A 59,243-nucleotide genomic window follows, 5' to 3' on the forward strand; every position below is an offset into this window, starting at 1 on the left:
TAATAAAAGGAGGTATTTAATTTCCAGAATAAGAATGAATATAAGGTTCATCTATGGCAATTTTACAAAACATAAAAGGAATTACAAAAGATATACCAGAGAAATTAAACAACAGAGGATTTCCCGAAGACAACTTCAGAAACATAAATTCATAAAAATCACCCATGAACGCCTTAAACGCCATCTCTCGGCTAAGCAGGCTGAAGGGCTACAACATGAATTTATGCCTCTTAATTAACTTCGAACCTTGTGTTTACTATTTCCTGGTTCGTCTTTAAACCTTATGTCCAACCATCAACCCTTATATTTCATCAAATTCTAAAATTTAAATGAAATCTTTTATCATTTCAATTTAATTCCAAGTTACAAATAAATAAAGATCATGGTTTAGTAATGGGATGATTTAACACAAATGTTTTAGCCTGTCATTCAGGCTAATATACGAAATAAAAATTAAAAAGATAAATAAAAACAGAAAATAAAAATAACAGTAAACTTACAGAATTGTAATCAGAAGAAGCAAACTGGATTGAATAAGTAGAAGCTTTTATTAAGAAGGGATAAATTAATAATTTATATTTTAAAGAGAATTTTTTATTCAAAAAATATAAATTTAATTATATAAAAAATCAATGTATTGTACCATGTTAATTGAATTAATATATAAAAATTTCATTATACATATATATATATATATATATATGTATATTTAAAAAGCTAATTTGTCCTAGTTATGTATGTTTTTACTTATTATAGATAATTATAGATTTATGATATTGATATCCAAAATAATATTATTTTATTAATTTATCGAAATTATTAATTTAATACATTGACTTAAGGTAGACAAACATAGAATATTATTTTAAAAAAATAAAGGCAATTTTTTTTAATCATAAACGATAAAAAATGTATATATTTCTAAATTATTATGTATGATACGAACATGAAAATATTCGTATTTATCAGATAAAACCTAATTTTGTTTAGTGTAATGAAATGGAATGGTACCAAACGTGGTGCATACCTATCTGAATTCTTTGCCCCTCATGGTGATTGGATCTTTCAAGGCGTTATCCAATTGAATTCAGACACGTTGATCTTCATTTTTATTATCCCGAGAATACCCTCCCTCTGTCTGAAAATCAGTCGCGTTCGCCCCGTATTCACAATTTCTTCGTAAAAGAAAAAAAAAACTCGTTTCCTCTCGTAAAGAAACAAAACGGAACTCTCTCTTTGTATACATACAAATGTTTGTATGTACGTGCGGCGCCCAGGGGAGTAAAGGTTGAGGAGTAGAACAACGCCGTTGGGTGAATTTGGAGTCTACTGAGGAGTTTGGAGTGTTCTCGGCTAGGGTTATGAAGGAAGGTGTGGTCGTTCAATTGGGATTAAGTTGGTGAGGATTTCGTCCCCGGATGGAGGGAGGCAGCGTCTCTACACTTATTTCTTCTGGTACTCTTCATTTCCTCTTGTTTTTTTTACAGTATCGTTGAGGCCTTTGAATATTTGGTATTTATATTTTTCTGGGTTTTGATAGAAAAAGCTGAGATGTAGGTTATGGGTTTCGGGGTTTCGTTTACTATTCTATAGGTGCTTGAAAATGGAGGGTTATATGTCGGTGAAATTGAGGGTTTTCGTATATTGTGGAAGGAATCGTGTTTCTAGGAGAATGAGCTGATTCTGCGTTAGAAATTACGAAACTTTTTGTTTCTTCTTCTTTTTAGGGACCAAGATGAGTTCTTTTCCTATTAGCATTGGATTAGCGTTTTGAGATGTGTTAGTTTACCTGTCTTTAAGTTTCTTTCTTATTTTTGTTGTACAATAGTATACTAGTTTTACTTTACGATAGTTTCTAACCTTCAACATGGACTTGCTCTGTCCAGTTTTCGTTAAATGTGGGTATTATTTATGTCCCTGTATTACAGTACTTATATCTGGACTTCGCTTTCTTTTGTTCTGTCTCGTAGGACATTTGTCTTTTTTCTTTTAGTTTTTTCTTACGTGGGTTGCAATTTATTTATTAATTTATCTAGAACTTGTTGAATTAGAATGCATACCCTGTAACCTAAGTATGGTTTTGGCTTTTTGTGCCGATATTTATGGAAGAGTGGTTAAAAGTCTATAGCATTTCGGGTCTTTGTTTGAAAAGGTCCATCTTAGCCCTTTGTTATTTTAGTTTTGGTGCAACTGCGCCATGGCTGAAGTTTTGTAAATTGGTACATAATAGGCCACATATTATAAAATGTCATCGTATTTCAACTTGACGGACAATCCACATCTGACATCAGTGATTGTGCAGAGAGGCTTTGGAAATTATTTTTGCTTTTTGTTTTCCTTTATTCATTGCTAAATAAGTTTGGAGACTAACCAGTACCTGAATATCAATGTTAATTCGAAGATATAGCCTTTTGGTTCATTCAATCATTTATAATTCATATTTTTGATCTTGGCGTGGTTGTTTAAGAACTCAGATTGTGAACTCGATAAGTATCATGTTGAAACATAGGGTTTGAAATGTGAATGATGAACTAGGGTACATATAGGATATACCATTGAACATTTTTTGTGGGATGTAGTTGTAGTGCCTTGATGGATTCATGATGGTATTTTCCTATATTTTTATGTAATTACTGTTTCTTTGATTGCTGTTTTCCATAAGTTTCAATTCTCCTTCAATATCCCTTCTCAGTACTTTTTTACTCTTAGGTATACACCGATGGACTATGATGACAATGACTATGGAGGCCAGAATCTTCACTTAGCTGGTGAAGAGAGTTCTAAAATTTCCTCTGTTTTACAACCATTTTCTCTTCCCAAGTTCGATTTTGATGACAGCCTTCACGGGCATTTAAGATTTGATAGTTTAGTTGAGAACGAAGTTTTTCTTGGTATTCCAAGTCAGGAAGATAATCATTGGATCGAGGATTTTTCTCGGGGAAGCAGTGGAATAGAGTTTGGCTCCAACCCAACAGCATCTTGTGCTTTGCCGAGGCATGACAATGTGTGGTCTGAGGCAACATCATCAGAATCTGTTGAAATGTTATTGAAGGCAGTCAGACAGGAAGAGGTGGCCCCAGGTGAAATTATGGTTGAGGGTTCAGACCCTCAGCTTGGTAGCTCGATGAAACCAGTGGAGGTTAACTTGAAGAATGACCAGATGGATTATGTGCTTGAAGGTGAAGGTGGTAGTTTAAAAGTGACCAGTGAAAATTTGCATACAGACCTGGAGAGCTCCATGGACAATCAAGGTGATTCAAGTGGCATGCCGAATGAATCTCTTAGCAAACATGACCAGGAAAATTTACCTGTTTCTGGCATGGGAGTTGATAATAACGAGAGCTCTTCCCAGATGATCACTGAGAGCATTGTGGAGACTGGTGACGTGGATAAGTTCTGTAATCCCGATTTTGTTAATACAATTAGTGTAGCAAATGATATTTCTGTGGGAGTGGAGGTACGAAAGGAAGCGGGCAGTACGATTAATGAATTAGTGGGTGGGAATGATGCTGAAGACATTAGTTTAAATATGCCTTGTCATCTTGAAATTCCTTCGAAGTTGGAATCTGCAGATCATGCAGTTGATATTCATGTTACTACCATAGGTGGAACATCCGGTATTTCTGGGAAGGGAGAGTCTGTGTCTACATTTGAGGGTTTGGATGAGGCTTCTTTTGTTGCTGCAGGTGACAGTGATTGTGTACCTGCGGTCTTCTCTTCAGGTACAAAGATCAAGCGGCTGCCTGAAGGTTGTGATATGTTAACTGACGAGCCATTTTCTCCCCTTCAAGGAAAAGAGTTTGTTGTGGGAATTGGAATAGAAGACAATCAGAAAGATGGTCTTGGTAATTCAGCAGATTTGTCATTTAATAGTGTGGGCCGCATGAAGAAAACAATGATTGACGATATCACAAATGTGAGAGAGGTTGCTGCTATACAGGAAGAAAATTTAGAGCATGGGGATCTTGTTCCTGCCTTGCTACAGACATGCATCGAAAATGATCTTTCTGTCAATTCGGATGTTCATGAATGTAAACTGGATGCTTCTAAACGCGAGAAGGACGACAAGAAGTTTCCTCTTGATTCAATGATTTTGGTATGTGATGATAATGAGGAAGAGGGAAGGTCCACCTTTTCAGGTGAGGTAGTTGAAGTAAATCTGAAGACAGCTTCATCCCAAGCCGTCGATTCTACCGGGGATAATCCAGGTATGTTTGCATGTACATTTTTTATCTTGTTTTTTCAACAATGTCCTAATCTTGTCTCAGGTCTCAGTCATCAACCCAAATATGCTCTGATATCTGTTTTATATTCAAATGCGTGGCAGTATTGAACTCAGGGGTTTCAGGTACAACTTTGATATCATCAGGTGTAATAGGAGGCGATTTAGCGGAATGTGATGAGAGTGTCACACCTTCATATGATATACGGAACAGGGATCAGAATAAAGCAATTAAACTTGAAGCAAATAAAGAGCCAATTATATCAGGGACGAAGGTGTCCTTCGGAGTGGCTGATGAGATTTCCCCTGCTATTGGATCTGAAAAAGACACACTGTCTGATTCTACTCCCGTCATCGAAGCTAAGAGAGGCGATCAGTCTGCTATCCTGATGGAAGCTTCCAGAGCCGCCTCGTGTGACAAAGCTAGTAAGGACTTGAATGAAAATGTGGAACATTCTGCCCCTAGCTTGACTGTGCAAGATGATGTAGCTGAAGCTGTAATTTCTGAGAAGCCAAAAGAAGCGGCAGAAGGAAGAAGCACTGGAGAAAATTCTTTAATAGTTTCAGGTAAGCTATTATAATGTGTATCTGATGTACTCTTTTCATAGAATCAATAGACACAATCATGGGTTTCAGATCTAGATTTCTTGTTCCTTTGACCTATTGCGTCTTCCCATGATTCTGGGGTGCAGTACAGTTAGCCATCGCAGAATAAATTATGCCAAGATGTTTGAGCATTGTGGAAATGGATTTGGCCTACATGCATGCAAGATTCATGATAGGCACGATAAATTTTAAAGAATTCAGTTGTTATAAAATGAAACCAAGGTTATTTTAGGGTCGTTAATGTTGTTTGAGGAATCAAATGATTGCTATAAAGACTGTAAATGTGCTGTCAATGTCGAAAATTCTATTGAAGACATGATAAAACTAGGTTTTATTAATATGAATGAAATTGCTTTGTGGATGTAAATTGTTTTTTTTTATAGGTAAAAATATTATATTAATAAAAAATTATAATTACAAAACGCATTATGAAGTTAGACCTTAAGTCAATTTAGCATGATGTTAGACATCAATTCATGTACAAATATGAGACAACGATTTAAACTGCATGCTCTTCAAACTCCAACTTGAAACCCTGAACTTAATTTTGTCCCATCAATCTTCAAGCAAGTCTTATAAATCGTAAAAAATCCTTATGTTCATCTCCACCAAAATAGACCAACATAAATATATGAACCACCACAACCCAAAAAAGTCGAACTAACCTCCCTAGTTCTCGACTAATATTCGTGGCAAATAAATTGTAGCGCCCTAACCCAAGTCACTACTAAACACACTAATGAGCATGCATAAATAAACTTAATAACAACAATTAAACAGTTGAAACCAAATAACTGAATCATCTTACAATCCAAACGAAAATAGAACAATAATCTTAATTTTAAACGTTAAGACAACCATATGAAATCTGTAATCATGCACGAGAATATGAGAAACCAAATAAAACCTCCACTGGATCACTACTGAAAACCCAATTGCTCTGGCCACAGTCCTGGACATTCGAATCGTCCAATCTAAGACTTGCCCCGTGGAATGGGATGTCCAAGATGAAAACAAAGACGTGAGCGACAATCGCCCAATACGAGAATGTACGAGTATACAAACCGATATGATGCATGCAAAATGCAGTATGCTTGGATATCAAAGATCCAGTTTAGAATCTCATGCTCAGTTTAGAGGCGCTTGAGTGTATATTCTCTGGTCTGCCATAGGTATGTTTTGGCTCCCACACTCATCATCAAGACATGGACCTACAATGTCGCATCAAAGCCCGTAGGTCCCATCAGACATTGTAGCTCTTAATACCAAACCATCCACAATACAAAATAGGACCGAACGGCCCATACAAACGAAGTATATCTCAAAAGATATCGGGCCCAAAGTGATATGCCATGCATAATATGTCAAAGTAGTAAAATAGGTTTCATGCAATGGATAAATATGCAACATATAAGCGTGTATACTACGCTTGAATTTCTCAATCAGTACATTACGTATATCACTAAAACAATCTGACAAAAAGTATGCTCGTTTGAACCTAGACGATACCATCATACTTAAATCACTATCATGCTAGATCCAAAATCACTAAACATACTTCAAAGTTCTTTCTAATGATCCTTAAATCACTATTTAAAGCTTTAGGATTGTACTTGTGTCCTTCGTCAGCTCGCTGATGACGTCTTGATCTACGTGTCCAAGTTCACCGACCCCTATTCGAGTCGACACTAGCTCCGAACCTTCCCGACACTGAACTACCCTAGAAATTTGCAAAAAACCTAAAGTATATGACTAAAACTCGAGAGAGAAGCTCAGGGAAAACGGGGTAGAAAACAAATAAAACCAGCTTTTATTTATAGGCTACATCTAGAGTAGTTCAGAAGATCCAAACTCAATCTTATCTGCCATGTGTCATAATCTCATTCGTCTAGTTGGATTTCTCGTAGTAATATAATTTGAAGTAGATTGGGTGATCTATTTTAAATTTGGTGGATCTCAATTTGTTGATCCTCAATTAATCAATAACTTAATAATGCTTAATTAACTATTCTTTGATCATGTTTTAATTAGTATTTCATTCAAATAAGGAGTTCATTACATAAATCCCAGGTTGATCTTGGGGAAACCCAAGTGATTTCCAGTTCAACCAAAGCTATATGCGAGAGATGGCTCGTAGAAGGACAATGAATGAACAAGTGATCCCAAGTCTCAACCTCCTGCCGGCATAACATGAGGGGATTTGGGATTGAAGGAGTGGAATGGAGGCCTATCGATGATGATATGATGAGTGAGCTTGAACAACCATTCTTGGAAGAAGGGGTTAAGAAGGCGGTGTTTGAGTGTGACAGATGTAAGGCACCGGGTCCCGATGGTTTACTTTGGCGCTTTATCAGGATTGTTGGGATATAGTCAAGGGCGAGTTAATGAAGGTTTTTGCAAAATTTTACGAAGGGGGATCATAAACGGGATGACTTTATGAATCGTATATATGTTTGATACCAAAGAAACATGACTCAATAAAGGTTTAAGACTTTCAGACCCATTAGCCTCACAACGAGCTTATACAAGATAATAGCAAAAGTATTGGCTACAAGGATGAAAAAAGTGTTGTCACATACATTGTCAGAATCTCAAAATGCATTTATTGAAGGAAAACAAATATTGGATTGTTGTTTGATTGCGAATGAGTTGGTGGAATAAGGGAAGAAGAAAAATAAAAAAGGGTGGGTATTGAAAATTGATTTTGAAAAAGCGTATGACAATGTTGAATGGGAGTTCTTGGATTTCGTACTAAGGAAAAAGGGTTTTGGGGAGAGATGGAGAGGATGGATGAGAGGACGCGTATCTAATGTTTCGTTTTCCATCATGATTAATGGGAGACCGAGGGGGAAATTTAAAGCATGTAGAGGGCTTATATAGGGAGATCCTTTATCACCATTTTTGTTCAATATTGTAGTGGACGTTTTGGGAAGCTTGATTGACAAAGCACAAGAGGCGAACTTAATCCAAGGGTTTGAAGTGGGAATAGAAAAGGTGGAAGTATCGCATATCCAGTTTGCGGATGACACAATGTTTTTTGTTAAGAGGGAGGAAGACTTGGGCTTTTTGGTGCAAGTCGTTAAGTCGTTTGGTGATATGTCAGGATTGGAAATACTAAAAAGTTTGAGATTTTATCGATACTTGATCTGCAAAGTGACTGGACTTATGTGTATTGCTAATTTCATGCTTCTCTCTTTCTTGGTGGTCCACTTCATGTAAAAGAAACAATCTATTTTTAATAATATTATCAAGTTTCTTATCAGAAAAAAAGATATGTCGGGATTGAGGATCAATTGGGAAAAGAATGCTTTATTGGGTTTAAATCAAGAAGATGTAGAAGAGGAAGAGATAGCTCAGAGGATTGGTTGTCGTAGGGATCAATGGCCAATAAAATACTTGGGAGTCCCTCTAGGGGGTAACCCTCTAAAAGTGTCTTTTTGGGAACCAATCATGATTAAGATAACTAGAAAATTGGCAACTTGGAAAAAGGCTTTTTTGTCCAAAGGGGGAAGAGTAACATTGATTGCTGCTGTATTGAATCATTTGTCTATATACTTCTTGTCCCTAAGGTACCAAAAAGAATAGCGGGGGCGATGGAGAAAATAATGAGAGATTTTCTTTGGGATGGAAATGAGGATGAACCACATTGTCACATGGTTGGGTGGGAACAAGTTTGTAGACCGAAAAAAAAAGGTGGCTTAGGTATCGTGAATATTTGTTTGAGAAATAAAGCGTTATTAGGAAAATGGTGGTGGAGGTTTAACGTTGAAGATGAGCCATTGTGGAAAAGAATAATAAAGAGTAAGTATGGGTTACAAGAAAATGGATGGGATGCGGGGTTGGCTACGAATGTGACGTTCAGATGTCCGTGGAAGTTCATCTCTAGATCTTACCCGACTTATCACCGACTACTGAGATTAGTGGTTTGAGGGGGTACAAAATCAGGTTTTGGGAGGATATTTGTTGGGGGGATTTATCTTTCCGGGACTTGTTTCCTTCTTTATTTCAAATTTCTTCGGCTCGTAATTTGCCTATATCTTATTTTGTTGCATTTGATACTTCTTCACTTGATTTTTCTTGGGATTTGCATTTCCGAAGATCTCTCCGAGAGGAGGAGATCACTCAATTGTCTTCGTTTTTAGGCATTTTGGAGAGGGTAAGATTGGTGGAAGGGGTCGATGATATTAGAGAGTGGGAGGGGGATCCGTCCGGGAAGTTCACAGTCAAATATTTTTTCCAATAATTTTTTTCTGCAAATAATCGTGCCCAAGATTTCAAATTTTTCCATATCATTTGGAAAACTCCTATTCCGACAAAGATTCAAATATTTTCGTGGACGGCAATCTTAGGAAAATTACCGACATCCGAGATGATGCTAAAGAGATGGCCTAAATGTGCTCTTTGCCCCAACTGGTGTGTGTTGTGTTGCAAGGATTTGAAGACACAAGATCATATGCTCATTCATTGTAAGTTTACTAATGAATTGTGGGCCAGGGCTTTGGAAGGAATGAGATTGGTTTGGGTCGTGCCGAAAACAACACAAGATTTGTTTAATACGGATCTTGGACAAATGCTCGGCAAAAGAGGAAAATTTTTTTGGAGAGTGGTGATCCATGTAATTTCTTGGCAATCTGGTTAGAGAGAAATAGAAGAATTTTGAAGAATTGGAAGACAGCACAGAAGAATGTTTGGAAAAAATTAAGATCAAAATAGCAAACTGGATTGAATCTGATAAAGAATTTCAAGGCTTATCGATACTTGATCTTCTACGAGATTGGACTTAGGTGTATTGTTAATTGAATGTTTTTCTATTTCTTGGTAGTGGACGACTAGTCCACTTCATGTAATGGAAACAATCATTTATTATTAATATTAGTATGTTTCTCATTAAAAAAAAAAAATTATGAGACCTCTTTTGCATCGACTCACGCATAAGCTATTTTCCAAACACTGTAGTCCACGAGAACACTTGAACCATGGAAGGGATTGGCGTTTTCCATATGATCTGAATGAGAGGGAAATAACGATATATATTATCAAGAAAAAAAAGACTCGAAGGATTTCACAGAAAACTGCGACGAGGAATCCCGAATCCCCTTCCTGATGTCTTCAAGATCGAAGCGATAAACTTGATTTGTTCACCACCTCCTCCTTCAAATCACGTCAAAAATGTGAGTTCCGAGAAATAGTTGAATGATTGAGTGATGAATCGAAACACATTAAGTGAGAATTGGCCTGAATTTGAAATAACGATTGAAAAAAATCTTGAAAAGAAGAATCTCCCACCGTCTGTCCTCCGAAAACCTGTCCTCATTACCCCCTAACCACACACCTCACTCAAAGCCGGATAGATTCTAGAAATAAATTTCCAAGGACTCGTAAAAATAACACGCTTTCCAATGTCCGCATCCCATCCATTATCCCGTAATCCGTATTTGCTAACAACAATTTCCTTTATAATGATTCTAGAATCTCTCGTGATGTTCTCCATGGATTCCGCTACTCCCCGGGGAATCCTGAAAAATGACATAAAATATATTTATAATGTGTTCAAAACTGCTGAGATCAGTCAATCTACTCTCTAGATAAGAAAACTTTATTTCAGCTTGCTAACTTCTTAGACATATTAAAAATGACTCGCTCCCAAAAATTCACTTTCAGTGGATACTGCCCAAAGGTGCCTCAGATACCTTATGGGCCAAGACTCACTCCCACAATTAATCCCGCAACCTAATTTTTCCACTACCTCTTCTTCACAGTTGATCCTGAGACACTTTTTTCCAAACTGATCTTTAGCCCTGACATTCACAAAAGGATTCATAAAAGGAATGCAGTATCTCCATCAGTAACCTCAAATCGTTATCATTCTTCGTAAAGAATCACGTATCGTCCGCAAACTTGGATATTTGAAATTTCACTCCTCTCATGCCTACTGCCAAATCTCTGAAAATGTCCATCCCGGTGTTTTTACCCGTCATTTTCAAAGGTTGCTCTCTTAATCTCCTCCCCTTCGTAAAAAGGAGACTCAAGTTCTGTCCTAGATTCAATATCAATAGTACTCCATGGTCCATTCCACTCCTTCTATGCCCCACCACTGTCAGTCTTCCTGTATAGATTCCAGAAAAACTCTGTTAAGTGAGACTCAATTTGATCTAAATATGAAATAATTGACCCATCAGCACTTCCAACTTACTAATAATAGTCCTGCTCCTACGCTGGTTGAGCAACAAGTGAAATTTTTTTTGTATTGCAATCCCCCTCCTTTATCCATTTAACCTTAGCCTTCTGACCAAACATTTGGTTCTTTTCACAAATCAAATCTTCTGAGGTGCATCTGGCCTCTTTTCTCTCGTCCAGCTAAAGTAGTTGGACCCTCCTCCTCCTCCTCCTCCTCCTGCTTCTCGTCCAACACCTGGATCTTCCTCTCCAACTCTGCACACCTCACTCCTAAGTTCCCAAAGACCTTTTCATTCCTTTTCTTTAGACCCGATTTTAAACCTTTAGCTTCCTCATAAATTTATACCCTTCCCAAGTGGTTATAAATTGATTTATTCAAATTTGTAAAATCATTACAGTGACTGTCGATTAATAAGTTTTTTTTACTTTTACTTTTAATAACATTGAATTTATCCAAATTTTTTTGACAGAATTGCAATGATGGTAAACACATTATAGACCAGTAGTTAGGTAGGAACTAAAGGGCAAATGCTTGAGATGGGTTTTTCACTACTTAGCCAAATGATTACTTGCTTGTAAGCACACATGTTGAAGTGGAGAAAGATCACATGGTTACTCTCTCTTTACGTCCACCTTTTTGGCTCTCACTCGAGCGACTGGAACACAAACCCCTCAACAGTTTTGTTGTAAAACTAGAAAGAACTCTGTCTGCACGTTTGTGAAGCCTTTCATATATATGAATTATTCATCTAAACTACATTTTATGTGAGGCTTTAAACTGCATCATTACCGGTCTACTCTTGGAAATTATTGTGAACATTTGTGGTCTATTATTACTTACTGTACTGTTTTTATCATCGCTACATAAATGTGATCTGAGAGAATTTCACAGTACCCTGTTTTCAATTCAACTATACACAAGTACTTTCCCACTTACTACACTAATGATTTTAATTCTATAAGTCGCATTTCATCACATTTTATCACTTGCTCCGTGTGGATTCTTCGACTCCCAAAATGTTTCTTTAGTATCCTGTGATTTTGATTGGCATGAACACCTTTGATTGTCATGTTGCGGAAGTACTTTGCTAATTGCAGAGTTCTTTTGAGTCAACTTTTAGGTTTAGCTACTTTGATGCCTGAAGTTGATGGCGTTGTCTTTGGACGAGATTCCAAAGATGATTCTTTCCTTTGAGGTGGATCTTTACTGGAATAGCTAAAACGAAACAAAGTTATTGAGGATTTGAGTGAATGTCTCCAGTATCATTTTTGAGATCCTAAATATTCTCGGTAATGATATGGGCAGTGATGCTGTGTCCAGATCCTAATTGTTGAACAATAAAAAGATTCTAAGACCACATATTGATGCTTACTGCTGTGGGAGGGGATTGATATTGTAGCAGATAGTAAGTTTTATATATGTAGCTCCAAATCTGTAGCAATTCAGTTTTATTTTTGGATGGTGACGCTCTACGTTGAGCTTTTTTTTCCTTCTGCAAGATAGATGAACCTTGTATTAGCTTTGAAGATTTGGGTAGTAGTTTATTTATTGTGTTCCTGATTCATTTATATCAACTCCGGATTTCTTCTGTTGGTCTATGCAGCTACCACCCAGGCTGTTGATATCGATGAACTGAACCAGCTTTCTTTGCCTGGCCTTAGTTGTACTGAGCTTTCACAAGGTAAAGTAAGCGAGCGTGTGTCTCTTAAAAACAGTGACTTGAAAAATGTTGGTAACGTTTTATCATCATCTGTGGATGCAAAAGCAAAAACTCTCTCCAAAGAAGAGGGGATTTGTACTTCAGATATTAAGCATTTGGGAAGTCATACCAAGTCTACTGGAGATTCCATTACCGGTTTGCAATCAGTTCCCGGTATTCAAGCAAGCAAATTGGCCGTGGTATTCCTCTTCTCTTGACATGTTCTGATTATTTTATGACATTATATCTGTTTTTCTGTCAATTTGTTAGCATTTTGCTCTTTTTTTGCTATGAATCTGTTTGAAGACGGGGAGTTTTTCCCCACCAACGACATCTGCTGGCACGGATCTCACGAAGGGAATTTCTCATGAAACTTCTTTAATGTCTGATGGGGTGCCACCATCTGGAAGCTTTAAAGGTTCCACTGAACGTAAATCAAGACGTGGAAGCAGTAAATCTGCGAAGGAAAATGCAAAAACGGGAAATCAGGTGAAGGAAAAATCACTTTTGAAGCAAACTGAAAGGGGGGATAAATCTTGTGGTCCGGTGAGTCCGCTGTTGGCGGGCCAACTCATGACACTCGAAAGCGCTATGAAGCCAAGGGCCACTGTTTCTATTCCTGGATCCATTTTACCAGATCTAAATACTTCTGCTCCACTATCAGCTTTCTTTCAACAGCCTTTTACAGATTTACAGCAAGTGCAACTGCGAGCGCAGATCTTTGTTTATGGATCTCTTATGTAAGTTGTCTCTCTCTCTCTCTCTCTCTCTCTCTCTCTCTCTCTCTCTCTCAAATTGCTGCACTGTATCATCTTGCAGTGGCTCCGAAATTTCTCATTTCAGATTCTTGTGAAATTTTTTATCTTTTGTGCTTCAATTTATCCTCCAGTTGATCTAATTATGGCTGAATGGTTGCTTCTTGCAGACAAGGAGTAGCGCCCGATGAAGCTTGTATGGTTTCGGCCTTTGGTGTGTCTGGTTAGTTCCAGTCTTGCTATCATGTTTAATAATGAATGAGTAATACGTTTTTGCTTGCCAAGTTAATTCTAATTTTTTCTCCTTAAAATTACAGATGGCGGCAGGAGCATTTGGGAACCTTCTTGGCGTGCTGTTGTCGAAAAGCTTAGTGGTCCGAAATCCCAGGGATTTAATTTTGAAACACCTGTACGATCAACCTCAGGTACCTTAACATTTTGTCCACTCTGTGTTTTTTCAATTTATTGTTGGCTGACTGACTTGGTGTGGAGTGATGCAGGTGCTAAAGCTCCAGATCAAGTGAATAGACAGGCTTTTACTGGAAGTGAAGTTCTTTCATCTCCTGCTGGTCGAGCAAGCAACAAAGTCATCTCTTCTCAGGCTGTTAATCCATTGATCCCTCTCTCTTCACCCCTGTGGAGTATTCCTTTCTCATCTTGTGAGGCTGTACCATCTAGCTGCACAGCCAGATGTACTGGTTTTGATTATCCGGCTGTTTCTCCCATGCATCCTTATCATACCCCAGTCATACGGAATTTGGTGTCACATACAACCTCTTGGCAAGCACAGGCTTCCTTCCCAGTACCCTGGGGTACTTCTTCACAAAGTTCTCCATTTGATATCAGTTCTAATTATGCTGTGTTCCCGATTCCGGAACCAGTAAAGTCAACAGCTGCAGTTAAAGGTTCATCTTCTGTTTCCTCTGGTATAAATCATGTATCTCCCATTCCTGCAATTCATACTGGGTCTACCGCTCTATATCCCGAAGCTTCCTCTGTTGACTTGAAAAAGGTTCCGTTGTCAACCACCCCGAATTCTGCTAATACAAAATCTCGAAAGAGAAAAAAATCTTCTGGTGTTGATGGTGTTTTACAGGCTTCTGTGACTGCTAAACCGGCAGATTCTTTCTCTATACCTGTAATAGATAACCGATTGTCAAAAAAGGCTTCTGCAATGGAGGATTTCGGTCGAATCTCAATTTCAGATTCAATGCCCGTACCTGTAGCTAGTACTCATTATTCTACACCGATTGCTTTCACTGCCCCTTCTAGTACTTTGCCAAAGGGCAAATCCATCCAGTTTATCCCTGCTGCATGGCCCTCAATTTCTAGTGATCACCATAAGAGTGGTGATCCAATCATGGATAAAAGGGCACTGGTTCTCGAGGAATTTAGCAAGGTTGAGGAGGCTAAGTTACATGCTCAGGAGGCAGCTGTCCACGCTGCTGCTGCCGTAAGGGACTGTCAAGGTTTGTGGAGTCTGTTGGAGCAGCAAAAGAATTCTGGCCTGAAGACAGAAGCTGAGGCTAAATTAGCAGCTGCTACTGTTGCTGTTTCAGCAGAGGCTTCTGTTGCTAAAGCCGCAGCTGCAGCTGCAAAGGTTGCATCAAATGCTGCTATGCTGGCAAAACAAATAGCTGATGAATCAGTAACCAAATGTGGGACTCTCAGTGCACCTGAATGTGATACCTTGAACTCTGTAAACAACTTGGCCGATGCAATTCCTGTATCGATTCGGGTGGGTGGAGATTGTGACAATACTTCCAGTTCTGTGATATATGCTGCCAAAGAGGCTGCTAGGAAAAGGGTTGAGGCTGCTTCTGCTGCCACGAGGCATGCTGAAAATCTTGATGCCATTGTAAAGGCAGCGGAAATGGCAGCAGAGGCCGTTTCACATACTGGAAAAATTGTTGCCATGGGCGATCCTTTCACTTTGAGTCAACTGGTGGAGGCCGGACCAGATGGTTATTGGAAAGTTTTGCCGGTGGCTTCCGTGCCAGGTTCAAAATCTAATGACGTGAATAATAACAAAGCTGACAACAGCAATGTAGCAGTGATGTATCCTAAGGATATGCATGTTACTAGTCATATCGCATCGCCTGCTCAAAGGGAGTTATCTAGAACTATTGTGGATACTGGTATCACAGTTGAAGAGAGTCTTGGATCTTCTATCAAGCATGGGGAGAAGAGTTCAAAAGCTCACAAGGATAAACGAGTGACTGAGTTAGATAAAGCCAGTGGCACAGCTGCCGAACCATTAGTTAAATCGAGATTGAAATCCTTCACTCCTGCTACATATGATAGTACGACAATCATAAAAGAAGGTTCCATTGTTGAGGTTTGTGAGCTTTACTGGATTTTCAGTATCTTATACTTATTTTAGATTACCTGGTTTAGACTATGTGCCTGTGTCTTATTTTCTAATGTTTCTGTTGCTTAATGTTTGATGTTGAGACAATTAATCCCATGGAGTTGATACTTAATTTTTGGCATGTCGTGAGGAAATGTGGATTGCTTTTATCCTGTAGGTTCTCAAGGATTGTGGTGATTTCAAGAAAGCATGGTTCTCAGCTAATGTATTGAGTTTGAAGGATCATGATGCCTTCGTTTGCTTCACGGAACCCCAATCAGATCAAGGTCTGTGACTAATGTTTCTTAAATTGTTTTGCCTATATTGTTTGGATCAATTAAGGTGCCACTAATTTAAAAAAAGTGCAAGGACTTATGTCTTTTTAACTAGGATGGCAATTTACAGAAAATAGCAGCAGTATCACATTGTTTGTCACATCATTGTTCTTTTAAAACAACGTAAGAATTGTTTAGACTGGAATTTCCATTTTTCAGAACAGAAATATTCCTTGTCAACAAAGAAGCTTAGGAAGACCTCATAAACACTTTTGGTTCAGTATGACATCGAGCTTAGTTTAAATATTTGGCTGAAGTGTAGGTTTGTTGAGTTATGGTGACAGTGCCAAAGAGACAAGCAGGCAGGCATATGGAGGTTCAGTATAGATTGGAAGCGTATGAGCCCTGTGTAAACTTATGTAATAAGTCAGTTTTGGGAATGCAGTTTGTGTAGAGATTATCATAACTTTCAAGGTTCTTTTTTATGATTTTTTGATGAAATTGGTGGAATTTCTGAGATTCTGCGTGTCAACAATATTTTCTCTTTTTATTTCTGTTCTTAAAAAGCTATTTGTTTGTTCTTAAAAAGGTTACTGCTCTAGATTTTTTTAAGATAAATTTGAATTTCGTGAACAATTGTAATGCACCTACACTTGGTCATAGGAGTTATCATGTTGATTTGGTGAATGCCGAAGTTTGTTTTCATTAATTGGTGTTCTATCATGGAGGGAGATATTGTTTCTCAGAGGGCTAGGATGGTCGTGTGGAGTTTTGAGGATGTTATATATATGATGATTGGGGTAGTTTGTGAACTGGAGGGGATTGCCTCTTGGGTATGTGTGATTGATGAATTCATTTTTATGGTTTTAAATTTTTTATTTGACAAGTGGTTTTTTCGGGGCCATTTGTGGGGCATCAATGGTTTTTAAAATGGTTTGAATCCTGAGGTGTGTCAATCTGAAATGATAAGCATATTAAAAATTTTTGATAGGAAATTATATTTTATTAACACGAGACTTTAATTACAAAAAACAGACCAGAAGTCCAAGCATGATCTAGTAAGAACCGGGGTCATATTAACATAATATAAAACTCCAATCCCTATGCAGTCCATTATAATCACATAATGGATTGTCACTAAAACTTGACGTGATACAAACCTTGACCTTGATTTGCTTCTGATTTTTTGGTGATATTTAACCAACACCATTCAATAGACTTTGGTTCTGGTGGTGGTCATACACGGCATTCAGAAGCATGAAGATGCCTTTGTTCGAGTGGATGTTGAGAGAGAATACATGTGTGATAGGTCATGGGCAAGTGTAGGATGATTTTTTTTTAATAGCTGAATGATAATGGTCTTATTTTTCTTTTGGTCATGTAAGCAAAAATAGTGGCCGAATGTGGGTGACAGTATTGGTATGGGACGGTGCCAGTTAGAACTGGTTTTCCCGTCAACTTCTTGTTGCAAGGAATGTTGTTCTCGGAGTTTTTTGGATGTTTTTTAAAATGCAGGTTTTTTTATGTCTCAATTCAAAAAATGTCATTTAGTGTTCTGTCATCTTGGTACTCTAGCTTTTCATCAAATTTGAGCTCTATGTTATTCTGGGCTAATACTCTTTATGCGCCTAAATTTTGTTGTTGTAATTGATTCAAAATGTATCGCTTCTGCTGAGGATTCTTCTCACATGGATGTGCTCCTCTTTTAGGCTCAGAACAACTGAAGGAGTGGGTATCACTAGAAGCCAAAGATGGTAACCCTCCAATGGTACGTGTTCCTCACCCTATGACCGCAATGCAGTTTGAAGGGACAAGGAAAAGACGTCGAGCTGCTGTGAAGGATTATGCTTGGTCTGTTGGAGACAAAGTTGATGCTTGGGTGCAGGATTGGTAAGAGCAATCTGCTTTATATGATAATGGCTTGTTATTAATGCTTGCTTTGCTAGATCTTTGATGCTCTGCGATTATTCTTGGTGTGAAGTTTAATTAGCTCCCCATGGGTAGCAAAATAGGTCAAAATGTATGAGCCTGCAGGAGTCGCTCATCATTTATTAAGTGGGGTCTTAGGAAGTTAACTTCAAATATATTGTTAATCATATTTGATTTATGGGACATTAGATACCTGAAATGATTGTGAAGCGTTCGTATATGCCAGATCTTGTGGAGCTTAATTTACATCCTGATCCTGCACATGCCTGAATGGCACACATTTAAAGATAAAGATTAGTTGATGCTTCTGTTATTTGTGGAGAATTTTAGTTGAATCATATTTTGTTTGTTCTAACTCGTGAGAATGGAAGAGAAATATATTTGCCCATGATTGTAAGTGACACCATATGGTCAAAATTGTTCTTATCACGAGGCATTCTGCATTAATAGGAATACGTTTCAACCTGACTCGATTAATCTTTATTGTATGTGGAGGTCTTTTGGCTGGGAGCCTGGGACTATAGTCACTGAGTCCTTTGTTTTAGTATACTATTTTAAAAATCACGACATGTGTCATAATAAGTTTGCCTATATTTGGCCTGTGAAATGATTCTGAGCCCTACTTTTTCTTCATCTATCTTTTCTCCATTGAACATGCTGTTTCAGTTGGCGTGAAGGGATTATTTCGGAGAAGAATAAAAAAGAAACAACCACATGGAATGTCCATTTCCCAGGTATTTCTTGTTTGCATATACGAATTATACAGAATATTAGGTACTTTTTGATGTGCAAACTAGAAAAATATTTTCCTTTTCTGGTGTGCATAGCTCAAGGGGAGACATTAGATGTCAAAGTATGGCATCTACGACCAACTGTAATTTGGATTGATGGCCAATGGATTGAGTGGTGCAGATCAGGGCAGGACAGGACTTCCCAGGTCTTATATTTTACTTCATTATATAGTTTAGAATGTGGTCTCACAAAAGTTTGTTTTAGCTGTCATCTTACTCAGCTGTGTGTTTCCATTTCAGGGAGATACACCAATGGAGAAGCGACCAAAGTTGGGAAGCACTGACATGGAGACAAAAGGGAAGGGTGAGCTGTCTAAAGCCATCAATTTCGCAGAAGTTGACAAAGCTGAACATAGATTGCCTTTGTCCGCTGAAGAAACAGCTTTTAATGTTGGCAGTAGTAGGGATGGTAAAAAACCCAACATGGGCAGGACCATGAGGTCTGGTTTCCAGAAAGAAGGATCAAGAGTTGTTATTGGTGTTCCTAAGCCTGGAAAGAAGAGAAAATTCATTGAAGTAAACAAACATTATGTTTCTGATAGGAGCACCAAGACTGTACCTGATGATTCAGTTAAGCTAGCTAAATTTTTGACGTCTCAAGGACCAGGATCAAGGGGATCGAAAAATAATACGAAGATTGATTTGAAGGAGAAACAAGTAGCAGAGGCTAAATTCAAAGCTCCCAAGTCTGGGAAACCTCCGACTATCCCAAGTAGAATATTACCTCGGAAAGATGGCTTAACCTCTTCCCGCTCTAATGCTAGCGATGCTGCTTTAAGCAATGATGATAACGAACCAGTTGAGAAAAGCCTTACTGAATTTGAAACCTTTTCCAATGTTCCTGATAGTGCAACTGTATTTTCTTCTCGAGCTCAATCAGAAAATCGCAAGAAAACATCAGCAGTGAATACTATGTCTGAGCGGCTCAAGAAAGGGAAACTTGCAACTTCCGGTGGTAAGTCGGAAAAGAATGAAGCAGATGAAAATTTTGTTTTTGGTTCTATTGAACCACGCCGATCAATTCGCCGTATTCAGCCAACATCAAGGGTAAGTCTTTGTTAATCATTTATTGTTTTTCTCTTTTCTTATGCTTACCTGTTTAGTCTAATCTTGCTGTTTCCATAAGATCTACGCAGTTGTTCATTTAATATTTTGATCAGGCAAGAATCCCCTATAAATTGCACCTCAGTTTGGTATCACTATTAAGAAAAAGGATAAATGTTTTCACCTAAGCATTTGAGAACTCTTAAATCTATTCTGAAAGAGATACAGACTGGTCTAGATTGGTTGAAGCTAATTGTGCTTGGTTTGCTGAAACTTACTTTAATTTACCTGAGTGGAACATTTTTAGCTGGGATCTTGATTGTGCCATTAGGAGACTTTTGCTTGTGCAGAACCCTATTTTGGTTTTTAAAAAGGATTGTCCAGTTGTTAACCTCCACTTGCCTAAATCCGGGAGGTAAATATCTAAAAGCTCGTAGTTGCTTCAAAAGATTCTGAACCGTAAAAGATGTCCTTTTATGAAGCCGAGTGGTGTAAATAATAACAGGTTTTTGCTGAAAGGTAACCTTGATTCATGACATGAAAGTTTGATTGATTCCTTAGATTTAGAAGAGTAGCTCATGACAGAAAATAAAGATGGTCACGGTTATTGTACATTTCGAAGTAAGTAATACCCTGTGTGTGCTGAATTGTGTGCAAAATTTTCATTTGGAAAGTGCTGATTTTATTCCTTTCATTTATGTTAAATGGGCCGAGTACAACCATATGAGTACTAATTTGGGGCATCGTGATTGTGCAAAAATAATTTCAACGAGGGTGGAAGTTGTATGATATCGTTGAGGAGGTAGTATATCCCCTTTCTAGAGCTCTTACATCGTTTGGGAGTAATATGAAAATGTTGTGTCTCATAGTTCTAGCTTTTGTGTTGCATCATTTAGCAATCTGTTGATCTTTTACTCTTCAGCTGTTAGAAGGGCTGCAAAGTTCGCTCACAATCCCGAAGCTCCCATCCTCTTCACATGACAAAAGCCACAGGAGCCACACTAAAAACACATCTAAAGGTGATATCGAATGGCTAGTTTCACAGCTTATTAATGTTGTACACGTTTTTATTTCGCGCTTAAATTTTATTGCATGATTTGTTACAGGGTATAGTAGCCACAATTGACAGGGAAAAACGGATATCTAGGCCATGTTATATGCAAGATTTCTTGTCATACTGAAGAAAAATGAGAATGGAAGTGCTCCATCCATTCTCATTTTTAGGCGTTTCAGCACTAAGATTAGTAGTGATAGATGTTGATAGTTATTTAGGACTAGAGAGTTAAAACTTGTATTTCAACTGGAATAGGCTGTATATGGAATCTGTCTGTTTGTTTGCACAACGATTGCAGAGAGAGAGATGTCTTAAATTCTGAATCCTTTTTGTATTTTTTTAGTTTCTGAACCCTATTGTATTTTTCTGTAACCTTTTTAGTAAATTATTATGTGAAGTGAACAAGGATTTCATGTCCCTTGGAAAGCCATTTAAATGTTGTTCTTATCCTAAAAAATTTCAATATTTTGAAAAAATATTTTTATCTCTTGATGATTAAATGAAATAGACAATTGCAGAAGTACTCAAGATATGATTAATGCATCTTCGAAAGAAAAGAAAAGAAAAGAAAAGAAAAGAAATTATCACTGATACAATCAGACACATCATCACCATCATTTCTAACATACGCATAGTAACCTATGTAATATTGTAAAGAAAACGAAATTAAAGACGGCTTGTGCCCCTAATGTCGCTCTCCCTTATAATCAANAAAAGAACTCGCGACTTTAATTCATTTCAAATAAATAATCTACATATCACTATAGAAGCAAGATATAGATTTTTTTTTTTAAAAAAAATTTAAGGTAACTCGCGACTTTTAATATATACAAGTTACTCTGCACACGTGATGCGTGTGTATATAGTTTTTTTTATCATTATCGATGGACTAAAGTGAAACTTGATAAATAATGGAATGACTAAATTGTAATTTGAATGGTTGAAATAAAAAAAATAAAATAAAAGTGTGTGTTGAAATTTAAAAAAAAAAACAAAAACAAAAACAAAAATAAAAATGTAATATTAGTATAGTTGGAAGAAAATGTTGGTTTCCTTCTTAAATGGTTACTATCATATTTTCAACTTTAATAAAATAGTATAGATATTCAAAACGTCAAGACTTGTAATGTCCAAGGACTCCAAGTCAACACATACATACTACATATAATGTTAGATTATTTTAGTGGATGCAATTGGAAGCTATTGTTAATTTGAAAACGAAAGATGTTCATATATCAATTATTAATTTGGCCAACAAGAACTAATAAATTTCCGTTATCTAAAATCTTTCCACCTAAGATCAACTTATTCCTCGTTAGTTCAACTCATCGATCTTTACTTCGGTTTAGTTGCAATCAGATGTCCTAATTAAACCTATAATTATAATAATAATAATTATTATTATTCATAATTTTGAAATGTTTGCTGGAAAACTAACAAAAGTCGGCCTGCAGCCTTTATAGAATTTGTGATGTTATAATTGAATAATCGAGGGATCTAGAAAACACGATCGTTAATTTATATGTTAAGTCTTCTCTTCTGCTTTAATTTTTCTTTTTCGATGCAAATAAAAGAAATATTCGGAAATAACAATATAATTAGAAAATTTAAGTCGAGTTTGAATTAAATGATTTGGATTTATGAGACAATGTTAATTTGAAATGTGTTTCAAATGAGTAAGTTGGAAAGTTGACTAACAAAAATAATATTTGGGCAGTACAAGAGATTTCAAATCATTCATTTTAAGTTTTACTTGTATGAAACAAATGCCCTCCAAATTCAAACCCTTCTAGATAAAGTTAAAAGAAATTTTTGAATGAAAATTATGAAGCATGTTTAGGACAGAAAAGGAAAAACTGCAATATTAATGTTATACATTTGTCATATTGCAATTTTGGTCTATGTTATTAAATTTTCAGTTTTTCTATGTGATCTTTGTTAATTTGGTAATTTTAATCGTTATATTTGACGTAAGAATGATTTGGCATCTACGTGACACTTGTGTTGCTTTTACATGAAGATAATGTGTAAATGTCATATCGACACTTTGATCGGATGATAAATGACTAAAATTGCCACAAATTTAAAGTAATATTATTAAAATTGAAATTAGACAATATAAAATATCAAAATAACAAACGAAGACCAAAATTGCAGTTTTTTCATGACAAAAAAATTAATATCCTTATTTGTGAGAAATGGACTTTTAGGGGTGATTAAATGAAATTTAGAATGACGGAACAACCAAACTACAACATAAATTACCAAAATCACAATGCAACAAAGATAGATGACCAAAATTGCAGAATTTTGGACTGAAAATTAACCTTGTTATTTGTGGGAGATGGAGCTAGGATTTTTGAGAGGCAAGAGGATAATGAAGGGCCGGGTGACTCAAATGTAATTAAGAATGACGAAACAAGAAAATTCATTTAAAAATCGATATATCCCACCTCCGCACGCTCTCTTGTTAAAGTCCTCCGCTGAGTACCTGCTAGTGCTAGATTCATATGTGTGGTTGACCCCTCTATTTCTCAAGAATCTTTATCTGTGAGAGTAGTCAACTCTACCGATATTCATAATAAAAAATAATACTTTTAACATAAAAAATAATATTTTTTCATGGATGACCCAAATAAAATATCTGTGTCACAAAATACAACCCGTGAGGTCGTCTCACACAAGTTTTTGCTCTATTTTTATTCTCATCATATAGTATATAAATATATTTTTATGCATCAGTTCTTCTTTAATCTAATAATCGGACACGAAATCTTGGGGATATTTGAGAGAATAACTTCGATCAAACTTTATTTTTAAAAAATAGCAATCTCCAAGTGTATTCGAGTCTTTTCAAATACACATAAAAGTCATTTAAAAAAAATTTGATCAAAGATATTTTGCTAATTACCGCGAAATATTGTAACTCTAGGTTTCTTTCTTCTTCTTTTTTTTTAAAAAAAATTTAAAAAAAACGTCATTCTTTGCTATGTTGATAAAATCGGTGAAACTTTTAACATGTGTTAAAATGGTATGTTCACCAACCGAAACAACCTTGGAATCTCCAAGGAAAAGTAACATAAAGCAAGAATCTTCCAAACGTCTGTCACAGTTTCTTGTGCATCGGTCTTATCTATACTTACAATACAAACAAGTGAAATTAAATATCGATGAAAACTAATCCCTTTGTTTTCTTTAAACTTTGCCTTAAATATATCTCCAATCATCCTTTATTTACACAGAATCCAACACAAAAAGATTTTATTAACTAACGACCCAATCCAATCCAACCCAACCATGTTTCCGGTTTTCAGTTATTACAACAATCATCGTACTTGGACCTGCTTTGTTTTCTTCTTCCTTTTATCTCTCCCTCTTTTTCCCGCCATGTTTTTGCCTGATTCAATACCCGAACTGAACGCCGATGGGTTGACAAACAGCTCGTGGCATGGTTTCATGAAATTCCTCGATGCCGGAAAAGGCAGCCGGTTCGACGGTATGGCGGAGCTTAAGCGTTATTTTGGCCGCTTTGGGTACATGCCTTTTTCGTCTCCGGACGTTAATTTCACTGATTTTTTCGATGAGGAGTTTGAATCGGCTTTGGTTTCGTATCAGAAAAATCTGGGTTTATCGGAGACGGGGAGGTTGGATTATGATACGATGAGAGTGATCATCTCGCCGAGGTGTGGCGTTAGCGATGTGTCTCCCGCCGCCGGCGGAAGGTTCAAGACTACGAGGCACTTTGCTTACTTTTATGGCAAACCGAGGTGGGCTCGACCATCTCCGATGACGTTAACCTACGCTTTCTCTCCCGCGCACATGATCGACTACGTGAATTCGACGGACGTGAAGTCGGCTTTCAGGAGCGCTTTTTCGAGGTGGTCCGCCGTGATTCCGGTGAATTTCACGGAGGCGAGGAGCTACTCGTCGGCTGACATAAAGATTGGTTGGTACAGCGGCGACCATGGCGACGGGGAGGCGTTCGATGGGGTCTTGGGGGTTTTGGCTCATGCTTTCTCGCCGGAGAACGGGAGGTTTCATCTCGACGCGGCGGAGAGGTGGGCTGTGGAATTCACGGCCGAGAAATCGAAGGTGGCTGTGGACCTGGAATCGGTGGCGACCCATGAGATCGGACATGTGCTGGGGTTGGCTCACTCCACCGTGAAGGAAGCGATTATGTACCCAAGTTTGAGCCCGAGGAAAAAGAAAGCGGAGCTCCGAGAAGATGACGTGGCGGGTATACAGGCCTTATACGGGTCAAACCCGAATTATAGATATGATTCGAAGCTGGAATCTGATATTTCATCAAGTTGGGGGATTGGTTCAGATATTAGGAAAAGAATGTTAAAGATAAGTGGGGTTATTGTTGGAGTGGTTAGTTTACTTTCTCTGGGATTATGATTTCTTTTTTTAAATTTTGGGAGTGATAGTCACTCATAATTAATTTATATGTTTTTTAAAAGATTTATTCGTTCTTTTTATTTTCATTGAATTGTAAAAATACACATATACAAAGTGAAGTGAAAGATAATTTGACCATCTTTATTTCAGGTTTGAGTTTTTCCGTTTTAAATTTTGGATCTTGATGCATCATGTAACATTACACAAAAACTCCTGTGAGATGGTCTCACAGGTCAATTTTGTGAAACAGATATTCTATATGTGTCTTCCACGAAAAATTATTTTTTATGTCAAATATATTTGATACCCCTGTAAGATCCCGGGTCATGGATGACCCGGGATATCATATGGATTCTCAAATCAGGGTCAATCTGCAGAATGAATTCTTCTGAAGCCGGGCAGGTGCAAACCCGGGCTCTACTCCCCGGGCAACTAGACACCCGGTAAGCATTCTAACCGGGCCACCTCGATATGAGCACCGCACTCGAGTACACTAGCAGAATTGGATGTGGGCGACCGTCCTATCTCTGACAATAATCCAAGTGGTTGACAAAGTCAGACAGGCGGGATGTGACTAGTGTATGATTTGACATGTCAGAATGTAGCCGTCCTACTAAAATTAGTAGGTAGCACGCAGACCGAGGTAATCAATGCATCCCCTACTATAAATATCAGGTTCTCCCTTTACATTTAGATGGGAATTCATTTTATTGTCTACACTCTTACACCGATATCACAACCATCACTTGGTTACATTGGTCTTTTGTTGAGTCATTCACTGACTTAAGCATCGGAGTGGCCACGCCGGACTCCCCTCCGGCGCCCATTTACGAGTTCCTTTCTTGTTTGCAGGTGCTGTTGAAGCCATTATCTTCAATCAAATTCCCCAAACATTATAAATCGTTAATTTGATCCGTTGGAGCTCCCGACCCGACTCATCCCATTTCAGCGAGATCACATCAATATTAATTTTTATTGTGAATATAGACATGAGTGATCGTATCACGAATAAAAATCCGTGAGACCGTCTTATGAAAGACCTACGCGTAACATTAAGTCGAGTTGGGGACTACACCGTGGGGGATTGCTTTATTAGTCCAATTTAAGCTTTTGTCAAACTTTTCGGGTCAAAATAACGGACTTCAACATTAAACATTTGAAGGTTGACTCTTGAAATGAATCAAACAAATGAAAAACACCAACATTTCTCTATGTCAAATTTGTCCACTTTTCAAATTAGTTTACTGATACGATTGGTTTTAGTTAATTATTAACATTAAATTACATAATAACATTATTACCTGAAAATGGAATAATTAGAGTGAACAAAACTAAAACAATAAAGTATAAAATGATTTATATTTAAAATATAATCTCATTTAATATTCGATGAAATAATATCCATCCATTTGTGATGGATCAAAAGAATTCAGTCTCGTCACCACAAATCTTGAAGATATGTTAGTCTACCATAGTGTTGAGAATATTTTTTTAACAAATTAACAATACCGCACAACCCATAATACTGTTCGACACTGAGATATGGTTAAAGCCACAAAATTCAAATGAAATTGTTTCACAGATCAATTTTGTGTTACGTATTTCTTACTCAGACCCCGTCTTTTGAAAAATACTTCTTTTATATCAAAAAGTGTTATTTGACCCATCAACTCATCTAATAGATATAGATTTGTGATATTGTCTCACAATAGACCTACTCGATTCAAACATTACTTAATAGTGATATAAAGTTAGGATACGTGACAGTAAGTGAGCTACACAATAACTCTTATGAGATGATCTCACACGTTAATCTGTTATTAATGGATGGAAATTGCGGATTAGGACGCCGGGGGAGTTGGGGGAGGGTGGCATCAATGCTTCCTCTGCACAGCGCAGTGGCAATGGAAAGGATGGCGTCATAATGAAAAATTGTTAGCTACCAGCATGTATGCTCTATTGATTGATTTAAAGGGTGCCTTCACAATTCCGAATAAATTTATAGTTAGATGATTTACGGAGTTCTTCCTACAGCAATTATGGATGTTCGCTGGTGACATGTTCCTTTTCAACGACGTTGTTTCAACAATACCCAGTCTTACAATTTGTAAAACATCCAATTTCAGCGGCCCTAGTTTGCTGAGCATGGCATGAAATGACTCGAGATAGAAGCAAAACATTGATAGCCACGTGAATCTTATTGTCATATAATTCGTACTCATCCTCCAAGTTTGGGGTGCTGGTGAAGGGATTTTTTGTTTTACAGAATATCTCTAAATATTGAAATTTTTGAAACTATAAAATTATTGTCACAGTTAATTTATTTTAATTACGTTTAATAAGAAAATTATAAAAATAGTTAATGAAACAAGAGATATACGCATCTGGTTAGTTACTAAATAATATTCATTGTGAAAAAGTTAAATTGATTGAATATAATATTCTATTACATTTTTCATTTTAATGTAAAAAAAAAAATTTGAATGAACATCGTTAGAACACAAGTGATGGGTATTTGAAGAAGAAAACATCAACTTTTTAAACTACTGACAATAATCGAGACCTATGTTTTTGCATCTGTACCCACGAAGAACTCGCTCACTGGACTTAATTGATCCATGTACTTACCGACGAAAACTATTATTTTTCACACTTGGTTCTAGGTAATTTCTTGTATGTCACTCAAACAGTACACAAATGTAAAAAGCATATATGCTCCTTCTACTTGTTTTTAACAAACTATATACTCCCACTTGTTGAGTTGAGAAATTTGCAATCAATTAGAATTCATAAGCTAATCCGTAGCAAATGAATTAGTAAGTCTTTTGTGAGACGGTCTCACGAATCTTTATCTGTGAGACGAATCAACCTTACCGATATTCACAATAAAAAGTAATACTCTTAGCATAAAAAGTAATGTTTTTTCATGGATGACCGAAATAAGAGATCCGTCTCACAAAATACAACCCATGAGACTGTTTCACAAAATACAACCCATGAGTCCGTCTCACACAAGTTTTTGCCCAAATAAAATTAATACATAAAAAATATTACAGTTAATTTTAGGCCTAATATTTTTTATATATATTATTTTGGTACCCAATGGGGCAACATCTCACTTCCAAAATCATATCCCACTATGAGCTAATCCGTAGCAAAGTTGCTTATACGGGGGCATTCGAGTTAAAATCATCATCGGATGGGAAGGTGGAACTTTACCAAAATTAACATCTTTGTGCTGGCTTTAACAAAATTGTCTATGCAACACTATCGAGAGCTTAGGCGTAAGGAAATGGTCCATACTAAGTTCTCGAACTAACATTGTCCTCTTTATCTTTACTTTACAACCCCTCCTTAATATGAATCCCACACCATGATGTATGGTGATCTGACACAGAGGAATCCAAGTTTCTGTAAGAATCAAACTTAGAACGCCTTGAGGCATTCTAGGAAATCGCCCTGACTAACGTGTAAGGATCACAGCTCACAAGCTTATATCCCACTTTGTGGAACCATAAAAGGTTTCCTTGGGATGATCGTGTACATATTAGCATCAAGAACATCTGCACATCAAATCATCGAGGATGTTGGGATCACATCTTCAACTTCTATCCAGCTACAGCCAGCTTCTTTCGCTACCATTCTCTCTTTCATCATTTCCCTCACGCCACAAGCATCGTCCCATTTTCCTTTGGAGGCATAGATGTTGGACATCATCACATAAACAAACTCGTTATCACTCTCCAACTCAATAACTTTTGCAGCAGCCACCTCTGCCACTTCTAGGTTCCCACAGGTGACACAAGCACTGAGCAATGCCTTCCAAACCATTCCACTGGAACTATATCCCAGTTCTTTAATCATATCCTCAGCCTTGTTTAAGTGTCCTTCTTGCCCCAGGAGCCTTATCATTAAAGAACAGTGCTCTGGCGTAGGCTCAATCATATATTCATTAATCATCGATTCAAAGAACTGGTTTGCTACCTTCAGAGGGATCCTAATATGCCAACACGCTGAAAATACATTGAGAAAAGTAATTTCATCAGGCTGTAGATTTCTCATTGATTTCAACTTCTTGAAGAGATGAATCACCGTTCCGAAGTTACCATTGTGAGCATATCCCGATATCATTGCGTTCCACGTAACCAAATTCTTTTCCGGAAGTGAGTGAAATGATTTTTCCGCTTCCTCTATCTGCCCACACTTAAAATACATGTCAATCAGAGCACTCCCGACAACAACATATCCATCTAAACCATGTTTCAACAAGCATCCATGTATCAAACTACCCCATGTGGTCGCAGACAACCTTGCAATGCCACTTAAGATACTTGAGAACGTGAATTCATCCATGTGGACACCACACAAATGCATTTTGCAGAAAAAGTCCAGAGCTTCCCTGCCTCTTTCTCGGTTCACATACCCTGTTATTATCGAATTCCATGAAGATGAATTTGAGTTTTGCATTTTTGATAACACAGTAATAGCATCTTCTATAACTCCATACCGTGCAATGCCATCAATCAGTTCATTGTACGAGATTGTATCAGGTTCTGGCATCTGAAGCATAAAAGTGTATGCCTGTTCAAGTTTCCCATTTCTAGCATTTGCTGCAATAACAGAATTCCAAGAAATATTGTCCTTCTCAACCATTTCTTGGAAAACCGCCGTTGCTTCCATGGTGAAACCGCACTTTCCATACATGTCGGTCAAGCAATTAGCAACAAAAACACTGCACCCCACACCGTATTTCACAATCTTAGAATGCACCGATCTTCCCACCTGCACTAGTCTCAGTTGTCCACAAGCGGATAAAGCAGCAGTAAACGAATACGAGTCTGCAAAAACATTTGAGTTTTCTAATTGAGTAAACACCTTTAAAGCTTTTCTAAACTGTCCATGATTCACATACCCGGAAATTAATGAATTCCAAGAAACCACAGTTGGATCAGGAATTTCAACAAACAAATTTTGCGCATCATTTACACGGTTAAACTTGACGTAAAAACTAATCAAATACGTGGAGACAAACACATCGGAATCGAACCCAGATTTCAGAATGTGGCCATGAAGCTGTTGGCCATGAGAAAACAGGCCAGTATTAGTACACGCACGAATCGAATAGATTATGCTAGAGATATTTGGCTTGAAAGTATTTGTTACGGCCATATCTGAAATTAAGGCACCTGAATCCATGTACGAAATGGGACTGATCCATGTGGTGGATTGTCTCTCAAGAACTGCAGGAAAAGTTCTGCTAATGAATGAATGTGCTTTGCTTCCACGGATAAATGATGGATAATTTGAGAATAAAAATTCTAACATCACATTTTGAATTTTGATGGTTTTATTTCCCACTTTTACAAATCAAGATTTGTTTCTGTCATTAAAGAATAACTTATTGAGCTGAGCCTTGTGTAAACACTCACATTTTCTTGAAATTAATGAACATTGCATTATCTTTTTATGTTTAAGACAATTATGGTAGCTAATATTCTATTTAAAAAAAAAAAAGAGTTACACAATAAATTATTATTTTTTAAATGATCTAAATTTACTTTATTTAGGTAGTAAAGAAATTCAACACAAGCACAAAAAGTGGGTGTTTTCTAAAATTTGAAAAATATTCACTCTTCTATCTTGGTATTATTTTTTTTTATTAATATCTTTAATGTTTTTTTGTTGATTTTTTTGGTATAATAATGCATGAGATTTTAATATTGACATACTTATTACCATTACCAATGGTCAATTATTGTATGCATAAATACATGAGAAGGGGAGGGAGAGATTTGCTCCAATATTATAGGGAATTATTGCTTTGTTCCATAAAGAGAGGTGAAAACTGAAACCGTTGTATTTGTTGGCTTTCATAGTTCAAAAAATTCACACCCTCAACCTTCCATTCATTCTACTTCTTGGCTTCCATAATTCAAAACCTTCCATTTCTGGAGATAATCTCTTCTTGTTTCTCAATTAATCACAAAAAATTTACTTACTTGTGAGAATGGCTTTGCAAGGAAAATGAAGACATGCATTCCCATATCCCAAGAAAGTGACTGAGATATCCAAAGAAGAAAAGAATTGTTGAAAAGTTGCTTCATTTATACAAGCAAGAAAGAGTTATATTTTTGCCAAAATTGTTGGTTGGTTATTAGAAGATTTTAAATAATAAGGCATGCAAGCAAGATTGGATTAATTAAAAATGATGGGCAATTGGAAGAGACTGCAGTACATCGAAGATGTTGGTATAATTGTTGGATTGATTACAGTTCAGTTTTTGTATGCTGGGAACTCAATTTTGCTAAGTTATCTCTTGAAGCTTGGGTTTCATCCTTCTTCTCTTATCATTTTTTCTACATTTGCCACATTTGTTCTGCTCTCTCCTCTAGCCATCTTCTTTGAACGGCAAGTCCATTTTATCTATGCTGTTTCTTGTTCTGTTTTGTCCATATTTAATACATCCAACGATGTATGATACACAATCATTTCATTGATGACGTTTATTATTTTTTTAATCAAGAAATGTGATTTACTTAATGACGAAATTATATGATGAAAGAAAAGAAAAATAAAATGCTTAAATTAATGGTATTGAATTATGTTGATGTTGCAGGAAGCAATGGCCTACCAAATTTAGTGTCAAGTTATGGATTCAACTTCTTTTGCTTTCTTTTGGAGGGTAGGTTGACGTTTCTTCTTCTAGTTTTCACTTATTTAATGCATCCTTATACCTAGTTAACATTATATTGTTGTAAATTCCACAATTAAATCAAATGAAATCCAGAATTTTGTAACGTCAATATAAAAATTTAAGAGTTTAATACATATTTGAAAGTTGAAATTTGATAAATAAACCAAATAATTGGAACAACAAATTTAAAAGAACTTATTAACTCAATTAAGACCTTTTTTTGTTATATTTGTTTTAGCTATCATTGAGTGAGGAGAGCACTTAAATTCAAAATAGTCATTTTAGCTATATGATTGAATGGGTGTGCTATTAGTATTTTCTTCTATTCCAAAATGATTTTATTTCGGTATTACATGCAATAATTTTACAATTGTTTTGGAAGGAGTTTTTTAAGCTTTTTGATCCCTTTGGGAAACATAAATATAGGGAGAATAAACACATCACATTACATGGATGGATTTGATATGATGATTATATTTGATTTGGAAAAGGATTTCAGAGATATAAAATTCCAAAAGTCGTCTATTTTTTTTATGTATTTGAAATCTACCACAATTATTATTATTATTATTATTATTATTAAAATTGATTAACATTTTGTCCATCAAAACAAGATTGTACCATGCTAGAAACAACTCAATCGTAAAGTTGGCAAAGTATTATGTAGTTTTATGCTTTAACAGATGATGTATAATGCCAATCCTTGTTTTTTTATGTTTTCAGTGTGACTGTATTTCAGTCTTTGTTCATGAAAGGTGTCAGTCTCACTTCACCAGCTATGGCCACAGCCATGCCAAATCTTGCACCAGGACTAATCTTTTGCATTGCCTGGGCTTTCAGGTCAATCCCATTTCTTCCCATCATCATCATTTTAATTATAATCTCAAGCAGCCTCGTTAATCATGAAAAAAATAAACATTCTAACCCTCCATTGTAGTAAAGGTTAAAATCCATTGCAGATTAGAGAAAATAGAGCTGGCAAGCATATACAGCAGAGCCAAGATTGCAGGGACTTTACTCTGTGTTGTCGGAGCACTTTTAATGAGTCTGATGCAAAGTACAGTGCAACATCCGTTGCCAAAGGAGGCTCAATTCTTGAATTCCTCTCCACCACCTGATAACATTTTCGACGAACAAACCATGATCGGTTGCATGTATCTAATTGCAGCTATTTTTGTGTTGTCAAGTCAAATCGTTTTACAAGTACGTCGATGCTTAAACACATTATATCAGGAGGAACAAGATAGATAGTAACTTTTGTCCTGCACGTTTCAGGCTACAACTTTACGTGATTTTCCAGCACCGATATCCTTGTGTACATTAACATCACTCATAGGTGTGGTTCTTACTACCATGGTTCAGATGATTGAAGATAATGGATGGGATACTGGATGGCCTTTGTTAACTATTCAACAACTCATTGTCTACTCCATTTTGGTAATTCCCTGTTGCTTATCATTCATTTTCACAACCAATTTCTTTCTGCATATTTGCCATCAATGAGTTACACGTGATGCATAAAATTCCTTGCTCCTTGAATAATTATTTAACTATTGAATGAAAACAGGCAGGCAGTGTGAGTGGAATATGTGTAAGCTTCAATGCATGGGCAATGAAGAAAAGAGGTCCAGTCATGGTGTCTATATTTAACCCCCTCGCTACGGTCATTTCTGTCGTACTATCAGTAATAACTTTGGGAGACTCCATTAGCATTGGAAGGTATATATTCAATAAATATTTCGAATCAAGAAAACATGATTGAAAATGTTTGGACAATATTGAGACAGACCCTTTTGAATTCAAGCCTTGCAGGTATGTGCCTCATGTTTACCGGTCTCTATTTCGTGCTCTGGGCTAAAGGAAAAGAAGGTTTTTCCGTCGACGACGACAATAACTCAGTGGAAAGTGAGTACGATGTAGAGAAGCCTCTATTACGTTGATATGACTAGTTTTAGGGATGGAACCACTGGAGAATTCGGATATGTAATTTTGTGGAAAATGTGAACTCGAATCGAAATCTTGGTTCCATCCCTGATTAGCATAATGCGTTTTCTGATTTGTCTATTTGAATTTTATAGGAATGTAAGGCAGAAAATTTAATTTAAGTAGGATCCAGAGATTTAAAAAAAATACTTCGCACACACGGCTTAGAAGTGCGAGTTCGCATTGGCAACAACATGAACTCAAAACAAGTGATTTTATGCATCAACGAGCACTATCTGTGATTGTTCTTTATGAACGAAACAAACACTCAAGGGATGTAAACGAGTTTTCTCATATTGCTAGAAATTGTTGCAATGCATATTTTGGTTTGACACAACATTTTGTAGGCATGAAGTTTAGCCAAGCAAATGTCAGGGATAAACTTGGCTATGATACCACGTTTTTAAGATGAGTTTTTTTCATAACGCTACTAAAATATCTTATAATTTTCTTTGATAATATTGGTTAAAATAACCAAAATAATAAAGTTCGAGAAAATGCTTCGCACTCGAAGTCTTCCCCTATATTTGTATGGGAAAGCCGAAAGCATCATGGTGGTAAATAATTGTAATTCCATCATTAGCACCAAGTGAATCTGCCAGCATTCTTTCTGTATTTCTATATAAAATCATATGTTTCAACATATTGTACCTCAAGTGCTCTCTGGCAACTGCATGAGCTAATAACTTCATAAGGGACGGTGACTCGCCAGACCCTCCTAGGGAAAATTTGAAGTAGCAGCCAATGTTCAAAGATCGTTTAGGACAGAATTTAAGAAAAAGGAAAATGGGATAAAATCATCATAGAATTTACTGGCAGGTATAGTACAATCAGCAACAAAGCACTTTAAAATTTTAAACTGCTAATCCTGTGCCAAATTTTATAGTTATAATCTCATGTCGCAGCTCCAAAAGTATGATAACACAAGGCACAGCTTGAAACTAAGATGATCCCACAACCCCTTTTATTACACTGAATTTTTTTATCAAGCTGAACTCACCCCACCAAGACTACTCATAACATTTGTTGTAGATAGCTACACCAATAGCAAAGTTGGCGTGCATTACCACCTCTGACGTGGATCACTGGCTAGCAGCCTAAGCCAAAATTCTATTCACGGAGTATGTACTTCCGACAAGAGCTAAAAAGCCTTAGACTTGTTGGCACTTTCGAACAAGTGCTCCGGCGCTCTCCAATCAGAAGGCCTAGATGGATCCAGAAAATCGAACCGGGGTGACCCCGGGTAATGCTTCATGATAAAATCATTGTAATATCACCACTATGTAATGCTTCACCATAAAATCCTCCATTTTTCACAGGAGCAAATTAATCAATCAAGAGTTATTCGGTAAGGAAAAATGCTTGAATCAGTCTTTAATTTAACCTCCAGAGAAAAAAAAAACAATACGCCTCCATTGTCCCATTATCAATAATAACAAAGCAGGCTTCATAAACCTTGAAATTCTTCAATATAGGTACAATCAGTGTGCACGTGTAGAAAAACAGAGAGGTAATGTCATACATGGCACGGTGACCATCAGGAGGGCGTGCAGATGAAGGTGAATATAAGAGGAGTAATAACATTTACTAAGGATCTGCCATTGGACCTGAACGCCGCCGGAAACGCGACAGTAAACGTGATGGTGGGCGCAAAAAAAAGCACGGCTAGCAGCAGCAGTAGTAATTTACAGTTATTATCTATTCTATTTTATTAAAAGTGAGGACACGATACTAATCATCTAAAAATGATATCAATTTTTTTTTCAACTTTAGTCTTATATGTTATTAATATATATAATAATATTAATTTTTTTTTTGTTTTTTTTATATTTCAACATATACTTTTATTTTTATTTTTTTTATTTCAACAATTCAAATATCAATTTAGTCTTTCTATAATTTGTTAAATTTCAGTTTAGTTTAAATAAAAAAGACTGTTACGTGTACAGTATAACTAATACATAAGAAGTCGCTGGAATGATAATTTTTATCGAGACTATGACTTCAGCGGCCTCTGCGATTTATTTGGGGCTGCAACCCCTATTGAATTGGAAACGACGCTGAATTCAGGAAATTATATTTGGTTTTTTTTTTTTTCCAAACAAGTGTTTGGAGATGGAAATAGTTTTAATTTTGTTTTTGATGTATTTCAGTCTCGAATTTAAACATTTTTCAAAATTTCATGAACTATAAAACATCGTTATTTTTATTTCTATTTTTGAAACAGTTTATGTCATCCATTATCTTGATATTTTTGTTAGAAAAAGCACACATAAGTTGGTATTTCTATTTTTGAAACAGTATATCTTCCAATTATCTTGATATTTTTGTTAGAAAAAAGAACATATAAGTCGGACGTCGGCTCTAATGATTTATAGCTCACATAACACCAAAAATCGTGTCACATAACAAAACAAAGTTGTACAACCCGCCTCCCCAACACCATCAAGTGCAAGGATCCGAGCAAAAATGAACGAAGAAATACAGTCAATGTATAGCTGCAGTACATGGTTCGATAGAGATCAAAATCAGGGCCACAGTATATTGTTGGAGGACGACTGGTCAAATGGTTAAAGTGAACAATGGAACCAACCTGACTCTAAAAAGAAGTGAAACTTAAAAAAGTTGCATAATGCATCAGTTTTTAAGATTAACATATCTAAACATACAAAAATTATCTAAAGACTTACTACTTCAAAGCTGAAGAGCCGTTTGCAAAAGAGCATATAGTTGGATTGAATGCTAATATCTGACAAACTGTCGTATGTCATCTTCGCCTTTCTTTCCATAGGGGTTGCTCTCGTTGAATCCATGCCGACTGCCTTCCGCTTTTCGTGCTTTCTTCCGGAACTTGGATGCATTGCTATCAATGTTTAAATTTACTTTTGGAGGAGAATTAAAACCAAATGAAGCAGCCACAGCCTACCAAAAAGAATCATATGTGAGAAGATGAATGTGTAGCCTTAAACATAATCAGGTATACTCTGGTGGTGGTGATGGAAAGCAAATATGAGATACTAAATTGCTTGGGACTATTCAATCACTGAACTGAGTAGAGCCTCAAGAAGCCTAACTACACATTTGACCTCCAATTCAAATTTGTTGTATCATTGATCGAATTACAAGTTCATCACAAAATTATCAGGTGGCTAATATTTCTTGTTCACTATTTCTGGTTTCAATCATAGAGTCGGCATTATCTGGGAAAGTACTTCGATGAATCAGAAGCTATATCAGTTTACAAGATGGAAATTATATGCATTATTCCGTAGTCCATTTCTTTAGCATCTTAGTAATACAAACGCATATTATTTTGAGAATTTCAATCTTTACATGTCAAGGACACTTTTCAGATTCCATGATCCGAGATTTCCCCACTAAAATTTTATTGTTTAATGTCCAACGCTAATGCTCAATTACTCCTACAACATATATAAGCAGCACATTTTCAAAGAATAAGTAAATGATTTCGAGATAAGATGCTCCAGCACAAAAACATAGTACACACCTGAAGATCAAGCTGGTGAACATTGAAGATATCCTTCATAGAATGAGAATTGTAAGCTAATATGTAAGATCTGTATGCATCTTTAGCTGACTTATTCAAATAATAGTTGTTGGAAATCAACTTTTCCTGCATACATTGGATAATTACGATTATTTAAATTCCATTTAACTTCAGAAATAAATTTGATGAGACATGTTAGAAATAATGAAATGAAGAGTTTGTAAACAACAACTACCAGATGAGATTGAATATTTGCTAGCTTCTTCGGATCAAACTCGTACTCTTTGACTGGCACTTTTGCTGCCTGAGATAGCCGGTAAACATAAAACATATTTTCAGGGAAAAAAAAAGGAGAGTAATACAAAATGAAATAGCTCCAAAGGGCTGTCCTTTGTTTTTTTATCCAATCAACATCATAAACATAGATTAAACAGATAGTATGCTACAACCTATTTCCTTATATATATGCTATTTCCAGTAAAAAAAGGTAATTCAGACCTTAAGATATCGAAGAAACTGTAACTCCTCTGGAATCAAGAAAAGCAAGGCATTTCCTTTTGCACCTTCCCCGCGAGCGGTTCGACCAACTCTGTGAATGTACTCCTAAAAGTAGCAACAGAAAACCACTAGCTAAGAGATCTAAGGAACACCCAAGATTAAATGGCAAATGTACTTGGTATAGAAAGTTTTTTAGTACCTTAGGCTCATCTGGAGGATCAAACTGCACAATCCAATCCTACCAATACAAATAGACAAAAACCTTCAGTTCAAAATCAAATACAAACTAGAAAGAGGGGGGGCGAAACCCTGATCGAGTAAAACCTCACATTAACCTTGAAAATGTTTCTTGTTTGTTAGACTTTATAAATTTCTGCAAGTTATGCATTTGTTCTGCACTGAAACAATCAATCAAACAATAACTAAGGCTAAGAGGTAATTTGTTGAAAGAAGAAAGAGGATCACGATTCTTGAACTCTTTTCAACAACCTTGTAAACATTGAATACTAAGACAACCACTCTCTCCTTTTCAATTTCAATTTTTTCCTCACTTTATACTCCCAACATTCATCTGCTTATTTTCTCTGCAGTCCTTTATTACTATTCGGCAGAAATAGTAGGTTTAGTATAGCGACATGACATACCACTGCAGGGATATCCAGACCACGAGCAGCTACATCTGTACACAGTAAGATTCCCTTCTCGGCTTTGCAAAAATCAAAAAAAGTAGAGGTTCGCTTCTGCTGCTTTTGCTTGCCATGGATGTCAAGACAATCTATCTGAATATATCTAAGAAGTTCCGAGTGGAATTTGACAGAGTTACATGATGAGAAAAAAACCATTATTTTCTTTGACAGATTCCTCTTTAAGAATGAATAAAGAAGACTAAATCTCTTAGCACTTGGGATGACACAGAATCCTTGTTGCAACCCTTCATTGGTTACCTGTGCCAATTATTGCCATATGTAGGAATTAATAAAATCAAGGTTTTTGGCAGAGCGAAGATAAGAAAAATAAAAATGTTGATATACCCTCTTCCTTCCATCATCCACGTCGATAACGATCGGGGCTGTTTGAAATGATAATCTTGCAAGATCCTTGACCTAAAATTGAAAATAAATTTCCTTTAACTCCAAGCAATTTGTCAAAAACTCTTTTGAGGTAGAATTTAAAATGTTGTCGAAGCTTATGTAAACCAAACAAATCTTATTTTTCATCCCAGTTCCTCCAAAAAAAAATTAACATTCTAAAATAACAGACAAGCAATCTTACTCTAGCAGAAAGAAATATTATACCTTATTCGTTTGTGTAGCAGAGAAAAGAGCTGTCTGTCTCTCCTGCATGATAAGTAGTTTGTCAATAAATGCATGAATGAGGGACAATGCTAAAGCGTTCCAGAAACGATTACTTTAATAGTAGTTGTCACCACCATGCGTAAAAAGATCATAAAAATTATATACAAGGTCTAAGCCCAAATGTATAACAGTTCACTAGCATAATTTGAATTATTTCAATACCATGATGTTACAGAACCTAAAACTTAAAAAGTTTGTTAAGAGAAGAAATTAATATTTATATTCTTTTAACATGCCAAGGGGGGAATGGGCTGGAGAACAATTAACTGAAATCTCTAAAAAAATGAATGGGTGAAAAATCAATTTTAGAAACAAATAAGCCTGTCAATCTTAGCATTGGCATGAGTACCTTCGGCAAGATTTTAATGATTTGTTTCATTTCTTCTTCAAAATTAGCTTCTAAAATCCTGTCAGCTTCATCTATCACAAGGCACTGCAAATCCAACAAATAAAGTTAAAAGTTAAAACAATAATAAAGAAAGAGTGTTTTTGTGGCGGTGTTAGGGTGTGTATTTTGGGTTTTCTCAATTTGTGGGGAGGCAGGGCAGCGGGGAATAGATGTGCCCTTGAAAAAGATCACATAGAGAATGAAACTTTTCTCAAAGAATGTCATTACCTCATTTTAAAATTAATCAACACCGTTTAGAGTTTTTTCAAAATTCAAAGCCTGTGAATTCTCTCACATGCTCAGAAACACACTGATAAACTACAACTAATCTTATAAAAATATATCCGCCCAAGGACTACTCAGGTAAAAATTGGGACAGCTAAAAGTTAAAAGTTCCCAATTTCAGGACATGAATCTTATGATTAACATCAGAAATCAGAAAGTTCTAGTTTGTGCTGCAATTGACAACAGAAAAACAGAACCTTCAAGAGTCATAGTTGAATTAACTCCAAATGGCACACGGCTTACCCGACACCCCAAGACGACTTAAAAGACAAAAAAATCAATCATCAGTTAACAGTGGAAAGTTTTTTTAACCAACTAAGAAAATTTCTGGCCCTCGAGACATGATTCGGTCATTGTTATTCTAAAGGTTTTGAGTGTCTCTTCCAATCAGTTCGTTCTGGAAAAAATCCAATGTTAAAATTTTATAGCATATAACAAGATAAGATCTTCACTAATTAATATTTTGATAAAAAAATTTTCACACTTCGCGAATTCTCTACTGTACATAATTTCAATCATTCGTTTGCATCAGATTAGCAAAATTCAATCAAAAGGTTAGCATTGTGAAAATCTGTGTGTTAGAGAGAACACATAAAATGCAGACCGATAAAAAGAAAAGGTAAATGCTCCAAAAATTCCGATAGAGGAATAGCCAAACACAGATAGGATGACTATGCTTACAATGTGAGAAATGACAATCAAGTAACAACTATTTAAAGGGAAAAATAGTACCTTCAGGTTTTTATAGATAAAACCTTTAGTATTTTGAAGGTGGTCAAGAAGTCGACCAGGGGTTGCCACAAGGATATTCACCCCTTTGACAATACGCTCGGCTTCTCCTCTTCGCGACGAACCACCAATAACTAAACCAAGTGTCTGCGAATGATACTTCAGAAGGTCTTTTGCCACGGCATGTGTCTGCATTATTGAGCCGAATATCATAAATTTAAGCATCACAAAACTGAAGGATGCAATTTTTCCTTTCCAATTGATTATAACTGATATGTTTAGGAAAAATGAGAAAAACTACTGCATAGCAACATCAATAGAACTGCCAAGAAACTTAACTGAGAAACTCAATTTCTTATAGAAAAGGATTTCACAAATAAGAAATGGATGAAGTCCATAACAACTAAAGTGCGACCTCTTGCATTAATTGCCGAAATACTCAACTGCAACATACCAAAACAAAAAAATTTAAAACACATAAAACAATATGTATACCTGTATGGCCAACTCTCTTGTTGGACAAATGACAACAACACCAGTTCCATTTCGAGGTGTAAAGTGGATATGATGCAACAATTCAACAGCTGGGACCAAAAAGGCAAGGGTTTTGCCGGAACCTGTCCTTGCAGCTCCAAGAATGTCTTTTCCTTCCAAAAGTCGAGGTATTGCTCTTGCTTGGATCTTCATTTGATTGAAAAACAATAGAAAAGCAAGACTTCAATATCAAAAAATGGTGATGTTTGACATCTGACAATCTGATGACTAGAAGAGTGATGTATTGAAATTGGGATTTAAAAAAATGAGGATATATATAAATTTGGGAGGTTCCTGTCGATCTTGCATACAGGCTCACTCCTAATTTATCAAGACTATGACCCAAAACAATGTGCACCACAAGTAACATTTCACTTCAAAATTAAGCTCGAATATTAGTCTAGGAACCAGGAAAGTCGGAAACAAAAATATTGTCATCTCCAAAACACAACAAACAATTATACAAATCATCAGCAAAAGGAGTGGTTCCTAAGATTATAATTTGAACCTGAGTCATGTACTTGAAACCCAAGTCTTTGATAGCATTAATAGTGGGTTCAGACAGTGGCATTTCCACAAACGCCTCCGTGCTCATAATCCCAGATCCACTCTTCAACCGCCTGTCCAAATCAATCTCCTTCTCCTCCTCCTCCTTTTCTTCTTCACCCTGTTTTTCTTCATTCCCCTTCACCTTCTTCTCCTTTTTTTTCTTATTAACATGTCCCTCTTGTTCTCCCTGTCCCGAATGAGTAAATTCTTCTGCCGCAACTTCTGCATGGGGTTGTGGAGTTGCTACTGTATTCTTCCTGACTCTCTTTCTTTTTAGCTTTTTGCTAACGGAATCCATGCCTCTATTTTCAGAGGCTTCTACAGGTGCGTGTTCTTCGATATCTGCCATTATTATTCGTCGCTGAGTTTGCAGAGCTCCGTTGGAGAACAGAGACCCAGAGGTCCAAGGCAAGATATCAAGTGCGAGGAGGAATGCGGCCGCCGGATGCAAATCAGGTGAGAAACAATATAGGTGGCCTACATGGGCTTAACATATATGGGCTTTTGTTTATTTTAGCCCAGTATAAATTTGAATTTTTATCAGCCCATCTCCAATCTAAAAAAAAACATCCATAATCCAACTTCATCTTCATGTTTTGACGGTGGCATAGCAGTAGGCCCAAAAGCAATATTGACATATTAATCTATCATATTAAAAATTAATTTCAAAACTTTTCGAATTCTTATTAAAATTTAAATTTTCATCTGAGAGTTCTTTAAAATATAAAATATATTTAAATATGTGTAACAGTTATGACATTTCATTAAATATCTACTACTTTTTTTGATTTTCTAGAATTTGTGAATTTATTTTTTTATTGTATAATTTATAATCAATTTAATTGATTTGTATATTGAATAATTATTTAAACGCTCATATTTACTGATTTTAGTAATTAATTGTATATAACAACACCTCGTACATCCCTCTCACGGGTTAAATACTAGTTTATATTTGCACAAAACTCTTGTGAGACGGTCTCATAGATCAATTTCGTGGATCGAATCTCTTATTTGAGTCATCTATGAAAAAGTATTGCTTTTTATGCTAAAAGTATTACTTTTTATTGTGAATATCGGTAGAATTGACTCGTCTCACAGATAAAAATTCGTGAGACCGTCTCACAAAAAAACTTACTCTTATATTTGATACACTATATCTAGCTTTTGATTTGTTTATGTAATATTGTATGAAAATTTAAAGAGAGAGGTGTTGTGTGGAGCAGTGGAGGTCTGGAGGAGGAGCGAGAAGAGTTGTTGAGATTTGAGTATTTGTTCTAGGAGACTAATGATAGTAACTAGTACATATAAAAAAATATACATGTATTTCACGTATTTCGAAGAAAGAAATGTAGGCTGTGAATTTCTCGGAGGTGGTCTCATAAATTAATTTTGTAATACATATATTCTATTTGGATCATTCGTGAAAAATATTAATTTTTATTATAACTATAAACAGGGTTAACTCGCTCACTAATAAAGATATTTGATACCGTCTGCTTGGTCTTTTCTTTTTTAAAAAAAAAATTGAGAGAGGCTTTGGATTTTAATTGAAGTAGTTGTATATATAATTGGAATTTAGGCATAAAATTGTTCAATTAAGTGATAATTTCAACTTTCTGGTCATGAAAATATTTGAGATTTGAGGTGTGTGTTGATAAATTTTTATCTTAGTTTATGAACGGGTTTCTACTTTATTAGTCTGGAAAATGGGCATTTAAATTCATAATTACTCTTATCCTAATTAAATTTAACATATTCAGTATGCCCAAATATTATAATGATATTTTGTTGTGAAAATTCTATTTTTTTTGTTATATAAAGTAATTCTTCTAAATTTGTCTAAATAAATTATGAAAAAGAGAAAATATGAGACTGAAATTTCACATTTCAAAATTGTGCCAAAGAAGAAGCTAGCTAATTAATAAATTCTAAAAATTTTCAATATTTTTATGATTCACAATATTTTTTAAGTCAATAAATTTTAAATATATTATTGTCTAGTATAACAAGGATACATATTCTATAACAATTTTAGATATGTTAGAAAATATTAATGATATAAAAATGTTATGAAACAAAAAAATATATTTGTGTTGGTGGATTATATGATTAAAATGGAAAAACATTTATTAATTTCTAATAGGAGTTCATTTATAAATAAATTTAAAAGGTGGGTTATTTTGTTCATATTGTTAAACAAAAAGATTATGAGTAGGTCTCTTGTGAGACGATCTCACGAATTTTTATATGTGGGATCGGTCAACCATACCGATATTTACAATAAAAAGCAATACTTTTAGCATAAAAAGTAATATTTTTTCATGGATGACCCAAATAAGATATATGTATCATAAAATACGATCCGTAAGATCGTATCACACAAATTTTTTGCCAAAGATTAATGACTCATGATTAACAATCTTTTTTTAAAAAAATTGATAATAAAGTTTATAATCACACTTAAATAATCGAAATTAATTAGCCGACAATAACTCGATAAGCGAGCAATTTGACAGCAGGCGCACAAGACTGGAGCACGTCCGAGTTGAACACGTAGCCGATTCTAGTTCGAAGAACCACACGGCGGCTTACGGGTCCCTTTTATTCCTCGCAAAGATCGTTTAGCTAACTTAGCTGGATTTCTCATAGAAAAAGGGTGTTGGGACTCTGGGAAGGATTACTTATGGCTGACCATCCTGAGGATTTAGACCAGCTTCTTGATAGTGAGAAGAAAAACTCACCCATGTTCTATATTTTTTGTTTCATATGTATTTACTACTCCATCCACAGAATACGAGTGACGTTTTTTCATACGTTTTGCAGGCGCTTTGGATGATTTCCAGAACCTTAATCTCACCTCTTATGCCCAAAGGTATGTTTTTTTTTCCTGCTTTTGTTCTTGTAGCTATGAGGGATGAAAGGTTGCGTTCTCTTTTGTGTTTTGGTATTTGTTTTAAATTTATAGATTTCGTGGGGTTTTTTTTTTTTAAATGTTGAGCTGTGGTGGAGTTGTGATTTTTAGCAGTGGCAACGTTGGAGGAAACAAGCAAGATAGTTCATCTTCATTGTCTGGTGCCAATGTTCAAGGATTAGGATTGGGATTGGGCTTGCCTGATTTGAAGATCAAGAAAAAGGGTAAGCAAAAGGCGCCATCAAAGCAAGAATCACATGTTACTGAGGCGCTTGATAAGCTAAGAGAGCAAACGAGGGAGGCTGTCAAAGGATTGGAATCGGTGACTGGTCCGAAACAACAAGTGGGTGCGGATAATTTGGGAAGTGATGCAATGTTGGAGGATTGGGTTAAGCAATTCGAGGAACTTGCTGGTTCTCAGGTTGGTGTTCTTTACTAAATATTCTGTAGTCCATGGTTATTTGTTTTTGACGTTTGGTTTTAACCTGATTGTTTTGGTACGTTAAGTGCTTTAATTGTTCTTAAAAAACTTCTGCTTGATATTGTTCTTGAAGGTTTCCTGATGTGTCGAGAATAGTTTGCTCTTTAAGGATGTTTCTCATGTGAAAATTTATTGGTCTCGAGTACTCTAGGGATAATTATTGACTTTCTACTTTCTGTGAAAATGAAAGTACTGAAAATTCCAAATTTTTGTTATTTCTTTATAAAAGTGGTCTAGGTAATTTAACTCATGCTTTTTGAAACTTTTATTCAAGCGTCATTATCTTTCATAATATTTCTACAAAAAATTGTGTTTCTTGTGGCTTTTCACAAGTATGGTTGAAAGTACATGGCCAATCCACAAACTCCTTCTGCAGTTTTGCTTGGTATTATGATAGCTAGAGAAAGGTAGGATATTTTCATGATTAAATAGGAACAGCATACCAGATTCATGAGTTTAAGGCCGGACCTTTGGTATGCAATTTTTTTACGATTCCATCACCGGTATTATAACATTGAAATGGTGAAGTCTGATGGAGAACAGATGCTATATTGAAATGCCTTATCAGTTATCACTTCGAATCCTAAATTGCATGAATATGATTTCCCATGAAAGCTTACAAAAATGACTTGCTAGCCGTACTTGCTTTATTATAAATTTGCTACTTGGTTAACCTAACTAAATACTTGAATCATAATTTCTTATCTTCGTGCTTGGCAACTGCAACCTATCCATTTTTAATCATGCGAGTTGACTGGGGACAAAGTTGCGTCTTCTCAGAATCAGAAATGAGAATTTAATATGCTATTTACATATCAATGTCTTTAATTTAGTTTACTTTCCTTTTTTTTAATATGATATGAAATAAATGTCACCTCAGTTCAAGCAAGAATACTTGATATAATATGTTTACATTGCGCTTCATCTTGTTATTAGTTTTGTGATGTGGTAGAGCTTGACTGCTTAAGTTACGACTTCCAGTCATTCTTGACAGTTTAAGAGTGTGCTATTTTGAAGTGACCAAATCAGGTTTATAATCAGAAGGCAATCTTTCAAAAAAAAAAATCTGAATCCACACTCAATGTTGCACCACAAGATGGGGGCTCAACCAAGCAAAAATTTTTGGTAATCAGAAATCTAGGGAGCCTTTTCAGATTTATTTAATAGATAGGTGATAGATCTTAGCTGAGGGATGAGGCCACTTCCATTCAAACTAGTCATTAGACTGTCGTGATTTTTTTTCTCCTTTCGTATGTTTCAACCACTTTTTTTGTCATTTCTTCTCTGGCACTGAACTTTTTGTAGAATAAAATCCTTGCCCAGGGAATGGTACACAGCCAAAAGGCATAAGGTAGTTAATCCAGTGTACAATTTGGTCCATTTCTCTATTTTATGGTAGCATGGTTTAACGATCTAGGTGATGCGACCATGTTTCTTTCCGTGAGTGCAGTATTCATATTTATGGAACAAAGAAAGGCTTTCGGAGGTAATGGCTGTACTTGTAAACTCTGAATTATATTCCACAACATTAGATGAAACGAAGGGCAAGTGGAATTGTGCTGAGGCGATGTTCACAATCACACCATCAAATCAGAGTGCATATATGTGTTGATGCTTAATGGCGACATATTTTCTGACTTGCTTATGACAATTTCTCATTTGGCAGCAGATTAGTGGATTTGATGGCTGAGTGGCTAATACTTAAATCGAAAACAAGTTTCTAGAAAGAGTGACTAAGGTAGGGAATAGAGCAAAGTCTTGTTTTGTTAGGAATTACCTGAATCTCACTCATCTCAGTTCCTTATTTTTCATCCATAGTGGCTAATACTTTGATTGAAGCCGATCTTCTGAAAAATGTGGCTGAAGTAGGGAATAGAACTCCTGATTTATTAGATATTTACCTGAATCTCACTCATCTCAGTTCCTTATTTTGATATAATTTTTTTGTTTTATTTAGAGTGACGTACACAGGTTATTTTTTTATATCGGAATTTTTAGTGGGTACTCATCGCCAGATACTTGTTAGTAAATTTTATTGTATTTAATTTGATCCAATATATCTAAGTAGTTTATTTCAATTCTCAATGTGGCAATTTTATTGAAGGGACATGCACAATTATTGGATAGGTTTAGGAATTAAATCAACGCCCTTTTATGGTTGTCCATGTGCTTTCTAGGCAGGATAGATTAAGCAGTTAAGCAAATTTATTTTGAAAATGCAGAAAATATGCTTCACATTTTCTGTTTTCATCCATATAATTTTTCTCTCATCCTCCTTGGCAACCCGATGTCTTTTTTTTCCTCCAATACCTGATTCTTCAGGCGCGTGATCTGGTGATCGGTGGAGGGTGGTAATTTGTATCTTGTTCAGTGTGTTTGAATACAATGTATCTCTGTTCTTTATAATGGTCCAATCAAAGTAACAAATCATGTATTTGGGCTCACAATTGCAGAACATGGAGTCGATTGTGGAGACCATGATGCAACAACTTCTATCCAAGGAAATTCTTCACGAACCTATGAAAGAAATTGGAGAACGTTATCCAATATGGTTGGAAGAGAATAAAGCTAAACTAACTGATGAGGAGTATGCACGCTATTCCCACCAGTATGAACTCATAAGAGATCTTAACCAAGTTTATGCGTCTGATCCCAACAACTTCAACAAGATTGTGGAGCTGATGCAGAAAATGCAAGAATGTGGCCAACCACCTAATGATATTGTGCAAGAGCTTGCTCCAGAATTTGACTTATCAAACCTTGGACAATTGTAAGTTCATCTGACCTTGTTAGTGTAGTTTTAATACAAACTGTGACTCCAGGCAAGCAGGTGCTATGTTTCTGTTGGAAACTATCCTGTGATAATGAGAGTGGTTCAAGTCTTTTGGGATTTTCTGGAGTCACTAGAATACATGCATCTCAGTTATTATCATGGCTAGAGACTGTAGTTTGTGTGAAATGTGATATTTTGGAACTGATAAAATAATTTGAGTAAAAGTAACTTGTCAACTCTAGTTTCGGATTGTATCGATATTTTTATCAAAAAAAACAAATCTCATGATTCTATATCATCTTTCGGTTTCTTTTTTGTTTTGCATGCGGGTATAGCTGATGAAAAATTTCCCACTCTCTTGTGCAGGTCTCCTGAAATGTTCGAGTCTCAACAAAATTGTTGTATTATGTGAGGTACTTCATGTTGAAAGTCATGCTTTTCTTCTTGTGCTATTATTTGCCAGTGTGGAGAGAGGATGCCAAGAAATGAAGTAGATTGTTGGCAGAGAGTTTTAATATTCTGTAACTCGGTTTGATCAAAACATCAAATGCTACTCTATTAATCCCTTTTAATTGGCATTCATTACAAAAGCTATGTTTTGGTGAAGAATTGTTTCCGCAGATTCATTATTTGGTAAAACAAGTAGGGGCAGTCTTGTGTTAGGTAAAAAAGATTTTGAATGTTGAGATTGGAATATTTAATTACATTTGTGTTCACGTTGTTCCTCAGTCATGTTGACACTAACTTCCTCCCAAAGAATTGTATCAGTTGCTACTAAGAAATCCTGTATCACACTGCAATCATTGGGACACATAGTAAAACCCAAGCGTATAAAATAGGATGTGGGAAGTTGAAATCGTCTTACAAGTATTTTCTAGTATAAAACCGCAGAGTGGATTTGGGTAATGGTACAATAAGGAATACAGTTCCAAATTTGTGGCCTATCTGATCACCCTTGAGCTTGTTTGGCATTTGACTGGGTTGGTTGCTAAATGGAAGAATGGCGCTCTAAAATCTAAATGAAACCAATTGTCTGACCGGTGTTTTACCTTCTTTTTTGTCTTACATCATGAGGGAACTTACCAATGAATTTTTTTTAGTACTGTGACGTTGAAGATGCAGCTTCCAAGTTAATCAAAAACTGAACAGGTTACTTTTTTCGCCGCTGTTTCTTGATTCCAAGACAATGGGTTATGAGGTTTATTTTTCAAGTGGAAGGATCCAAGTTTACGCTTGGTCAAGATTCGCAGTGAAAGTATATCTAAAGTCGATATTTACTCAGGATTAGCTATTTTACGTTGTACGCATTGAAATGTATACGTTCTGATTATTCACGACCAACAATCTACGTATGTAAAATGGAATCCTGACAATGACAATCGAAAGATTTCAGAGAAGCTTATACATTTTTAAGAATCGTTGAAAATTTAGGTTGCAGTATATGAGATATCATTATGTTAGCAGGATAAAATCAGTTGGATAACAAGAGACTTCTTTGCAAGACCAATGATTTGATCATATATTTTGTTCACTCATGTAACCTGAGATTCTGAACCTATTCGGCATGTTGCAGCTTCGGCCATGAAATTCGAATAGATACATATAAGTTATATATCAGTTCACAGCAAGATTGATTCTCGATACATATTTACTTTATGAAAATCAATTTGATCGATCAATCACGAAATTATCGAGTCTACGCTGATCAACTCAGATCAGAACATGGTTGACAGAATCCCACTTGCTTCGTGAACGCAAATAGTTGTGTAAAGCTAGCCAAGGATGAAGTAAAATGGGGTCCTAACGTTCTAAATCATAAATCTCCACCTTCACTGTACTCCATGGAGAATGAAATTCTGTAGATCAGTCTCAGTACAACTTGTTGAAACCCGAGGCTGATGCATTTTCCCCTAATCTAGGCAAGAACGCTTCCCTTTCAAGAGATATTTGAAGGGATGACATGATCTTAGAAAACGACATCCAGAGAATAGGCGAGCAGCAAAACGAGTAGGCGAATACCGAGAGTGCCCTCACAACACCATTGGGATACCAAGGGTAAGCCATAACGACAAGGGTTCCCAAGATTTCGATCCATGGCACTAATATGGGAAGCATTGGTAGAAGAAAAGCGTTGGTTGCGATGCAAGAAAGTGAGAAGGCACCGAGCAAATAGAGACTCCAGCCAATAAGTGGGTGAATAGTGTGGGGAATTAAGAAGAAAGGAACAATATATGCAGCAAGAATGGACCATATGGCGATCAATTTGTAGCCCATTTGTACGAAGATGCTCTTTTCTTCTCGACGATAGCATAACTTGGATAAATTGGGACGTGCTACACGTGCCACAGCCATTATTCCTATGTAGAATACAGCTTCAATGAATACCATAGGCATTTCTGCACCATACCTGTTGGAAAGCGATAAATGAACAGATTAGATCATGTTACAAAGTAATCAAGAGCATGTTGGCAAAAGAGTTGCACGCTTTGTCGATAACACAGCCATAAACGCTGAAGAATTTGAAAATAACCAACGTCCACAGCAAGATGGCCAAGGATAGAACCACGAGGAGAATAATAGGATTGGTCGCCTCTTTCTCGAAGGAAAAGAAAAACATTTTTCATACTTAATGTGACTGACTCTTGCTATCACTATATCAAACTTCTCATTCTCTCACTCAGAAGACATATAACTGCCCATTTTTTGTCATGGTTTCAAAAAAACAATACCCTAACGTTTGAAGCCGTTGTTTATGCCATTGGAGTCCTAGAGGTAGAACTGGCCACGACCACCAATACCATGGTTTCAACCATGGAGCACCAGGAAAGGTGACAACACTGTTAGGTCCACATGGTACACTCCACCGGAGCCTGAGATCTAGATCCAAATAGCGACATAACATTAACAAGACACAAGAAAACATGATCGTGAACGTGCAAAATCATTAAAAAGTTAGGAGCTTGACGTGCTTACAATAATAAGAAGCATCCATTTGATAGCCTAGAGGAAGCCTATAGGTTCCTTCAAGCTTTGTTCCATTTGAAGGAGGATTAAACATTGGCCGATCTAGTAAATCGGGGAAGTAGCTTCCAATAAAACCTTGGTCTGCACCATCCGGGTTACTTCTTCCTTTCTCCAACTCATGAATCATATCATTGAATACCATCACCGATGGCTGCAGTTATCACACGTGAATTTTCACCAAGAAATCAATGATACACTCCTCTGATTATGTTAGTTTACACAATCATATATTGGTTGCACACTGATCGATAAGCATTATAGTGTTTTAAGCATTACATTTTGAAGGGAAACATATTCTAGGGGCGAATCTCGCACCTGCAAAACAAAGAGACCGGTGTGGAAGATACAAGGATTGATGAAGACTGCACAAAACTGCCCACATTGGAAAAGTTCATCAGCTCTTTGGAGGAAGAGATTGTCGGCATCAAGCATGACCACACGCTCGTAATCGACTAAATTCCATGCATAAAGCTTGTTCAGTGTTAGTTTAAATCTCCAGTCAAAATTAGATTGCCTGCTATATGGATTTTGTATATTGTTAACTCTCATCACCTTCGCCCCATCTTCTTGTTCCCTAAATCACGAAAAGAAAAGAAACCACGATCATGGTATTTTCTTGGGATAGACGTACGGCTCCTTGCTAATGCAGATAATGTCATCACAAGTCGAACAGCAAACAAAAACAGGTTCTGTTTTTTAATCTAGCGAGATTGGTCGGCATATCACTCGGTATCATACCATATATATCACTAGTTATCGGATACCATCAGTCCCATAAATCCTATACAAGTCTAGCACGATCCAAATTGCTGTGGCACAAGATACAAATACTTCAAAACAATCTGATTCATAGACAAATTTAAAAAAAAAAAAAAAAAACATCTAGCAAACTAAAATGTGTCATTTCTCCCTTGCTAAGACCGTTACACTGTCTGGATGAGACATCACACACTGGTTCCAGGTTTTGGTCATAAAAATTATGTGAGAAAATCCACACGCTAGCAAGCTTAGCAGGCATTTTGTAACATCCAAAACTTATCTTGCAAGTAGGCCTAATAATTCTGTAATAAAAAAACTTCGCCCACTAAACGATATCGTCTCATGACACCTTGTTCCCATGATGATAAAGATAGCATTTTGTGAGTAGACTGCAAGCAAAACTAATATCATAATTAGACGAACACCTGGTTCAAGATTTGTACACAACTCAGTGGCCAGTGGACACTGGATAGAGACAGATGAAGAAAGTGTCCTACTTGCCAATTGGCAGCCCCACCGAGCAATATTCCAATATTGCATACTGAGATAAATAGAAAAAATAAAAATATCATTTGAAATAAGATAACGAAGAATTATGACAGAGAGAGACCACTTGTGAAAGTTGACCCACTAACTCATTAATATGACAAGCCATTGGTGTAGCTTAAACCAATTGGGATTCTAGCTAACTCCGCTACACACAAGTATATATCTTTAAAGAAAAGAAAAGAAAAGACATCTATAATTGCCCAATTTAAGGCAAACGCCAAGAAAGCATATTTATCGAAGAATAACGAATCAACGTGCTTCATTTTCACGCCAATTCATTTATCGAACCGACAAATCATTATATTATATTATATTATATTATACATAATATTCTATGAAAAGATAAACGGTATAATAAGATTTCTAATTTAATGACGAAATAGAATAAATATAAGAGAAAAGTATCGAAAACATGGCGTGCCGTTTTGTCTCGATTGGCCTAATATTATATTGATATTATTAACCGAGGACTACATGTGATTGATTATTTGGCCACGTGTTGACCAACTCTTCTCTTACCAACTGGATTTAAGCCAAAAAACAGTCCAAAGACTACTCTTTCTTTTTATCAAATCAATCAGTCCAAATACTGTAGAATCTGATTTAGGCACCATTTAAAAAATTCAAAAGCAACCGAAATCTCCTTGTGTTTAATTTCTCGCGTAAAAAGTAAACGAAAGAGCGAGGAAACCCACCGAAAAGTCTTTCCCTTTCCTTCCCCGTTACCGAGTCTGTCAATATATCGTGGAAGAAAGATATTGATGGAGAAAGCAGACTTGCACATTTTTGTAACAATTTTCGACGATTCAAAGATAATAAAATAAGATGTTAAAATTCATTTCCAGTAACAGGAAATAACAGCAAATTCACCCTACAAAAAAGTCGATAATATTTTAAGCAAGAAACTTGCCACACGCCAACGAAAAATGTCGTGTTCATTTAATTTCAAAGCAATATCTGTAATGAATTCGAGAACCCAGAACAAGAAATGCGTTTTCCACTCGAGACAACCCAAGAAATGAGAGAGAATACAAGGTGCCAGGTTGAATTACTTACAGAGCTTGAACCCAGTGGTGGGGCACATCCATGGAGGCAATGACAACAAGATCAGCATCAACCTTAAGCTCTCCGAGAGATCTGAGCATCACACGGGTGGCCACGTAGAACTCGTAATCTCTGGGAGTACCCATATACATCATTGTAGCATACGCGTTTTTGTGAACCCTCCTCTCGCACACTACACTCACTGCAACAAGATTCAAGACCAACCATCCGATTAAACAACTCGGAACCACTTTTCTTCCGCAGACCTTTCCTCCCATTTCTTCTTCCCGATTTCGATTCCTTTAAAACATCCCAAATGAAGATTTCAGCTCCCTTTTTATTCTTGCGTTGTTATAAATAGAAACAAATCGCCAAAGATGTTTCCACCTTTAAAGTGTACACGATATGTATATACACTTTCGTAAGATCGAAGCTTGGGGTGTGTGTCAGTGATGGGGTTTGGTCTCTCTGAAAATGATTGCGAAAGGGAAGTCGAAATGAGGAGATATTTTAAGGTTGAATCTTGAAAACACCGTTGTGTGTGTGGTTTAGTGTGTGAACATCGAACAAAGGAACAGTGTGTATAAATTTTAAGGGAGGGTGGCGCTAGGCTTGGTGGTGAGGGCCGGGCCGGGCCGGGACTGAGGGGGTAGGGGAATTATAGATTATTAATAATTGGGATAATCTGGTTTTCTGGATTTAACACAAAAATGTCCTTAATTTATATATTTTTAATAATTGGGATAATCTGATTTTCTGGATTTTAAGCAAAAATGTCCTTAATTTATATATTTCGTCTCATTCAAATTGAATATTTCATTCTTTTACAATTTATTGTCGATTTTTTTATTTCTTTTTATTATATATTATTCTACTTTTGGTTTAAGTTTTAAAATTATAATTATTCAAACTAATAATTTTATGTACACGTTGCATGTTTTGTACCGTTATTAAAAATAGATTCATTATATAGTGGTTTAGATATTATATATGATTTGAAAACGAGGTACCCCACATTTAGAAATTTCTGCTAATGAATTTTCATATAAATAATCACATATTGTATATCTATATCAATTTTTTTTACCAAATATAATGTTTTATATGAAAATTTATTTATTTATTTATTTTTTAAATAGAGTAGTCAAATTTGGTTGAGGCATTCGAAGAAGATATCTATAATATATATGACAAAAACTCATGTAAGACAGTTTTATAAGTCAATTTTATGATATAAATATTCTATTTGAGTCAATCATGACAATATTATTTTTTATGTCAAAAACATTACTTTTTATTGTAAATATGAGCATGATTGACTCGTCTCACGAATAAAAATCTATGAGATTGTCTAACAAAATACGTACTATATATATATGTGTAACTTGATTATACTATTTTATAATATTTGATCATTATAATTATAAACTAAAATATCATTTGTAAAAAAAACAATTATTTTATTTTATAGTTGTTGAATATTATTTCTTTGTGAGACATTAGAGTGCTTGTATCGGGGTACCGTTGAGTTGTCCTCCCGTGGACTTGGTTGCGGAGGAATTCCATTATAATTGGTCGACTAACCAATTTGGATATGGACCATGATTGAGAATTGTTTGATCGTCTATGTCTGAGGAAGAAGAGACATCATATTAATTACTACCTAATGTTATTTGATATTTGATGGGATAATAAGAGATAAAGTTGAATTAATGCAACTTTGAAAATTGAAACCAATTATCTTGAACTAATTGATCAATAAATATTTTTGTTAGTTTATTCAATACAATAGTTCATTTATCTCATTCTATAAAGTTTAGGTCAACATACGCCGAGAATATTATTATGTGATAAATTCAACTATCATAATTATATTTAAAAATTAATTATGTGAGATCAAACATAAATCTCACATATTTTGTTCAATTATAGTCGTTGAATCTGCGGTGAGAGCAATACTCCAACTATAGTATCTCATTGACCATTTTACAATCAACTTAACATAAGTTGAGAGATGAGTAGAACGATTTTTAATGTAATATAAAAGTTTATTCGTTGCTACTTTTAGGTTATTGTTTTTAAGGTTCATCAAATTATTGTAAAAAAGTCACATGTGTTCAATATGTTCTCCAATGTATGTATCAAATAAAAAAATAATGTAGCTTTTATTGGGCTTGGTAGATTATATCATATGGGTAGTGCTCTTGTCCATTCAGCAAATGACATAATAATAAATGATGAATCATGATCACTCATTCATACATTATAATTCAATATGTTTACCAATGTATGTATCGAATAAAAAAACAATGTAGTTGTTCTTGGACTTGGTAGATGATATTCATATGGATAATATCCCCATCCACTTAGTAAATGACATGATACTGAGTGATGAATTATGATCATTCATCTATACATCATACACTGAATGAATAAAGACACTACTCGTATAAGTATTATTAACAAAACCCTCCTCTTGTAGCCATTGAATCAACACTTTGGACATTAACTTAAAAGATAACACCGAACTAACTAATTTTAAGACTAGGACAAAAAAACTAAATTTAAAGCAGTCAATGATATCAGTTAACGAATTATCTTTTTTTTTCTTTTCTGTCGGTATTCAAGAACTTTTATTTTTTCATAAAGTTTAAATGCGTTGTNTATATTTATTATACATATTTTTGTGAGCACGAATGATATGATAGTCGCTTATATTATCTCGAAGAACATATGGTGGATGGCCACTTTGTAATCCTCTTCAATCTCCTTGTGCTTATCATAATTTACGAGCCACTAAAAGTTGGGGGGAAATACAAACAAAAAAAGAAAGTAGAAAGAAGAGACGCATTTGTTTGTGACCTTGCGTGTAAGAAACAAATCAAATTTATGCTAAATGCTCTTCTTTAAACCAAACTTTAGACTATATATCATCATGCAAAAGTATAAAAATATTTATTTTTCAAAGCGAATATTTTTATTATATATCGAAAACTAAGAATTAGCAACAAACCGAATCGAACCGATTTCTCACTAAAACTGAATTAACCAAACCGAATTAAAATCGACTATTTCGATCTATAACCGGTTTTTTTAAAAAAAAATTAAAATTCAAAAAGAATATATATATATATATATATATATAATTAACAATATAAATAGTTTAAAACACATTATTCATATAAAAATTTTTTTCCTACAATATTAAATATAAAAACGCTACAAAATATTATAAATTATACGTAAAGCTTAATTAAAAAAAGCAAAATTATTTATTTAATAATTCGGTTAACCGATTTTTTTTTACGAAAACCAAAACCAAACCTAATTAATCGATTTTTTTTTAAAATTTCAAAACCAAATTATCAAGTTAACCAAATCGAATTTCTGAATTAATCCAGTTCGATCGATTAATTCGATATAACTAAATTCTTGCACACCCCTAAAACGACATTGGATTGCCAACATATATACAACTCCACGACGTCCAAAGTATTCAATAATTCAAGAAGGATGGATAAATACAATTTACTTTTATCAATCATTAACATTTATTTATGGCCGTCCATGTTTTAATAGGCTACCGACCTTTCAATTTTCAAAAAAATTTATACAAGATCATCTCACAAGTTAATTTTATGAGACATTTTTTATCCAACTTTATTCATAAAAAACATCAGTTTTTATGTCAAATGTATTACTTTCCCCTCAAGATATTGACCTAATCGACTCGTCTTATATATATATAAATATGTAATATCGTCTCAAAGATTGCTCTTCAATTTTTACCATATTATGTTCCACAATAAAAATTTAATACATGGCGTCAAATAAATAATATATTATGTTTTGTCCTCCATTATTGCTATTCATCCGTATGTGGTTAAACCCGATTGATTTAAAAAATGAGTGTGTTGGATGGAATAAATTATCCATCGATATTGAATATACAATTGTATAAGGGTGTGTTTGGTTGATGTGATTAACTAATGATAGATGAATAATCACATACTTATCTAATGTTTGGTTAAAATTTTAAGATATATTAATAATCATTTTGACCCGGTTTAAGACCTAATTTTATGATTAATTATTTGATTATTAATCTAACAAATTAAGTGGGATAAGTTATCAACACAACATAAATTACATTTTTATCCTCTTATCTATTATTAAAATAAATATTAATTAAATTTTAATTTATTGTATTTAATGATTACCGTAATATTTTCAAATATATTTCTAATAAATATATTTAAATTAATTTTAATAAATGTAAATTATAATTATAAATATTTAATTATCTATCCAATTATTTTAAGAATACATATTTAATTAGCATTTGAGACATTTTGGTCATTACAATAAAATTTACAAAATTAGTCCATCATTTTAAAATCATACCAAACACCATACTAGTAATCCATATATCTCATTTTTTAATCACTCTAATTATTAATCATTTACTTATCTTATCACACGTACCAAACGGAGCCTAAGTGTATGTACCTTTAGTGGTACGGCGATACATAGTGTACATTATATATACAAGCATCTTATTTAATATGAAAGAAGTACCTATGTTTTATAGGTTAATTCAGTGATACGGATCTCCGACTCAGCTCAATTCATGAAAAATATCATCTTTATATAAAAAATATTACTTTTCAAGATGATTATGAGTCAAGTTAACTCGTCTCACGGATATTTTTATCCAAAACACTGTGTCTCACAAGAAATCTACTCATTTTAGAATTGATTAATGAATAAAACAATATATATGCATATTTGTTTGCCCACATAGACTTTGCCATGAACTGCGGAGTGATAAAAATAAAATAATAATAAAAAAAAACAAAAAATTAGACATTTGTGTAAAATTAATTATATTTAAAATACGTCGTGGTTCGGCCTAACGTAACATCGATGAAGGCAAATGTTGCACGATTAAATCGACTGATTACAAACTTGTTTATCTACTTAATGGAAGGTTTGACTCGAGGAAGGTTTACCAAATAAATTAAATATATGTTTTTCGAATATATGGGTTTATTAGAATACAATATTTTAAATTAATTACCTATTTTTTGCGGGGAAGTTGGTGAAAAATCCCCAATAAAAACATTTCTTTGGGTTCACTCCCTACCCACAAAATTGTGGTACTATGTCATACAAATTGTGGTACACTTCATGTGGAAATGTGGTACTAAAAAAGTACTCAGGGACTGAACACAAAAAAAACGACGGCTGGAGACTGAAGGCCAATTTCTCGTTTTTTTGCAGTGAAATATAATTAAATTTTGAGATAAATTAATTATATTTGAACATAATTCTTCTCGTATGAAGGGATCAACAAAATTGATGTGGGGATTATTATTTTATGTGTATTTAAAACTTGTAGTGTTATATCTGAAATATTTATCGGACTATATTGTATGAATTGTAGTTAATAAATTTGAAAAAAGATAATTTTGATAAGCCTTTTTTTTATTACACTAAATATGTAAGAGTTTGTTGTCAATAATTTATTTCTTCTAAATAAATATTTGAAAAAAACATTAATTTTAGTTTTTTTAAAAAATTATATAATTAAATGAATAATATTATTGTTAAAATTTTATAATCACATTAATAAATATCGTGCGTAACATGTTTTTTTTAACCATATAATTATATAAATTTAACTATATGAGCAAAATCAATCGTCTAGACATAATTACATGACCACAATTGATTCGACAAAACATATATATGATTACAACGTTCGAATTGACATTTTACTTTGTTTTTTCTAATGAAAATTTGTGGATACATTGATTAACGTTGAGATAATTATCGCTTGGGTGGTCCAATAAATAAATAAATAAATATA

At 35.3% G+C, this 59,243-nt stretch overlaps 7 protein-coding genes across 15 annotated transcripts; 4 read left to right on the forward strand and 3 right to left on the reverse strand.

The window, feature by feature from the left end:
• The first annotated feature begins 1,163 nt into the window (after positions 1 to 1,163).
• On the forward strand, positions 1,164 to 21,320 carry LOC140981749 (protein SWOLLEN 1-like). 4 transcript variants are annotated; one of them, XM_073448175.1, is made up of 16 exons: positions 1,164 to 1,455; positions 2,710 to 4,208; positions 4,328 to 4,789; positions 12,610 to 12,687; positions 12,772 to 12,905; positions 13,012 to 13,445; positions 13,631 to 13,683; positions 13,778 to 13,885; positions 13,961 to 15,798; positions 15,989 to 16,097; positions 17,795 to 17,975; positions 18,681 to 18,748; positions 18,842 to 18,951; positions 19,046 to 19,852; positions 20,772 to 20,868; positions 20,956 to 21,320. In XM_073448175.1, exons 2-16 carry the CDS (start codon positions 2,720 to 2,722, stop codon positions 20,973 to 20,975), a joined length of 5,988 nt encoding a protein of 1,995 aa, XP_073304276.1. In that variant the 5' UTR covers positions 1,164 to 1,455; positions 2,710 to 2,719; the 3' UTR covers positions 20,976 to 21,320. The 4 variants fall into 4 exon arrangements, with proteins under 4 accessions (XP_073304276.1, XP_073304273.1, XP_073304274.1 ...); XM_073448172.1 differs by having other exon boundaries at positions 12,610 to 12,905; XM_073448173.1 differs by having other exon boundaries at positions 4,349 to 4,789; positions 12,610 to 12,905.
• A 2,669-nt stretch (positions 21,321 to 23,989) lies between these two features.
• LOC140981147 (metalloendoproteinase 1-MMP) lies at positions 23,990 to 25,434 on the forward strand. The gene has a single exon (XM_073447437.1). It carries the CDS (start codon positions 24,201 to 24,203, stop codon positions 25,302 to 25,304), a length of 1,104 nt encoding a protein of 367 aa, XP_073303538.1. The 5' UTR covers positions 23,990 to 24,200; the 3' UTR covers positions 25,305 to 25,434.
• A 2,945-nt stretch (positions 25,435 to 28,379) lies between these two features.
• LOC140980174 (putative pentatricopeptide repeat-containing protein At5g47460) lies at positions 28,380 to 30,708 on the reverse strand. Of its 2 annotated transcripts, XM_073445881.1 has the most exons (2): positions 30,491 to 30,706; positions 28,380 to 30,142 (listed from the first exon to the last, which is right to left on the reverse strand). In XM_073445881.1, the coding sequence occupies exons 1-2, from the start codon at positions 30,627 to 30,629 to the stop codon at positions 28,875 to 28,877; spliced, it is 1,407 nt and encodes a 468-aa protein (XP_073301982.1). In that variant the 5' UTR covers positions 30,630 to 30,706; the 3' UTR covers positions 28,380 to 28,874. The 2 variants fall into 2 exon arrangements, with proteins under 2 accessions (XP_073301982.1, XP_073301981.1); XM_073445880.1 differs by having other exon boundaries at positions 28,380 to 30,708.
• A 482-nt stretch (positions 30,709 to 31,190) lies between these two features.
• Positions 31,191 to 34,208, forward strand: LOC140981441 (WAT1-related protein At5g47470). 4 transcript variants are annotated; one of them, XM_073447849.1, is made up of 8 exons: positions 31,191 to 31,716; positions 31,925 to 31,986; positions 32,722 to 32,838; positions 32,958 to 33,201; positions 33,274 to 33,435; positions 33,566 to 33,717; positions 33,811 to 33,903; positions 34,077 to 34,208. In XM_073447849.1, exons 1-7 carry the CDS (start codon positions 31,510 to 31,512, stop codon positions 33,854 to 33,856), a joined length of 990 nt encoding a protein of 329 aa, XP_073303950.1. In that variant the 5' UTR covers positions 31,191 to 31,509; the 3' UTR covers positions 33,857 to 33,903; positions 34,077 to 34,208. The 4 variants fall into 4 exon arrangements, with proteins under 4 accessions (XP_073303950.1, XP_073303949.1, XP_073303948.1 ...); XM_073447847.1 differs by having other exon boundaries at positions 31,192 to 31,716; positions 33,803 to 33,903; XM_073447848.1 differs by having other exon boundaries at positions 33,811 to 34,208.
• Positions 34,209 to 36,334: 2,126 nt separating this feature from the next.
• LOC140980935 (ATP-dependent RNA helicase HAS1-like) lies at positions 36,335 to 42,268 on the reverse strand. The gene is made up of 12 exons (XM_073447059.1): positions 41,787 to 42,268; positions 41,240 to 41,425; positions 40,748 to 40,933; positions 39,692 to 39,775; positions 39,283 to 39,324; positions 39,019 to 39,090; positions 38,632 to 38,931; positions 38,187 to 38,225; positions 37,988 to 38,092; positions 37,725 to 37,793; positions 37,490 to 37,615; positions 36,335 to 36,903 (listed from the first exon to the last, which is right to left on the reverse strand). Exons 1-12 carry the CDS (start codon positions 42,174 to 42,176, stop codon positions 36,724 to 36,726), a joined length of 1,779 nt encoding a protein of 592 aa, XP_073303160.1. The 5' UTR covers positions 42,177 to 42,268; the 3' UTR covers positions 36,335 to 36,723.
• A 2,052-nt stretch (positions 42,269 to 44,320) lies between these two features.
• Positions 44,321 to 48,711, forward strand: LOC140981388 (peroxisome biogenesis protein 19-2-like). Of its 2 annotated transcripts, none has more exons than XM_073447775.1 (5): positions 44,321 to 44,553; positions 44,654 to 44,702; positions 44,853 to 45,162; positions 47,676 to 47,992; positions 48,362 to 48,711. In XM_073447775.1, the coding sequence occupies exons 1-5, from the start codon at positions 44,514 to 44,516 to the stop codon at positions 48,405 to 48,407; spliced, it is 762 nt and encodes a 253-aa protein (XP_073303876.1). In that variant the 5' UTR covers positions 44,321 to 44,513; the 3' UTR covers positions 48,408 to 48,711. The 2 variants fall into 2 exon arrangements, with proteins under 2 accessions (XP_073303876.1, XP_073303877.1); XM_073447776.1 differs by having other exon boundaries at positions 44,856 to 45,162.
• An 858-nt stretch (positions 48,712 to 49,569) lies between these two features.
• On the reverse strand, positions 49,570 to 53,936 carry LOC140981387 (putative glucuronosyltransferase PGSIP8). Its single transcript, XM_073447774.1, has 5 exons — positions 53,384 to 53,936; positions 51,335 to 51,593; positions 50,969 to 51,170; positions 50,725 to 50,872; positions 49,570 to 50,402 (listed from the first exon to the last, which is right to left on the reverse strand). The coding sequence occupies exons 1-5, from the start codon at positions 53,647 to 53,649 to the stop codon at positions 49,865 to 49,867; spliced, it is 1,413 nt and encodes a 470-aa protein (XP_073303875.1). The 5' UTR covers positions 53,650 to 53,936; the 3' UTR covers positions 49,570 to 49,864.
• Between the last annotated feature and the right edge of the window lie 5,307 nt (positions 53,937 to 59,243).

The sequence above is a fragment of the Primulina huaijiensis genome, chromosome 7, assembly GCF_012295235.1.
Source record: "Primulina huaijiensis isolate GDHJ02 chromosome 7, ASM1229523v2, whole genome shotgun sequence".
Lineage (NCBI taxonomy): Eukaryota > Viridiplantae > Streptophyta > Magnoliopsida > Lamiales > Gesneriaceae > Primulina > Primulina huaijiensis.

Excerpts from the sequence above, each read along its gene's own strand:
- LOC140981749 (XM_073448172.1), top strand. The coding sequence starts at position 2,720 with ATGGACTATGATGACAATGACTATGGAGGCCAGAATCTTCACTTAGCT. Across the intron at positions 4,790-12,609 it reads AAATTCTTTAATAGTTTCAG|CTACCACCCAGGCTGTTGAT; the intron begins GTAAGCTATTAT and ends TGGTCTATGCAG. Across the intron at positions 19,853-20,771 it reads GTATTCAGCCAACATCAAGG|CTGTTAGAAGGGCTGCAAAG; the intron begins GTAAGTCTTTGT and ends TTTACTCTTCAG.
- LOC140981147 (XM_073447437.1), top strand. The coding sequence starts at position 24,201 with ATGTTTCCGGTTTTCAGTTATTACAACAATCATCGTACTTGGACCTGC.
- LOC140980174 (XM_073445880.1), bottom strand. The coding sequence starts at position 30,629 with ATGTTAGAATTTTTATTCTCAAATTATCCATCATTTATCCGTGGAAGC.
- LOC140981441 (XM_073447846.1), top strand. The coding sequence starts at position 31,510 with ATGATGGGCAATTGGAAGAGACTGCAGTACATCGAAGATGTTGGTATA. Across the intron at positions 31,987-32,721 it reads CTTTTGCTTTCTTTTGGAGG|TGTGACTGTATTTCAGTCTT; the intron begins GTAGGTTGACGT and ends TTATGTTTTCAG. Across the intron at positions 33,436-33,565 it reads TCATTGTCTACTCCATTTTG|GCAGGCAGTGTGAGTGGAAT; the intron begins GTAATTCCCTGT and ends GAATGAAAACAG.
- LOC140980935 (XM_073447059.1), bottom strand. The coding sequence starts at position 42,176 with ATGGCAGATATCGAAGAACACGCACCTGTAGAAGCCTCTGAAAATAGA. Across the intron at positions 41,426-41,786 it reads GTTTCAAGTACATGACTCAG|ATCCAAGCAAGAGCAATACC; the intron begins GTTCAAATTATA and ends AATCAAATGAAG. Across the intron at positions 38,932-39,018 it reads TGGATGATGGAAGGAAGAGG|GTAACCAATGAAGGGTTGCA; the intron begins GTATATCAACAT and ends TAATTGGCACAG.
- LOC140981388 (XM_073447775.1), top strand. The coding sequence starts at position 44,514 with ATGGCTGACCATCCTGAGGATTTAGACCAGCTTCTTGATA. Across the intron at positions 44,703-44,852 it reads CTCACCTCTTATGCCCAAAG|CAGTGGCAACGTTGGAGGAA; the intron begins GTATGTTTTTTT and ends TGTGATTTTTAG. Across the intron at positions 45,163-47,675 it reads AGGAACTTGCTGGTTCTCAG|AACATGGAGTCGATTGTGGA; the intron begins GTTGGTGTTCTT and ends TCACAATTGCAG.
- LOC140981387 (XM_073447774.1), bottom strand. The coding sequence starts at position 53,649 with ATGGGAGGAAAGGTCTGCGGAAGAAAAGTGGTTCCGAGTTGTTTAATC. Across the intron at positions 51,594-53,383 it reads CACCACTGGGTTCAAGCTCT|GGAACAAGAAGATGGGGCGA; the intron begins GTAAGTAATTCA and ends TTCGTGATTTAG. Across the intron at positions 50,403-50,724 it reads CAACGGCTTCAAACGTTAGG|GTATGGTGCAGAAATGCCTA; the intron begins GTATTGTTTTTT and ends GCTTTCCAACAG.